The 63,997-nt window shown below is 42.5% G+C and overlaps 2 protein-coding genes across 5 annotated transcripts; both read right to left on the bottom strand.

The window, feature by feature from the left end:
- Nucleotides 1-10,460: 10,460 nt before the first annotated feature.
- Nucleotides 10,461-13,083, bottom strand: LOC110488745 (CD40 ligand). Its single transcript, XM_021561082.2, has 5 exons — nt 12,761-13,083; nt 11,655-11,789; nt 11,505-11,526; nt 11,285-11,368; nt 10,461-11,148 (listed from the first exon to the last, which is right to left on the bottom strand). Exons 1-5 carry the CDS (start codon nt 12,938-12,940, stop codon nt 10,781-10,783), a joined length of 789 nt encoding a protein of 262 aa, XP_021416757.2. The 5' UTR covers nt 12,941-13,083; the 3' UTR covers nt 10,461-10,780.
- Nucleotides 13,084-16,344: 3,261 nt separating this feature from the next.
- Nucleotides 16,345-43,907, bottom strand: LOC110487727 (opsin-3-like). 4 transcript variants are annotated; one of them, XR_005035913.1, is made up of 5 exons: nt 43,275-43,907; nt 41,071-41,399; nt 25,204-25,437; nt 18,534-18,727; nt 18,089-18,230 (listed from the first exon to the last, which is right to left on the bottom strand). XR_005035913.1 is itself a non-coding variant. In XM_021559637.2 (4 exons), exons 1-4 carry the CDS (start codon nt 43,651-43,653, stop codon nt 17,984-17,986), a joined length of 1,197 nt encoding a protein of 398 aa, XP_021415312.2. In that variant the 5' UTR covers nt 43,654-43,905; the 3' UTR covers nt 16,345-17,983. The 4 variants fall into 4 exon arrangements, 2 of the variants coding, with proteins under 2 accessions (XP_021415312.2, XP_036798784.1); XR_005035912.1 differs by having other exon boundaries at nt 18,097-18,238; XM_021559637.2 differs by lacking the exon at nt 18,534-18,727 and having other exon boundaries at nt 16,345-18,238; nt 43,275-43,905.
- Between the last annotated feature and the right edge of the window lie 20,090 nt (nt 43,908-63,997).

Here is a 63,997-nt window from a genome sequence, read left to right as displayed (position 1 = left end):
AATGGGCCTGTCTCAGCAGTGTGTTCTCTCTAGTCATGATGGATAGCAGCATACTGGAACACACTGTTGTGTTCAGGTCCCACTGTCAATGTCAGCTCAGTTCTGCATGTTTTGTCACCTGTACAAATGTCCTTCAGTATCACTGTCAATGTCAGCTCAGTTCTGCATGTTTTGTCACCTGTACAAATGTCCTTCAGTATCATTTGTTCATGTTTTATTGCTAAGATTATTATTATTATTATTACATCAATGTTTGTATTGAATAGTTTTCATACAGTGTTTTATAATGTTTAATGCCTGAAAGCCTAAGTGAGCACTTGGAGAGATATAACCTATCCCATCCTTCTCATCGAGACTTGTCAGACTGCTCCACGTGTATCGTTTAAAAAAAGTTATTCTATGCAAAAGTATGACTGTAAGAAGTATTGTAAATCTTTTTTTTTGTAGCGGCTGCATACTTTCATGTTATGCTTTCAGTATGCTCATTATTTGAATAAAAATGTAACGCAAACCATAGTTTTATTAACAGTATTCATTCATGTTGTGAAAGTCCATTGGTAAGCCTATTCCACTACAGGGGTCATCAACTGGCGACCCGTGGCTGATTTTATTTGGCCACCTAAAGTTTGCTGATAACTTTATTTTAAATGTAAAAGTGTACATTTGAAGTTTACAAACGCCTAAGCCAAATATTTTTTAACTGTTTTTCATTATTCCTGACATTTCATCTTAGTAAAAATTCCCTGTCTTAGGTCAGTTAGGATCACCACTTTATTTTAAGAATGTGAAAGGTCAGAATAATTGTAAAGAATGATTTATTTCAGCTTTTATTTATTTCTTTCATCACATTCCCAGTGGATCAGAAGTTTACATACACTCAATTAGTAATTGGTAGCATTGCCTTTAAATTTTAACTTGGGTCAAATGTTTTGGATAGCCTTCCACAAGCTTCCCACAATAAGTTTGGTGAATTTTGGCCCATTCCCCCTGACAGAGCTGGTGTAACTGAGTCAGGTTTGTAGGCCTCCTGGCTCGCACACGCTTTTTCAGTTCTGCCCACAAATGTTCTATAGGATTGAGGTCAGGGCTTTGTGATGGCCACTCCAATACCTTGACTTTGTCCTTAAGCCACTTTGCCACATTTTTGGAAGTATGCTTGGGGTCATTGTCCATTTGGAATACCCATTTGCGACCAAGCTTTAACTTCCTGACTGATGTCTTGATGTTGCTACAAAATATCCACATCATTTTCCTACCTCATGATGCCATCTATTTTGTGAAGTGCACCAGTCCTTCCTGCAGCAAATCACCCCCACAACATGATGCTGCCACCCCCGTGCTTCACAGTTGGGATGATGTTTTTCGTCTTGCAAGCCTCCCCCTTTTTCCTCCAAACATAACAATGGTCGTTATGGCCAAACAGTTATTTTTGTTTCATCAGACCAGAGGACATTTCGCCAAAAAGTACGGTCTTTGTCCCCACGTGCAGTTGAAAACCATAGTCTGGCTTTTTTTAAAGGTGGGTTTGGAGCAGTGGCTTCTTCCTTGCTGAGCGGCCTTTAAGTTTATGTCGATAGGACTTGTTTTACTGTGGATATAGATACTTATGTACCTGTTTCCCCCAGCATCTTCGCAAGGTCATTTTCTGTTGTTCTTGGATTTATTGGCACTTTTCGTACCAAAGAACGTTGGAAACAAAGGTTTCTGTATCAAATATTAAGTTCTGCTTTTCTGATGTATCAAATACTTATGTCATGCAATAAAATGCAAATTAATTACTTAATCATACAATGGGATTTTCGTATTAGATTCCATCTCTCACAGTTGAAGTGTACCTATGATAAAAAATTACAGACCTCTACATGCTTTGTAAGTAGGAAAATCTGCAAAATCGGCAGTGTATCAAATACTTGTTCTCCCCACTGTATATATGTGTGTGTTTATGTATATGTTTGTGTATATATATATAGTGCGTTGCGAAAGTATTCGGCCCCCTTGAACTTTGCGACCTTTTGCCACATTTCAGGCTTCAAACATAAATATATAAAACTGTATTTTTTTTGTGAAGAATCAACAACAAGTGGGACACAATCATGAAGTGGAACGACATTTATTGGATATTTCAAACTTTTTTTAACAAATCAAAAACTGAAAAATTGGGCGTGCAAAATTATTCAGCCCCTTTACTTTCAGTGCAGCAAACTCTCTCCAGAAGTTCAGTGAGGATCTCTGAATGATCCAATGTTGACCTAAATGACTAATGATGATAAATACAATCCACCTGTGTGTAATCAAGTCTCCGTATAAATGCACCTGCACTGTGATAGTCTCAGAGGTCCGTTAAAAGCGCAGAGAGCATCATGAAGAACAAGGTTACTTGTTATATATATACACACAGTCGTATGAAAAAGTTTGGGCACCCCTCTGAGGCTGCATAATAATTTACTCTGTCGTCACAAATGATCACAGTGGCATGCCATTCATTTTCTAATAAAAGCTGTGTACTGGGGTATTGTCCAGACAAAGATTTTTAGTGTAGCAATATTAAGTTGTATGAAATTAAATCAGATGTGAAAAATAGGCTATGCAAAAAAATATGTGTATGTGTATATATATATATATATGTGTGTGTATATCGAAATTGGGCTCAGGTGAATCCTGTTTTCATTGATTATCCTTGATGTTTCTACAACTTGATTGGAGTCCACCTGTGGTAAATTCAATTGATTGGACATTTGGAAAGGCACAGACCTGTTTACATGAGGTCACACAGTTGACAGTGCATGTCAGAGAAAAAACCAAGCCATGAGGTCAAAGTAATTGTCCGCAGAGCTCCGAGACAGGATTGTCTCAGATCTGGGGAAGGGTACCAAAGCATTTCTGAAGCATTGAAGGTCCCCAAGAACACAGTGGCCTCCATCATTCTTAAATGGAAGAAGTTTGGCACCACCAATACTCTTCCTAGAGCTGGCTGCCCAGCCAAACTGAGCAATCGGTGGAGAAGGGAGGGGTCAGGGAGTTGAACAAGAGTCCGATGGTCACTCTGACAGAGCTCCAGAGTTCCTCTGGGGAGATGGGAGAACCATCTCTGCAGCACTCCACCAATAAGGCATTTATGGTGGAGTGGCCAAACAGAAGCCACTCTTCAGTCAAAAGGCACCTAAAGGACACTCAGACCATGAGAACCAAGTTTTTCTGGTGTGATGAAACCAAGATGTACTCTTTGGCCTGATTGCCAAGTGTCATGTATGGAGGAAATCTGGCACCATCCCTATGGTGCAGCATGGTGTTGGCAGCATCATGCTGTGTATGTTTTTCAGCGGGACGGACTGGGAGACTAGTCAGGATCAAGGGAAAGATAAACGGAGCAAAGTACAGAGAGATCCTTGATGAAAACCTGCTCCAGAGCGCTCAGGACCTCAGAATGGGGAGAAGGTTCACCTTCCATCAGGACAACGAACCTAAGCACACAGCCAAGACAACGCAGGAGTGGCTTCGGGACAAGTCTCTGAATGTTCTTGGGTGGCCCAGCCAGAGCCCGGACTTGAACCCCGATCAAACATCTCTGGAGAGACCTGAAAATAGCTGTGCAGCGACTCTCCCCATCCAACCATACAAAGCTTGAGAGGATCTGCAGTGAGGAATGGGAGAAACTCTCCAAATACAGGTGAGCCAAGCTTGTAGCGTCATACCCAAGTAGACTTGAGGCTGGAAACGCTGCCAAAGGTGCTTCAACAAAGTACTGAGTAAAGGGTCTGAATAGTTATGTAAATGTGATCAGTTTTTTAATACTTTGGTAAAATATATTTGCTTTGTCATTATGGGGTATTGTGTATAGATTGATTAGGAAAAAACAAATGTAATCCACTTTAGAATACGGCTGCAATGTAAAAGGAATTTGAACATTTTCCCGAGATGATGTATGTGTTTGTTTTTATACACACACACACACACACACACACACACACACCTCTACATGACCAAAAGTATTTGGACACCTGCTTGTCGAACATCTCATTACAAAATAGTGGGCATTAATATGGAGTTGGTCCCCCTTTTGCTGCTATAACAGCCTCCACTCTTCTAGGAAGGCTTTCCACTAGATGTTGAAACATTGTTGCGGGGACTTCCATTCAGCCACTGGAACATTAGTGATGTTGGGCGATTAGGCCTGGCTCGCAGTTGGAGTTCCAATTCATCCCAAAGGTGTTTGATGGGGTTGAGGTCAAGGCTCTCTGCAGGCCACTCAAGTTCTTCCTCACTGATCTCGACAAACCATTTCTGTATGGACCTCGCTTTGTGCATTGGGGCATTGTCATGCTGAAACCGGAAAGGGCCTTCCCCAAAATGTTGCCACAAAGTTGGAAGCACATAATCATCATTGTATGCTGTAGGGTTAAGATTTCGCGTCACTGGAACTAAGCCGGAACCATGAAAACCGGCCCCAGACCATTATTCTTCCTCCACCAAACTTTACAATTGGCACTATGCATTGGACAGGTAGTGTATCTGCCAATATTTGGTATCTGCCAAACCCAGATTTGTCTGTCGGACTGCCAGATGGTGAAGCATGATTCATCACTCCAGAGAACCTGTTTCCACTGCTCCAGAGTCCAATGGAGGCACGCTTTACACCACTCTAGCCGACGCTTGGTATTGCACATGGGGATCTTATGCTTGTGTGTTCCTGCTGGGCCATGGAAACCCATTTCATGAAGCTCCTGACGAACAGTTATTGTGCTTCCAGAGGCAGTTTGGAACTTGGTACACTATGTGCTTCAGCACTCGGCGGTCACATTCTGTGAGCTTGTGTGGCCTACCACTTCGCAGCTGAGCCGATGTTGTTCCTAGATGTTTCCTCTTCACAATAACAGCACTTTTAGTTGGGGCAGCTCTAGCAGGGTAGAAATTTTACAAACTGACATGTTGGAAAGGTAGCATTGTTATGCTGCTTTTTGTTCTATGTTGCTCAGTCTGTATGCTATCTCTTGCTTGTCCTATGTTGCTCTGCGTGTGCTCACTGCTCAATGATTGTATATATTGTAATTGTTTTTAATAACCTGCCCAGAGACTGCGGTTGACAATCAGCCGGCTGGCTGAAATCTGCACTTTTACTGAAACGTTGATTAATGTGCACTGTAAAAATAAAATAAACTCAATAAAAAATAAAAAATAAACCCAATAGCATGTTGAAAGTCACTGAGCTCTTCAGTAAGACCATTCTACTGCCAATGTCTGTCTATGGAGATTGCATGGCTATGTGCTCAATTTTATACATCTGTCAACAATGGGTGTGGCTAAAATAGCCTAATCCACTAATTTGAATGGGTGTCCACATCCATCTACCATCTACCATCATATCAAGAATCTGATTAAACAGCATGATCCTTACGCAGGTTGATCTTGTGCTGGGGACAATAAAAGGCCACTCTAAAATGTGCAGTTTTATCACACAACACTTATGCCATTTGTCTGAAGTTTTGTGGGAGTGTTCAATTGGCATGCTGACTGCAGGAATGTCCACCAGAGCTGTAGCCAGAAAATGTAATGTTAATTTCTCTACTATAAGCCGCATCCAATGTCGTTTTAGAGATTTCGGCAGTATGTCCAATCGCCATCACAACCGCAGACCATGTGTAACCACACCAGCCCAGGACCTCCACATTCAGCTAATTCACCTGCGGAATTGTCTGAGATAAGCCACCTGGACAGCTGATGAAACTGACAAATATTTATATATGTAATAAATCAGTTTTGTGGCGAAAAACTCAATGCCTATGCCCTCCCAGGGCCACCCATGGCTGTGCTCCTGCCCAGTCATGTGAAATATATATAGATCCGAGCCTAATTCATTTCTAAATTGAGTGATTTCCTCAAGTAAAATCATTGAAATTGCTGCAATTTGTGTTTATAGTGGGGCAAAAAAGTATTTAGTCAGCCACCAATTGTGCAAGTTCTCCCACTTAAAAAGATGAGAGAGGCCTGTAATTTTCATCTTGGGTACACTTCAACTATGACAGACAAAATGAGGGAAAAAAATCCAGAAAATCACATTGTAGGATTTTTAATGAATTTGATGGTGGAAAATAAGTATTTGGTCAATAACAAAAGTTTATCTCAATACTTTGTTATATACCCTTTGTTGGCAATGACAGAGGTCAAACGTTTTCACAAGGTTTTCACACACTGTTGCTGGTATTTTGGCCCATTCCTCCATGCAGATCACCTCTAGAGCAGTGATGTTTTGGGGCTGTTGCTGGGCAACACGGACTTTCAACTCCCTCCAAAGATTTTCTATGGGGTTGAGATCTGGAGACTGGCTAGGCCACTCCAGGACCTTGAAATGCTTCTTACGAAGCCACTCCTTCATTGCCCGGGCGGTGTGTTTGGGATTATTGTCATGCTGAAAAACCCAGCCACGTTTCATCTTCAATGCCCTTGCTGATGGAAGGAGGTTTTCATTCAAAATCTCACGATACATGGCCCCATTCATTCTTTCCTTTACACGGATCAGTCGTCCTGTTCCCTTTGCAGAAAAACAGCCCCAAAGTATGATGTTTCCACCCCCATGCTTCACAGTAGGTATGGTGTACTTTGGATGCAACTCAGCATTCTTTGTCCTCCAAACATGACGAGTTGAGTTTTTACCAAAAAGTTATATTTTGGTTTCATCTGACCATATGACATTCTCCCAATCTTCTTCTGGATCATCCAAATGCTCTCTAGCAAACTTCAGACGGGCCTGGACATGTACTGGCTTAAGCAGGGGGACACGTCTGGCACTACAGGATTTGAGTCCCTGGCGGCGTAGTGTGTTACTGATGGTAGGCTTTGTTACTTTGGTCCCAGCTCTCTGCAGGTCATTCACTAGGTCCCCCTGTGTGGTTCTGGGATTTTTGCTCACTGTTCTTGTGATCATTTTGACCCCACGGGGTGAGATCTTGCGTGGAGCCCCAGATCGAGGGAGATTATCAGTGGTCTTGTATGTCTTCCATTTCCTAATAATTCAGAAATCCAACAGTTGATTTCTTCAAACCAAGCTGCTTACCTATTGCAGATTCAGTCTTCCCAGCCTGGTGCAGGTCTACAATTTTGTTTCTGGTGTCCTTTGACAGCTCTTTGGTCTTGGCCATAGTGGAGTTTGGAGTGTGACTGTTTGAGGCTGTGGACAGGTGTCTTTTATACTGATAACAAGTTCAAACAGGTGCCATTAATACAGGTAACGAGTGGAGGACAGAGGAGCCTCTTAAAGAAGAAGTTACAGGTCTGTGAGAGCCAGAAATCGTGCTTGTTTGTAGGTGACCAAATACTTATTTTCCACCATAATTTGCAAATAAATTCATTAAAAATCCTACAATGTGATTTTCTGGATTTTTTTTCTCATTTTGTCTGTCATAGTTGAAGTGTACCTATGATGAAAATTACAGGCCTCTCATCTTTTTAAGTGGGAGAACTTGCACAATTGGTGGCTGACTAAATACTATTTTGCCCCACTGTATATTTTTTGACATAAAATATTGTAACATCAACAGAAATTCACCTCAAAATAATTTTAATTCAGGAAATCTATTTAAAGTATTTCCACTCATAGAGACGTAATCATTTACCAATGTAATCAATATTTTAAATGATCATGTTTTTGTCCAATGCAATACCTATTTGAGCTTCTTCTGTCAATTTGAGTACAAATAATGTATAATTATGTTCAGGTGGCCGGAACATAATTATGAAAAAATGTGTTCCACCGCTGAATCTAGTTGATGACCCCTGCACTACAGGTACATAGGCTAGTCACTGTAGCATATTCTATGTTGAGAGACCCATGACATGGGTGAGTATAGATGACATCCTGTGAATGCAACCTCCCCTCTACACCTCTGGCAGGGTGTTCTGCACCTCTGTGCAGTAGACTCACACTTTCCATGCTGTTGAACAACTCACTCACCCGATCTCTGGAGTGGAATGGTATAAATGACAGCGGGGCTGTGTGGAGTTTTAACCTTTGTACTGCGCTTACCTTATATATACACACACACACACACACACACACACACACACATACGATAGTCATTGAATAGATGTTACTTTACAAAGTAGCTTACAGTCAGTGTTAAGATCTCATATCGTTGTCAAAGCATCATCACGTTATGGTCTGGTAAAGAACCTCTTCCACATATGCCCTGATCTATTTCCAGTCTGTGGTTTTCCTGCACAGATCTTCTTGCTGTGGTGCATAGTTCTAGAAGGTCACTGTATTACATTTGATGAGATGGGATGCAAAAGGATGCAGAAGGTTTGAGTGCAAGGCTGCAACTTGGTTTCATAAACTTTGTTGCTCTGTGGGGCACCATAATGCCTCCTTACAAATTGCATGACCTTTGATATGTCTGTGGTGATGTCTCATGCTCTTGATCAGCCTATTTGGTGGTGTTCTTGAGCCAAACAACCAACCATTGGTTTGATCATTACACTTAGCAACCCACAAAACTGTAGGGAGATGGGGGGGGACTTGTGAAATTAAAGGTTTCACAGGCTGCATCAGTTCCAACCACCAAGCACTGAGCCGATACTGTATGTGATAAACCAAGTGGAAACTTAGCACAGAGATACTGTATGTGATAAACCAAGTGGAAACTTAGCACAGAGATATACGGTTATATTTCATTAAATAATCAAGAACGTTTTCAATAAAAAATAATTTATTATCTATACAGACACCATACGTCACAATAAATACACAGTCATTGCCATATTCCTAGTAATTAATATTAATATCTAACATCGTAGGGCTGGGATACTAAGTTATCCAATCAACAGAAATAAGTTCCAGGGATTTGTGGGTTTCACCGTGGGCTTGGTAAGAAGATTCATCTTTTTTAATTGATCTAGTCCAGATATTCCCAAACTGGGGGGGGGGGGTACGCCAAATAAAAATGTGATTCACTTCTTTTAAAAATGTATTATTATATAAAAAAATCTTCCCATTTTCAAACAATTCCATTTATAATTTCCAACGGGGCTATACATTTGGGTGAGTTTTTTCTCTCGCCTGAATAGCCTCATTTCACTGCCAAAAATAAAATTAAACCATCTAGTGTTCAGCAAAATAACAACACAATGTCAAATACAGCTAGCCTAGTAAAATAATTAACATCCAATCGCATTAACCGTTACTCTCTTGCGGGAATTCCACTAACGGTCCGTATGTAGCCAAACGTAGCTGCTGCTCATGTTGGTATCTGTACTGATGGCGCAAAAGCCATGACAGGGAGACATAGTGGAGTGGTAACGCACGTGCAAGCAGATGTTCCCGATGCCACTTGGGTACACTGCAGCATCCACCGAGAGGCGTTTGTTTACTGCCAAGGGAATGCCTGACAGCTTGAAAGATGTTTTGGACACTACAGTGAAAATGGTTAACTTTGTTAAAGCAAGGCCTCTGAACTCTTGTGTATTTTCTGCACTATGCAATGATATGGGCAGCGACCAAGTAACGCTTTTACAACATACTGTGCTGGTTATCAAGGGGCAAAGTATTGACACGTTTTTTTGGAAAGTTGAGAGACGAGCTTAAAGTTTTCTTTACTGACCATAATTTTTCACTTGTCTGACCGCTTGCATGATGACGAGTTTCTCATACGACTGGCCTATCTGATGATGTTTTTTCTCGCCTGAATGATCTGAATCTAGGATTGCAGGGACTCTCTGCAACTATATTCAATGTGCCAGACAAAATTGAGGCTATGATTAAGAAGTTGGAGCTCTTCTCGGTCTGCATTAACAAGGACAACACACAGGTCTTTCCATCATTGTATGATATTTTTGTGTGCAAATAAACTCAAGCTTATGGACAATGTCAAATGTGATTATAGCTGAGTGAGTGTGCAATTACGCAGGTACTTTCCCGAAATGGATGACACAAACAACTGGATTGGTTATCCCTTTCATGCCCTGCCTCCAGTCCACTTACCGATATCTGAACAAGAGAGCCTCATCGAAATTGCAGCAAGCAGTTCTGTGAAAATGTAATTTAATCAGAAGCCACTTTCAGATTTCTGGATTGGGCTGCGCTCAGAGTATCCTGCCTTGGCAAGTCGCGCTGTTAAGACACTGATGCCCTTTGCAACCATGTACCTATGTGAGAGTGGATTCTCGGCCCTCACTAGCATGAAAACTAAATACAGGCACAGACTGTCTGTGGGAAAAGATTTAAGACTGAGACTCTCTCCAATACAACCCAACATTGCATAGTTATATGCATCCTTTCAAGCACACCCTTCTCATTGACCTGTGGTGAGTTATTCACAATTTCCAATGAACAAATATGGTTTTATATGTAAGATGGTTAAATAAAGAGCAAAATTATTGATTATTATTATTTATGCTCTGGTCCTATAAGAGCTTTGTGTTACTTCACATGAGCTGGGTTGTGACAAAAACTCACACTAATTCTTATGTTTAATAAATGTATCATATAGTGTGTGTGTGGCAGGCTTAGAATGTTGGCAAAAAAAAACATTTGAGAGTGTGCTGACCCTGGTGCTAGAGGGGGTACGCAGCTGGAGGTTGAATGTTTGAAGCGGTATGGGACTATAGAAAGTTTGGCAACCACTGGTCTAGTCCATGTTTAGATCCATTTAGCAGATTTGTATTCAGTCCTGTCCCACTCCAACCACTCACATGGCCTTGATTCCATTCATCGCTCCAAAAACAGGCCCAATCCAAAGTAACGTAGTCCATCATCTCCATACTGTAGGCAATGTCCATTGTGATGACCAGCCTACAGCTTGTACAATCCAAAGGTGGTAGTCCCCTCCTCATAGTTGACTAGGCTGGGGTCCGTCACCCACACACTAAGCTGATCGTCTGGCTCCAGACTGAACACTCCTCCCTGGAAAGCTGTACATACGTCTGTATGATCCTGGTCCCCCAGGCTGCAGTAGGCTGTCATCAGGTCTTTCTCCTCTCCCGTCTCCCCCTTCCTCAGCTTCACCCGGCTGGCCAGAGGGGTTTTGGGGTGCCATTTGGAGAAAGCCACCTGGGAGTAGATGTTGTAGTCTCCAGGCTGCAGCACCTTCAGCCAGCTGGACATGTAGTACTGGACGTTCTTCCGCACTGAGTGGCCTATGTTCCACTCCAGATACTTTGCTGTTCAAGCAGACAATTTACATGTTGAAGTGCATTTTAAAACCTTATACTGAAACTCTTATATCTTGTAGGAACATAGGCCACTATGTTCCTACAAAACAAACCTAGAATTATAGTGGTAAGTAACATCTCTTACTTGGGGGCGAACCAGAAACAGGTTGCTTTACTATCATGCGTGCCATGGCTCCATACGAGGGCCCATCCCCAGTGAGTTTAGCAGCTGAAACAGAACAGACAAACAGTTAGTCTTCACCCTCTCAGAATAGAAGGTTCTCTGCTGACAGAAGGTGAGCTTGGTAGAGTAGCAAGTCCAGGAAATTATACATACATAGATGCTATAAAAGATTTGAACATACCTCTTCCTTCCTCTTGTGAGACCTTGAGCGGAGAGACAGGAGAGCACAGCATTGCTTAATCATATGTTAATACTGCATGTTTTTCCTTCTACAAAATGTACTCATGAAACCTCCGGTATCTTAATTTGAGTCTCGGCAACCTCGGCCTACCTTTGCCAGGATGCTTTTGTATTTCTCCACAAGCTTCTTACAGTCCAGCACTGACTGGATGTCTTTCTCACACTCTTCAAGTCTCTTCAGGATGATCATATCATCCAGGTACTTGCTGTCAAGCTCCTTGTGATACTGAGCCCCAACAAAGCAGGAATAAACGTTAACTCTATCCTAGCTAAATGTATCTTAATATCAGCACTGCTTAAGAATGATCATATGTCAGTCTTTCAAATCAAATCTTATTTGTCACATACACATGGTTAGCAGATGTTAATTAGAGTGTAGCGAAATGCTTGTGCTTCTAGTTCTGACAATGCAGTAATAACCAACGAGTAATCTAACCTAACAATTCCACAACTACTACCTTATACACACAAGTGTAAAGGGATAAAGAATATGTACATAAAGATATATGAATGAGTGATGGTACAGAACGGCATAGGCAAGATGCAGTAGATGGTATGGAGTACAGTATATACATATGAGATGAGTAATGTAGGGTAAGTTCACATCAGGACAAACTCATGAAACGTTAGAACTAAGCGGTTGTTGTGTACCAGCGGTTTCTGAATGTATCTGTTGAAGTTTTTATTCGGATCCTGAGAAGTTTCCTGAGACTTGAAGAATAAATAGGCCTAGGTTTTCACTGAAATATTTTTTATGTTGAAAAGATGCTCTGCATTAAACCCCATCGCTCTTTGAAGAGTGAAGAGATCCAAGAGATCTTTTTCACGTCAAACAATATGCCTCTCTAAGACACCCCAGGATAGATTTCCCCTATAACATAGGTATTATACATAACTAAATGAATACATTTATATCATTCCCACTCACACGCACATTCTTGAGAATATTTTAAAATTAAACTTTAGGAAAATAGGCCTAGTCTACATAATATATATATATATATTTTTTAAAGTACAGTGAAACATGTTATTCTCAAATAGACTGCATAACAAAAGTAGACTTGTATCCAAGATCTATGATAGTTCTGAACTTGGCACTAAGAAACTTTGCCCAACACCAATGAACCTGAACGTTAGACCCACTCTTAGACGTTTAAATAACTGTGTCTATATATTTAAAGAGAGGTGAGTTCGTACCTTGTTGTCCGTGTGGTACAGGTAGGTGAATCCCCCCAGTAGCAGAACCATTTGAAGCACTATCATGCCAATGAGAAACCTGAGGAGAGGCTTGCTGTGGCCTGGTCCTGGTGCCGACACAGAGCCTAGCCGTGGGGGAATAGGTGGCGGAGGCATGCTGGTCTGGTAAGTGTTGATCATGGTGGTGCAGAGGGATCTAGATACAGAGAGGAGAGATCTGACTGCCTTCACACACCATACACATCTGAACAGCTACTGTCAGTTGTCACTAGCTAGTGTATTTTTCTGAGTTCACTTCCTGGAATCTCTCAACTTTAAGAGGTGTGTGTGTGTGTGTGTGTGTGTGTCTCTGAATGCATGTGTGTGTCTGTACAGTGTGTATGACTTGAAGGCATCAACCCCTCCCCAAAAAATCTAATTTTATTCTTCACATACTTCTTAAACAACAGGTGTAGACAGTGAAATGCTTACTTACCAACAATCCAGAGAGAAAAACAACCCCGTTTTACATTTAGTGTTCATTCCTTGACCTTTCACCTGTTGGTTTCTCAAGTCCATGTTTCCCCAAGGAGGAATTCCAAACAGTTCCCTTCTTGAAGCGGTTGGTGTGTGATATGATAACAGCATATCAGAAATGCCCATGAAAATCTCCCGAACAATTGTTTGGATGTTGCGCAATCAATGAATTTGCTGAGCAAGGTATTGTGGCCGAAATGTGACCATGTAACCAAAGAAAAATGCAACCAGGGTAAAAGCACCTAAAGACACATCTACCCAGCAAACGGGATGCCCTGAGGAAATTCGGTAACGTCCTAAAAACGTCCTCGGGACAAACTAGGAACTAGACAAAACCTCCAGGGGACCATGAGACAACGTCCTGAAGACTTTAGGCGACCATCATGATTCACAGTGGACAACATAACAAGCTGAAACTTTACACCACTGAATTAGTTGATCGGATGCAATCCAAAACAATAGACAAAAGCAGTGTCTATGCACATTTGAACTGTGTCATCAAATTGGTGTTAAGTGGAAATCAGCCCCTCTTTCATCTACAGGTGCTCCAAAACCCACACTGTTTGCCCTGGTTACAGAAAGAGGTTTCACATTTGACACGTCAATGTACACTCATTTAATAGTCTACTTATTTGATGCATAGCTTTCTTTCTACCGTAGCTCTATCTGTCCATGAGATTTCCACTGAGGTTGCAGAATTAGTCAGTATCAACCATACACAATGCTTGTGTGGCCAATGTTGGCACACCCCCCCCCCCCGAAAAAAGCTGGAAGGTTGGTTTACTTTAAGATCCACCCCCAGCCTCTCTTTTCACAGTTAAGTATTTATTTGGACCGTAGGACTAGCGAGAATGGAAAGACCGCTAGCTTGAAGACGTGTTAATATACATAGGGTTTTACGGGTGTCACTGAAAATGCAACAGTGTTCTGCATTCCCATGCAAGATTTCAAAGAGGGGCTGTGGGCACAAAGTCATCCCCTGTGGCCTGCCTTGAAACAGACCTCAAAGAGGTGACGACAACCTTTTAGACCCTGATGGCTCGATGGCCTGCAGTTGTTGTGAAGCTTTTTTTTTTACATGACAGATGTTTGTTCTTCACCCATATGAATAAACATATTTAAATTGTGCAAATACAAAGACACTTTTCTCCCTTATCTCTATTCTCTCGCGCACACACACACACACACACCCTAACCTTAGACCCTAAACCAAACCCCTAACCCTAATTCTAACCCTAACACCTGGACCTAAAATAAACGTTTTCCTTGTGGGGACAGGCAAAATGTATAGTCCTTGTTTTACTATTCTTGTGGTAAAAACACAAAACGCTCTCGCTCTCTCTAACTTTTTACTTTATGAATCTTCTACTGTATGTCTATGCAGCACTTGTGTCATCATTGGCAGGATAAGCCAATTAGAGACTAATTTAATGAATCTCTGTTCAAATGTATTTTTACACCAGCGCTTGGAATGAGCATCTTTTGACATTTGCGCTAATTCAAACCTTAATTATGTCATTCAATTTAGGGGAAAACATTTAGCTGCCTTTTGCTAAACATTTAGCAGCCATTTGTTTGGCCCAGCTGCAGTAGTTACATCAGGAGAGAAAATGACTGTGGTTGTACTACAGGCACCTTAATGAGAGGTAGGCTACTTGAAACACACTCAAGTCTTAATTTCCTTCTCTAAAAGCCAATACAAGCAGGACGCTAACAACTGGATCAGAATCTGACTTCCCCCATGGAACCAAGGTTATAGAGAAAGAATTAACATTTTCTACTTGGTTCTCCCAGAAATTGTACCCCTGGGTGCAAATTACACTTCTCTCCATCAGCGTGAGAGGGCAGGACAGGGCAGGTATCATGACTCATACATCATTAAAAAAAAATGTAACCTTTATTTAACTAGGCAAGTCAATTAAGAACAAATTCTTACTTACAATGACGGCCTACCGGGTTAACTGCCGTGTTCAGAGGCAGAACGACAGATTTTTACCTTGTCAGCTAAGGGATTCGATCCAGCAACCTTTCAGTTACTGGCCCAACACTAACCACTAGACTACCTGCTGCCCCAGGCTGGCATATATGACTATTTCTCTCTCACACCCTTTCTCACTTAGACACACATACACACACACGTGCACACATGCACACTCCTACACACTCTTACAGGGTACAGGAATCACGATGTGGAACTTAGAGAAGGGGAAGACTATGGTCAAGTTGGGAGTTTCTCAGACAATAATCTTTCCATTTACTAATTCTATTGAGTCAAGCAGTTTCCATAGAATGTCAACACGTGTCATCTGCCGGCTCATTTGGAGTGTTAGGCTGTGTCCTAAATGGCAACCTATTCCCTTGATAATGCACTCATATTGACTAGTTCCTTTGTCAAAAGTAGAGCACTATGAAAAGAATAGGGTGACATTTGAAAAGCAGACATAGAGGATGTCTTGGGTTGACATTCACTCTGCACTAGCAGTAACAGAGGACTTTAGACAAACTAGAAATAAACTAAACTTTTATTTTCATAATGCACATTGCTAAGCAGAGAAATTACACACAATTTGGAGTGTCCCATTACTGAACGCAGCATTGGCAACAGTTTTAAAACAACTACAAAAAAACTGTCTTGGCGTCAGCTTGTTTATGTGAAAACTTGAATTAAAATAATATCTGAACAATGTCATGTACTTCAACAATACTGAGACTAATATTAAAGCATATTTACACGCAGACTGGCAAGCTGTCCTGCAATACATTCTACAGTATAGGCATCCGACCATAAGTTAGTGTGTACGGTCCAGTACATCACTGGGGCCAAGCTCCCTGCCATCCAGGACCTATATACTAGGTGGTTTCAAATGGCCACCGGGACTATTTACATTGACCCCCCTGTTGTTTTTACACTGCTGCTACTCGCTGTTTATTATCTATGCATAGTCACTTTACTCCTACCTACATGTACAAATTACATCAGCTAACCTGTAACCCCACACATTGACTCGGTACCACCTGTATATAGCCTCATTATTGTTATTTTATTGTTACTTTTTATTACATTTTTTATTTTATTTAGTAAATCTTTTCTTAACTTTATTTCTTGAATTGTATTGTTGTTAAGGGCTTGTAAAGTAAGCATTTCACGGTATGGGCTACACCTGTTGTATTCGGTGAATGTGACAAATACATTTGGATTTGATTTGATTTTGAGAGTTATAACAAAACAAAAAAAACACTTCGCCACATAACGTCTCAGTAATATGACGTAGGGCTTCCTCTAGTGGTGTAAGTACTAATCTCTCTGGTGGCCATGCCACTCTTAAGTGAGGGCCACATTCTAACTTGAAATCCATGTGCTTACCTTAGGCTGGCATTAAAAGAAAAAGATGCGAGTCTGACATAAGGCTAGGTTGAGGATGAAGATACAAGGCTAGAGCTACATTTAAGGTTAAAGTTCAAGTTAGGTTGAAATTAAGGTAAGAGTTAGAGCTACAGTGGATGTACAATTGGACATGTTTGAATACAAAAATCCTCACCACTGGCAAAGCCTCACAGTTCAATTAACCCAGAGTGTCATGTAATTCCAACGGGATTCTGGGTAGAACAGTCCCAGTGGTGCCCTCAGTTCAAGTGAACATGAGCCTGTATACTGTACAGTATTCACACCTTGACTTTTTACACGTTTTGTTGTGTTAAAACGTGGGATTAAAATGGATTTGTCATTTTTTTGTCAACCATCTACACAAAATACTCTAATGTCAAAGTGAAAGAACACTTCAACATTTGGAGAAAAAAAAAGAACAAAAAACACTATCTTGATTAGAGAAGTATTCAAACCCCTGAGTCAATACATGTTTGAATCACCTTTGGTAGCGATTACGGCTGTGAGCCTTTCTGACAGAACGTCTAGCTGAACGAGTGTGCTCGTATTCTCCTTTAAAAGACCTTCGCTGGAAATAAGAGGAAAAAGCGGCAATTAGTATAAGCTTCCTCAAAATAGTCTGAATTAATCTAAAATAACTCAAGAAATCTGTCAAATTTGTATGTTTTCGCCGAGGAGATCTTAGTTGCGCAATTCATCTAACTAAGATGCTTGGTGCAGTATTGCTCAATGAAAACATCTGCATGAAAACGATTCGGCTATCGTTGAATGACAAAGACTTTATTGAAGAATCCCTTCTGTTGACCAATCACCGACGATGGGGCGTAGACTTCGACTCCGAACTTCGGCTTGCCTCTAGAAAGAAATGTGTGCCCAAACAGCCGCAAAAACTCAAAAGTTCAAAACATCACAAAATGTCGTCATAATATCTGTACAAACTCTTCCGAACTATTTCGTCGGGGAAATAACAGATCATCTAAATGCTACAGGTCAGGGTGGGCTGAGTCTGACATTAAAGGGTTAATGTTGTTGGATTTTGCACAATGAGAACGGCAAAGGTAGAAGGTAACAGGAGCTGGAGAGGGAGGACCCAGTTGGTATACATCTTGTAGAATCCAAGGCAGAGTTTCCTAGATGGCTGGGGACACAACTGATGGGTCGCGACCAGTTCCTCTTGGTTAAGGGCTTAAGACTGGGTTGACTTTGCTCATCTAGTGGGTCACAAAGGAATTCAAAGGTTCCACAGGAGAATGCAGGTGGCTATCTTTTCTCTGAGCCTCTCTCACCTCAGTGTGGTTCCCCCAGCCCAGTAGAGGAGGTTCTCAAGGGGTGTAGTGGACCACCAGAGACATGGTGCGCCGTTCCCTCCGCAGGCCACACAGGGGGGCATTGCTGGGGCTCCTGTAGCTCTCGGTGTGTGGGGAGCAAAGAGAGGGCTGTTTTGGGGCTAGAGAGGGGCATGAAAGGGGTTTACCGGGGGTAGCGTTCTCCTCTCTGCTGCTCTGCTGGGTGTTAAAGCCGTACACAGACTGGGGCTCCCCTCTGCATTTCACAAAGGCCACGAAGCATCTGTAAAACTGACACACACACACACACACACACACACACACACACACACACACACACACACACACACACACACACACACACACACACACACACACACGTCACTTTGAGTATAAATCTCACTCTCACACACTGAGGCGATAGCATTTGACACAACAGTAAGATGGCATCGGACAGATATGGCAGCTCTGCTTCTAGCTCCTAAGCAACTGTGTTAGTTCTTACATTATTATCCTAGAATTTGTGTTGGGTGTTTTTACATACAGACGGAAATAACTTTTGGATATCAGAGCAGCGGTAACTCACCAGCATTACGACCAGGAATACAACTTTCCCGAATTGGATCCTTTGTTTGTACCCCCCAGGGCAATTTAACTTATTCCAGAGGCTACTCCAAAACACCGCCAGCGGAGAAGAGGTATTCGGAGTGGACTTCTAGTCAGACTCCAGAGGCGTGCACACCATCCACCTCTTCAGAGTATATTACTAATATTCAGTCTCTGGATAATAAAAGTAGACAAGCTCAGGGTGAGGATCTCATACGCTGCTTCACAGAAACATGGCTCTCTCGGGATATACTGTCCCCTTCCATTCAGCCATCTGGGTTCTTAGTACATTGCATCAGACGGGAATAAAAAATTAAAAACTCTCCCGGAAGAAGAAAGGCAGGGGTGTATGTTTCATGATTAACCCTCCCTTCTGCAAATCTGATCACGACTCCATTTTGCTCCTCCCTTCCAATAGGCAGAAACTCAAACTGGAAGTACCCATGCTAAGGTCTATTCAACGCTGGTTTGACCAATCGCAATCCATGCTTCAAGATTGTTTTGACCACGCAGACTGGGATATGTTCAAAACTGAAAGCGCAAACCACCACATTTAACCATGGCAAGGTGACTGGGAATTTGGCTGAATACAAACAGTGTAAGTATTCCCTCAGTAAGGCAATCAAATACAGTACAGAGACAGTGGAGTCGCAATTCAACAGCTCAGACACGAGACGTATGTGGCAGGGACTACAGACAATCACGGACTACAAAGGGTACACCTGCCACGTTGCTGACACCGACGTCTTGCTTCCGGACAAGCTAAACACCTTCGCCCGCTTTGAGGATAACACAGTGCCACTGACGTGGCCCTCTCCCAAGGACTGTGGGTTCTCCTTCTCCGTGGCTGAAGTGAGTAAGACATTTAAGCGTGTTAACCCTCGGAAGGCTGCCGGCCCATACGGCATCCTTAGCCGCGTCCTCAGAGCATGAGCAGACCAGCTGGCTGGAGTGTTTACGGACATATTCAATCTCTCCCTATCCCAGTCTGCTGTCCCCAATTGCTTCAAGATGTCCACCATTGTTCCTGTACCCAAGAAAGCAAAGGTAACTGAACTAAATGACTATCACCCTGAGGCACTCACTTCTGTCATCATGAAGTACTTTGAGAGGCTAGTTAAGGTTTATATCACCTCTACCTTACCTGACACCCTAGACCAACTTCAATTTGCTTATTGCCCCAATAGATCCACAGACGATGCAATCACCATTGCACTGCACACCGTCCTATCCCATCTGGACAAGAGGAATACCTATGTAAGAATGCTGTTCATTGACTACAGCTCAGCATTCAAAATCATAGAGCTCTCCCAGCTCATCATTAAGCTCGGGGCCCTGGGTCTGAACCCCGCCCTGTGCAACTGGGTCCTGGACCTCCAAATGGGCCGCCCCCCTGGGTGGTGAAGGTAGGAAACAACACCTCCGCTTTGCTGATCCTCGACACAGGGGCCCCATAAGGGTGCGTGTTCAGCCCCCTCCTATGCTCCCTGTTCTCCCATGACTGCGTGGCCAATCATCAAGTTTGCTGACGACAACAGTAGTAGGCCTGATTATTAACAATGACGAGACAGCCTACAGGGAGGAGGTGAGGGCCCTGGGAGAGTGGTGCCAGGAAAATAACCTCTCACTCAATGTCAACAAAACAAAGGAGCTGATCGTGGACTTCAGGGAAATAGCAGAGGGAGCACGCCCCTATCCACATCGAAAGAACCGCAGTGGAGAAGGTGGAAAGCTTCAAGTTCCTTGGCATACGCATCACTGACCATCTGAAATGGTCCACTCACACACCGTGTGGTGAAGAAGGCGCAACAGCTTGGCCCCCAAAAACCCTCAAACTTTTACAGATGTGCAATTGAGAGCATCCTGTCGGGCTGTATCACCCACCGCCTGTTAGGGCAACTGCACCGCTCGCAACTGCAGGGTGGTGCAATCTGCCAAACGCATCCCCGGGGGCAAACTACCTGTCCTCCAAGACACCTACAGTACCCAATGTCACAGGAAGGCCAAAAATATCATCAAGGACATCAACCACCCAAGCCATGGCCTGTTCACCCTGCTATCATCCAGAAGGTGAGGTCAGAACAGTTGCATCAAAGCTGGGACCGAGAGACTGAAAAACAGCTTCTATTTTAAGGTAATTAAATAGTTATCACTAGCCAGCTTCCACCCCGTTATGCAAGCCTGCACCTTAGAGGCTGCCCTATATACATAGACTTGGAATCACTGGCCACTTTAATAATGGAACACTAGTCACTAAATGTTTAAATAATATTTACATACTGATTTTACTCATCTCATATGTATATGTACTGTATTCTATTCTACTATAGTCAATGCCACTCCACCATTGCTCAATCTAGTATTTATACATTTTTAAATTCCATTCTTTTACTTTTAGATTTGTGTGTATTTTTGTGAATTATTTTTAGATACTACTGCACTGTTAGATACTACTGCGCTTTTGGAGATAGCGAAATGCTTGTGTTCCTGCACCCGCAATAACAACTGCTAAATAGGTGTATTTGGCCAATAAAATTTGATTTGATCAAACTCATCCAAAGAAAGCTACATGGTCTCAGAGCATTTCATATTATTCTGTATGTAAATCAGAGACACTCCATTTAGTATGATAGGTTTCATGTGTTCATTTGTAGATGTCCATCATCCATTTCGTAGTTTATGAATTACAATTCGTATTATATGTTAAGAATTTGGTAAATGTGCAATATGTTACGAATTTAAAAACATTATGAAATCCAATTTGTTGTGGCTAACGTTAGCTAGACTAGGGGTTTGGGTTAAGGTTAGAGTTAGCTAACATGCTAAGTACTTTCAAAGTAGCTAAAACATAGTAAGTAGTTAAAGTAGCTAATTAGCTAAAATGATCAAGTTTTCTATGATGAGTTTCAAGCAGTAACCTTCTGTCTTATGTCACCATACCAAACATAGCATCATACTAATTTGAGTGTTCCAGATTTACATGTTATGTCTAGTCTATGAGACCAGGCTGCATAAAGAGAGCATAGAGTGACCTAGTTTGCTAGTATGTGTTCTCTATTAAAATTTTCAAATTAAGTCTTTGTAATAGTGGTGGCTGCTGAGGGGAAAACGGCTCATAATAATGCAAATGGAATGGCATTAAACACGTTTGATGTATTTGATACCATTCCACTAACTCCGGTCCAAATACTAACACAAGTTCGTCCTCAATTAAGGTGCCACCAACCTCCTGTGGTGTGTTGATACTTGACACCTCTTCTTGGTTCAAGTGCCCTGAGAGAGGACAGATGGGATGTAAGGTAGCTAGCTGCCAAACTAAGTATGTCAGCCGGCCTGTTCTTACTGTAAGTGTCATAGGTAGTATCTATGAGGCAGAGGGCGATGAGAGGTGCAAAGTAATTACTGGGAGTCTGTGTCCTCACAATACTGTGTCCCCACAATGACAGGAGTTAGGGTGTCACTGTCAGTAGTCCTTGTGGGGATGTTAGCAGTGTCCCTTCACCCAGTCCCTCTCTGCTCCTCACTGACAGGTGGGCTGTCACAAGCACTTGAACCCCCATTTATACATTTTATTAACTGAGCTCTCATAACAAAATACATGATTAGCCTGTCAAGCTAAAGTAATCATGTCCATGAACATGAAATAGAGTATTTAGCAAAAACATCATGTCAACATGTTAGGACATACCTCTAAAATGATACCTCAATGGTATCCTTAGTAAGGACTCTGGGGGCTGTGTGTGATTGTCTTTCTGGCCTCACATGCCAGGCTTGAAAAATTAAAGGAGAGCTGCACACTCTAGGAGCTCAGATGCAATAATTGAATAACCTAATAACCAACGTTTCGACAGACAAGCTGTCTTCATCAGGGTATAACGACAAACACTGCGGGGTGATTAGTTTATATAGTGTCAAAGGACACACACAGGTGTCTGTAATCATGGCCGGGTGTGGCCTGATATCATTGGTTGATTGTCAGATATAACAAATAACATACCAAAAACATGAATGGATAGCATACGATCCTAGATACAATTTGGCTGCATAAGCCTACAAACATTTACAACAGCAAAATCACAAGAATGGCTTCAGATCAAAATCTACGTTAAGACCGAGGGAGCAAGGGTCTTTAAATTAAAGATCCAGGCAGCCTCTCGTTTAACAATAAATTGTCAAGGTCACCCCCTCTCCTAGGGAGGGTGACATGTTCGATGCCGATATAACATCCATTTAAGGGAACACTTTTTCTCCCCTAATAGTGATATTTCTACTGAACATGTAGGTTTCTCACCTGCACATCCTCCGACTCCTTTTAGAAGAAGGTGTTATTTTGTTCCTCCATCCAATCGCAATCACTCTATTGAGACGTATTGCAGACTCGTTGAATAATATGTTGTTCATCTCCTTAAGAACAAACAGGAGTACATATCTTTCCAGAATTTACCTCAGGAATGAAAAACAAGCTCTGCTTGATTTACAATCCGATACGTCCGTCCTTACCCGCCCTGCTGATAAGGGTGGGTTGGTTGTACTCATGGAGAGGACAGTTTATGTAAATGAGTGTCATAGACAACTGCTTGACAACACCTTTTACAAGAACCTCAGAAGTGACCCCACTGCCCAATTTCAGAACACTATCTTTACTGTCCTAGATGGGTATTTAAGTTCTGGTCAGATAGCTAAAAAGTCATGTTCTTTTTTGGTTATTCAACACCCTAAAATTGCTACTTTTTATACTTTGCCGAAATTACACAAGAATGTTACAAAACCTCCTGGGCGCCCTATTGTAGCGGCCCTTGATGCAGTAACGGCACCTCTATCGACTTTTGTTGACTTTTTTACTAGACCACTCACAGAACAGCTCCCCTCCTTTGTGAAGGACACCAGCAGTGTGATCTCTATTACTGAATCTCTTGATCTCTCCCTGATAATACTTTGTTTAATGACGAATATTCCACACGAGGGCGGTATTGACGCTGTTACATTTTCTTCTGCAACGTGACCCTAATGAACTAACTTCCAGTGCAGGCATTATAACATTGGCTGAAATAGTACTCTCACACACAACTACTTCATGATTCTAAATTATTTCTTTATTCATACGAAGGGTACTGCTATGGGATCCCCCATGGCTCCTAACTATGCTAATTTGTATGTGGGTTACATGGAGAAACAGTCCATCAAAAATGTTTTCTTGCCTCACATCATTCATTGGAAACGGTACATTGATTATATTTTTGTTCTATGGAGGGGTGATGCAAAACAGCTCCAGGCATTTCCTGCTTTTCTTAACTCTTGTTCTGAGCATCTGAGATTTATTATGCAGTCTGACACGTCAAATCAGTTTCCTGATCTTGTGTGAGGGTAATGTTCTATACACTGATCTTTACAGGAAACCTACTGATCGTAACAGTTCGTAGAGGGCTGAAAGTTGTCACCCGCATCCCTTGAAAAACAGTTTGCCCTACAGCCAATTCTGTCGAATCAAAAGACTTTGCAAAAAAACTAAATCCGATTTAGACAGAAATATGGCTGAGAAGCAAAGAAAATGCAAGGTGAGGGGGTACAAAAATGGTCCGACTAATATTGCTATGGAGACAATTCAAAACAAAACAAACAAAACTCTGATTTACCACCCCAAGATATCCCTGCACAACGTCTATACACCCCAAGATATCCCTGCACAACGTCTATACACCCCAAGATATCCCTGCACAACGTCTATTTGCGCCCCTACTGGATGGAAACTACAAGTGTAATGGCTGTGCTACATGCAATGGCACTTATAAATGTAGTTCCTTCAAACACCCCCAAACAGGGAAACAGATCCCAATCAAAGGTGTTATTACGTGCTCCACTAAGGCCGTTATTTATCTTATAACTTGTCCTTGTGGTAAAAACGATGTGGGTAAAACAAAGAGAGAATTAAAAGGACAAATCTCAGAACATGACAGAACTCGATTTACCCAGTTGCGGCCCACTTCTTGGAAGCAAACCACTCGATTCCGTCCCTACTTTACATCGGCATTGAACATGTCACCCTCCCTAAGAGAGGGGGGTGACCTGGACAATTTATTGTTAAAACGAGAGGCTGCCTGGATCTTTAATTTAAAGACCCTTGCTCCCTCGGTCTTAACGTAGACGTTGATCTGAAGCCATTCTTGTGATTTTGCTGTTGTAAATGTTTGTAGGCTTATGTAGCCAAATTGTATCTATGATCGTATGCTATCCATTCATGTTTTTGGTATGTTATTTTTATATCTGACAATCAACCAATGATATCAGGCCATACCCGGCCATGATTACAGACACCTGTGTGTGTCCTTTGACACTACATAAACTAGTGACCTGCAGTGTTTGTCATTATACCCTGATGGAGACAGCTTGTCTGACGAAACGTTGGTTATTAGGTTATTAAATGATTGCATCTGAGTGTGCGGCTCTCCTTTAATTTGTCAAGTGTTCTACTCCGCTAGTCAGCACCTCGCCTAAATAGGTGTGCGTTTCTTTCACCTCTATATTACTCACATGCCAGGCTGTCATAAGTCTGTCTAAGCTGCATATACGTTTCTCCCCACCACTGTAAAGGCTACACGACAGGTGAACAACACCATTGTCCCTCTGGTCCGTCCTTTAGCGCCCCCTCTCACCTGGTTGTTGAACAGCACATAGATGACAGGATTGATTACGGTGCTGCTCTTGGCCAGGACGGCGGGCACCACGCTGGCCACAGGGGTGACCAGGCCTGACCGGCCGAAGGTGGCCGCCAGGGCCATGACGCCGTAGGGCATCCAGCACAGCAGGTAGCAGGACACCATGGACAGCACCATGAGCAGGATGTGCTGCTCTCGCCTCTGGGCCGACAGCAGGTTGATTTTAGCCACCTGGGAACAGGAGGGGAGAAGAAAATTGTCTGACAAAGCTTTGCATTGATTATACTGTTGTATTATCTTTGCTATTACCAATGTGTAGCACCCCACTTGTAATGCTGTAGTGCTGGTCATGTATGTTAAGGGTTCAAAAACAGTGGATTTTATGTAATGTATGACAGAGCCAAATGATCAGCTGTGTTGCAGTCCATTTTTTACTTATCTGAAAATACGTTTTTTCTGTGGCATGTCTTTGTGTCAAAATAGCTCGTTTCTGGCATGAGAACCAACAGTATCTTTGCGTAAGCACTGTGGTGTACTGTGGTGCTGCGTGTCTTCCACCTCCCCAGAGTTGATTTCATGCTCCCTCAAGTGCGTCGTTCTGTAATGTCCACTCTGACGCCTGTCGCAGCACCCCGACCAATGAGCATGGCCAACTGAGGATATCAGCCAATCTGAAGGAATTATCAGGATGTCAGCACCACAAACCTCTTACATGCTCAACAGCGGAGACTCCCCGGAGGAGGAAGGGGAGGACCATTTCCGTCAGTAAATTTCATGATTTAAAAAATGTAAATAGTGAAAAAAACTATACTAAATATATTCACGTCACCAAATCATTTATTAAAACACACTGTGTTGCAATGAAGGTCTACAGTAGGGTTGACTATTTTACCAGTATTCCACGTGTTCCCTCCTAAGAATAAATAACCTTTCTCCCAGGTAACCCGGTATTTCCCACGAAAACCGGACTTGTCATTCAAAAGCATTATAAAGCATATAAATAGGCCTGTCTGGATTTGATTAGAGCTTTGACCGAAAATTGACACCTGATGCTACCTGAGCCTGATGAGTCATACATCAATGGAGCAGCAGGAAGCCTAGTGGTTAGAGGGTTGGGCCAGTATCCGAAAGGGGTAGGCTGTCATTGTAAACAAGAATTTGTTCTTAACTGACTTGCCTAGTTAAATAAAGGTTAAATAAATTAAATACCTTTTAATGAGCCCAAAAAATCCCAAATGACTGTGCTGTTGTCCAATACATATACAGTACCAGTCAAACGTTTGGACACACCTACTCATTCAAGGGTTTTTCTTCATTTGACTATTTTCTATATCAAAACTATGAAATAATACATATTGAATCATGTAGTAACCAAACAAAGTGTTAAACAAATGAAAATATATTTTAGATTCTTCAAAGTAGCCACCCTTTGCCTTCATGACAGCTTTGCATGCCCTTGGCATTCTCTCAACCAGCTTCACCTGGAATGCTTTTCCAACAATCTTGAAGGTGTTCCCATATGATGATCACTTGTTGGCTGCTTTTCCTTCACTCTGAGGTCCAACTCATCCCAAACCATCTCATTTGGGTTGAGGTCGGGTGATAGTGGAAGCCAGGTCATCTGATGCAGCACTCCATCACTCTCCTTCTTGGTCAATTAGCCCTTACACAGCCTGGAGGTGTGTTTTGGGTCATTGTCCTGTTGAAAACAAGATGATAGTCCCACTAAGCGCAAACCAGATCGGATGGCGTATCACTGCAGAATGCTGTGGTAGCCATGCTGGTTTTAAGGTGTGCCTTGAATTCGAAATCATTGACAGTGTCACCAGGAAAGCACCCCCAAACCATCACACCTCCTCCTCCATGCATCACGGTGGGAACCACACATGCGGAGATCATTCGTTCACCTACTCTGCGTCTCACAAAGACACGGCAGTTGGAATTCAAAAAACTCTAATTTGAACTCATCAGACCAAAGGACAGGTTTCCACTGGTCTAGTGTCCGTTGCTCGTGTTTCTTGGCCCAAGCAAGTCTCCTCTTCTTATTGCTGTCTTTTAGTAGTTTTTTGTTGTTGCAGAAACTCGACTATGTATGCCTGATTCACTCATTCTCCTCTGAACAGTTGATGTTGAGATGTGTCTGTTACTTGAACTCTGAACCATTTATTTGGGCTGCAATTTCTGAGGTTGGTAACTCTGCAGCTGAGGTAACTCTGGGTCTTCCTTTCCTGTGGCGGTCCTCATGAGAGCCAGTTACATCATGGCGCTTAATGGTTTTTGTGACTGCACTTGAAGAAACATTCAAAGTTCTTGAAATTTTCCACATTGACTGACCGTCATGTCTTAAAGTAATGATGGACTGTCATATCTCTTAGCTTATTTGAGCTGTTCTTGCCATAATATGGACTTGGTCTTTTCCCAAATAGGGCTATCTTCTGTATAACCCCCCCCCCCCCCCCCTCCCTCCCTCCCTACCTACCTCCCTACCTACCTACCTTGTCACAACACAACTGATTGGCTCAAACGCATTAAGGAAAGAAATTTACTTTTAACAAGGCACACCTGTTAATTGAAATGCATTCCAGGAGACAACCCCATGAAGCTGGTTGAGAGAATGCCAAGAGTGTGCAAAGCTGTCATCAAAGGCGTGGCTACTTTGAAGAATCTCAAATATAAAATACATTTTGATTTGTTTAACACTTTTTGTTACTACATGATGCCATATGTGTTATTTCATAGTTGACATCTTCACTATTATTCTACAATGTAGAAAATAGTAAAAATAAAGAAAACCCTTGAATAAGTCGGTGTGTCCAAACTTTTGACTGTGTCGTAATGTGAACATCGTTAAATGTGAAGACTTATTTTATCAAATCAATTCTATTTGTAATTATTACGTAGTTATTGGTTTCTAACACAATGCATTGATAAGTCCCTAGTGGACTAAACCGGTATGATGGCTTGGTAGACAATGGAAAGGGGTGGGGACCGATAAAAAGCGGGAAAGACCAAATGGATTCACTACAAACAGTTGATAATTATATTAATTGAAATGCTAATCCATTGCACATGAACAGCCGAAAAAAAAATAATAATAATTCGAAAATAATTGCAATGTATATATTTACGCCCGTATGTCGTTGTTGTCTTCTCTTTTGGAATCGCCGGTCCGTCTGTCGGAGAGTCAGTTCATCAGAAAGTCTCTGGTTAACTTCCCCAGATGTTACAATGTCTTTCGTAGTGGTCGCTTTCTCAGCGGCTCTGGATAGTTTCTGTTGTATTGGATACGTCAGGTGTACAGATGGTCGTTGCATAGAATAGATGTTTCCGCAGTTGTCGGTATTCTCGTACTAGACTTACATAATTTCCAGCTGCAGACTAGTAATTCTACGTCTTGGATTTGCTTTTATTCTGTAGTGATCGATAGTCTCAGAGTTGAACCATTTCCATCCGTGTAGCCAACACTACACGCTGTCTGGTCTCCTTGGCCTATAGAGTTATAGTTCTTAACCATTTTAACATGTAGCGTTAGCTCCATATTTTCTGGTCTAATGTACATTTAGTCAGGAGTGGGTTTTATACACGTCTGAGAAAAGGGGGGGGGGGGGGGTCCATGACGCCAAATATGCTCACGTGGGAGTGACCACTGATTTGGTTAACTTTATATGAAAACCCATATTTTCTCATTTAGAAGGTTAACATCACATTACATCTTTTCACAAATAGTTTAATCACATACGTTTCACAATATTTAGATGTAAACCCCATAATTAAGAAGTGTACACAACCAAAGATACAGTAATGAGTGTTTCCTGTCCCTCATGAGATCACCAAATGAAACACACTCGACATGACTGTCCCTTAAGTGTCCACGGACCACTCCCACATTCACAAAAATATAAATATTGTTTTATTCTCCCATTTTAGGGATTAGGAGTTTTGGCAAGAGAAGCTCTGTCTCCATAGACTCTCTCCCGCAACACTGCATGGCAGTTTCTTCCAAGTATTTATGACCGTTGTAAAACCTGATGTCGGAGAGAGAGAGAAAGAGAGAGGGGGGAGCCACGATATACACCCAAAAAGGGCCACGTCGTTGCAGTCCCCCTCTGGTGGTTGACCTTGGTAGGCTCTCTGAAAGCGGAGCAGTCCACCACAAGGATGGGCAGTGGATGTCCAGTTGGTGATTGCCGTTGTGGTCCATCTTTGGTGGTCGACCTGGGTAGGATTTTTGCAAATGGAACGGGCCACCACAAGGATGGGCAGCGGATGTCCGGATTGGGATCGCCATTCCGTACCCATCGTCTGGTCATCCAGACAGGAAGATCTGGGCAGTAACTTAGGCAGATGTTAACAACGCACACACACACTCAAAATATATAATTACATTTCTTCCCATTGAGCGGCATTGTGGCACTAACTGATGGTTGTATGGGGACTTTGTTTAAGGCTCTATCACTTCCTAAGTGTCAAAGGAATTTAAAGGAAAAGGAATGAAAGCATAAACAAATGATATACAAAATCTAATTATCAAACCATCTAATTGGACTGTATTCTACATACGTTCATGGTCGGCAAAATGAACCTATCATGGCATTGTCTAATGTCATATCTAGGGCGTTCCTAATTTGTGGTGTTGCTTAGGGCGCTATCCTAAGTTGATAACTACATGATAAGTCTACAGCTGCAAGGCACCAGATTCGGGCAGTCTACAGGGATGACCTATGGACCTCTGGAGAAACGTGTGAGTACTGCAGCTGTAGAGTTAAAGGCTTCAAAGTAAATTTTCAACTTTACTAAGGCTGCTATTTTGCTCGGACGCTTAAGTGATCCAAGTATAAATCCTTATTACATGTGCCGTTGTACGTGTGTGTCTGTGCTTACACAAGCGCACATACCAAGTAACCAAGTATCCGGGTAGGCTGCAACCTGTTCAGAATTGTCACGGCCGTCGAAAGAAGTGGACCAAGGTGCAGCGTGGTGAGCGTACATATTTCTCTTTATTAGAATGTCGCCAACAAAAACAATACAAAACGACCGTGAAGCTTCAAAGTTAACTACCCACACTGAAAGGAGGGAAAGGGCTACCTTAGTATGATTCCCAATCAGAGACAACGATAGGCAGCTGTCCCTGATTGAGAACCATACCTGGCCAAAACATAGAAACATAGAAAACAAAACATAGAATGCCCACCCCACACCACACCCTGACCTAACCAAATAGAGAACTAAAACGGCTCTCTAAGGTCAGGGCATGACAGTACCCCCTCCCCCCCACCCCCCACCCTTCCCCCAAAGGTGCGGACTCCGATCGCAAAACCTGAACCTATAGGGGAGGGTCTGGGTGGGCATCTAACCGCGGTGGCGGCTCTGGTGCGGGACGTAGACCCCGCTCCACCTCTGGCTCACCCCCCTTTGGTGGCGCCTCTGGTGCGGGGACCGAAAACATTTGACCTCTGTCATTGCCAACAAAGTATTGAGATAAGTATTTGGTCAATAACAAAAGTTTATTTTCCACCATAATTTGCAAACAAACTCATAAAAAAACTGGGCACCCTCGTCGCAGGACCCTCGTTGGGGGCCCCAGACTCGAGGCCGTCGCTGGAGGCTTCGTGCCATGGATCATCACTGGAGGCTTCGTGCCATGGATCATCACTGGAGGCTTCTTGCCATGGATCATCACTGGAGGCTTCTTGCCATGGATCATCACTGGAGGCTTCTTGCCATGGATCATCACTGGAGGCTTCTTGCCATGGATCATCACTGGAGGCTTCTTGCCATGGATCATCATTGGAGGCTTCTTGCCATGGATCATCACTGGAGGCTTCTTGCCATGGATCATCACTGGGCTGGAGAGACACACAGGAGTCCTGGCTCTGGGAGCAGGCACAGGACTCACCAGGCTGGGAAGACATACAGAACCAAACCCGGCTACCCGGCTACCTTAGTATGATTCCCAATCAGAGACAACGATAGACAGCTGTCCCTGATTGAGAACCATACCTGGCCAAAACATAGAAACATAGAAAACAAAACATAGAATGCCCACCCCACATCACACCCTGACCTAACCAAATAGATACATAAAACATCTCTCTAAGGACAGGGCGTGACAAGAATGTGTCTGATGTCATCAGATAATTTCCAGGTCAATGCCTGGAGGTCAGTAAGAATTGATGTCGACAAAAAGACATGTTAAGGGGACCTGTAGTAGTTTTACAACACGTCAATGTGTCTTACACCATTGTAGTGGTGATAGGTATGAAGGAGTCTATTTCATAGATACAGTTGAAGTCGGAAGTTTACATACACCTTAGTCAAATACATTTAAACTCAGTTTATCATTCTTGACATTTAATCCTCGTAAAAATTCCCTGTCATAGGTCAGTTAGGATCACCACTTTATTTTAAGAATGTGAAATGTAAGCATAATAGTAGAGAGAATGATTTATTCAGCTTTTATTTCTTTCATCACATTCCCAGTGGGTCAGAAGTTTACATACACTCAATTAGTATTTGGTAGCATTGCCTTTAAATTGTTTAACTTGGGTCAAATGTTCCGGGTAGCCTTCCACAAGCTTCCCACAATAAGTTGGGTGAATTTTGGCCCATTCCTCAAGACAGAGATGATGAGTCAGGTTTGTAGGCCTCCTTGCTCACACACGCCTTTTCAGTTCTGTCCAGAAATGTTCTGTTAGGATGTGGTCAGGGTATTGTGATGGCTACTCCAATACCTTGACTTTGCTGTCCTTAAGCTTGGGGTCATTGTCAATTTGGAAGACCCATTTGCGACCAAGCTTTAACTTCCTGACTGATGTCTTGAGATGTTTCTACAATATAACCACATCAATTTCCTACCTCATGATGCCATCTATTTTGTGAAGTGCACCAGTCCCTCCTGCAGCAAAGCACCCCCAAAACATAATGCTGCCACCCCCGTGCTTCACAGTTGAGATGGTGTTCTTCGGCTTGCAGGCCTCCCCCTTTTTCCTCCAAACATAACGAGTCATTATGGCCAAACAGTTATATTTTTGTTTCATCAGACCAGAGCACATTTCTCCAAAAAGTACAATCTTTGTCCCCATGTGCAGTTGCAAACCATAGTCTGGCTTTTTTAATGGCGGTTTTGGAGCAGTTGCTTCTTCCTTGCCGAGTGGCCTTTCAGGTTATGTTGATATAGGACTCGTTTTACTGTGGATATAGATACTTTTGTACCTGTTTCCTCCAGCATCTTCACAAGGTCTTTGCTGTTGTTCTGGAATTGATTTGCACTTCTCGCACCATAGTACGTTCATCTCTAGGAGACAGAATGCGTCTTCCTTCCTGAACCGTATGACGAATGCATGGCCCCATGGTGTTTATACTTGCATACTATTATTTGTACAGATGAACGTAGTACCTTCAGGCATTTGGAAATTGCTCCCAAGGATGACCCAGACTTGTGGAGGTCTACAATTTCTTCTGAGGTCTTGGCTGATTTCTTTTGATTTTCCCACGATGTCAAGCAAAGAGGCACTGAGTTTGAAGGTAGGCCTTGAAATACATCCACAGGTACACCTCCAATTGACTCAAATGATGTCAATTAGCTTCTAAAGCCAAGACATAATATTCTGGAAATTCCCAAGCTGTTTACAGTCAACTTAGTGTACATGTATGTAAACTTCTGACCCACTGGAATTGTGATACAAGTGAAATAATCTGTCTGTATACAAAAACTATAGTTTGTTAACAAGAAATTTGAGGAGTGGTTGAAGAACGAGTTTGAGTGACTCATAAGTGTATGTAAACTTCCAACTTCAACTGTATGTCATCCACGGAGGAGTTACCCTCAAGACGGAAGTAAGCGCTGAAACAGTCATACGCAGTGTGATTATGGTTCATGACTTCTAATAACTTTCCTCCTGAATGAAGGGTTCTATTTATTAGTGACGTGTGCTGAGCATCAGAAGAGTGTTCTGGAGATTCCCTTACGTGTTGCAATCTGAGTGAACGGAGTAGCGCACAGCGTTGTATGAGATCTTCAGTTTCTTGGCAATTTCTCGCATGGAATAGCTCTTCATTTCTCAGAGCAAGAATAGACTGACGAGTTTCAGAAGAAACTTTGTTTCTGGCCATTTTAACTCTGTAATCGTGCCCACAAATGCTGATGCTCCAGATTCTCAACTAGTCTAAAGAAGGCCAGTTTTAATGCTTCTTTAAATCAGGACAACAATTTTCAGCTCTGCTAACATAATTGCCAAAGTGTTTTCTAATGATCAATGAGCCTTTTAAAATGATAAACTTGGATTAGCTAACACAACGTGCCATTGGAACACAGGAGTGATGGTTTCTGATAATGGGCCTCTGGACGCCTATTTAGATATTCTATAAAACATCTGCCGTTTCCAGCTACAATAGTCATTTACAAAATTAATCATGTCTATGTATTTCTGATTCATTTGATGTTATTTTAAATGTGATTTTCTTTTAAAAACAAAGACATTTCTAAGTGACCCCAAACTTTTGAACGATAGTGTATGTTCGACAATTTAACTTATTAAATTGAATGAGACGATTATATCCAATCAATTAAGATTGTCTGGATTATCATAACATTTGAACTGCTGGTTACAGTTAAGGTACATTCACCACTAGGGTCACTTATCCCTAAGGCCGAAGCCACATGGGATTCCCGCAAAGGCGGGACTTCCTTCAGTACTAGGAAGTACTGAATGAGCTTTGCAAAAGCAAATTTGACTGATTAATCAATGTTAATGATAAATCAAACCTGTATAGGCTATTTGGGAATTCAACTTTAATTAACCTGAGAGCGTTGCTGTATCAAGGTTAATGTGGAAAATTGTCTCATTTGCAGAAACCAATCAATTTCGAAATGATTTCAAATGTAAATTTGAAAAAGGTAAGTCTGGCAATTTTACTTATTAGTTCAATTGAAAGATACAACTATACTCCATCTGTTGAGATTGACTGGATAACATTAGTAACCACTTGATATAAACGTGATACACACTGGGTGTCACAAATGATGATTAAAAAAAAAAAAAAAATCCTGCCGATTCTTCACCCCCAAGGGTCACTGAACGCAGAAAGCTGAAATCAAATAGAAGTACAAAGGGCGGGACTTAAGTCGCTTAAGACGGAGGAATTTCAACGTGACACAGGAAAAACGAAATGGTTACTTTGCCTTTGTTAGCTGTAGCATCTTGTGCAAGCTAATTAATATAGAACAAATTCTCTCCTTTCAAAACTACCAGTAAGTTCTATTGGCTGATGTATTTAACATTCAGCAAATAAGAGCTTGTGTCCCTCCTCGAATAGTCTATTGGTATGAGAAATGCTAAAAAAAAATGTACAATGTCCAGCAAGCTATACTAGTCTAGCTTTTCCAAGAGCTAAGGATAGAGGCCAGCAAAGCACAGCTTATTGTGCAAGAGAGGCTATAAGTTAGAAGCTTATTATGCATAACCCATCATTAATTAGCTAAATATAAGGCTAAAACTGCATGGAATGTATTACCTGAAAGAGGTAGGCTAGGACAGCTACAGTATATATATAGGACTATTTATCCATCTAGAAGATTATCTATTTTGGGTGCAATTTGAATGGAGTTGATGGGGAGAGAGAAAGACTGCGAGAGAGTACTCGCGCGTGCACTGATTTAAAGCAATGATATTCGAGTGATAAGCTGTTTTAGAACTCTGCAGCTGCAATAAAAAAAAGAAGTTGATCCCAAAAGCCAGATGGAGATGGGTTAATTAGAGGTGCATTCGGTCTTTATATTACTGTAGCATAAACTATGCTGCAGCAAATGCAGGAGATCAATGAGATGATTGGTCTACATGCATTGTGAACTGCGCTACATACTGAGATGGGCGGCCTGTCCCCACCGTGAGCATTGATGATTCATCATGCAGAAGCCATAGAGTAGCCAGATTTAGATTTGCATATAGTTTAACAGTTCCATTTCACACCATGCTGTTCATGTAAATACTTTATTATAATGTACTGGTTTCTTGCAGTTATTTATCCTGGGAAAGGGGAATGGTTTTGGTCGGTAAATCCCGGTACATATCGGTAACCGGGTTCCCGCCATTTAACCCTAGTCTACAGTAGCCTCAGCATCATTCTGCAGGGTAGCCCCATGGTGTAGCCAGAGGACAGCTAGCTTCTGTCCTCCTCTGGGTACATTGACTTCAATACAAAACCTAGGAGGCTCACGGTTCTCACCCCCTTCCAGAGACTAACACTGTAATTATGACAACTTCTGGAAGATGTTCTCCAACCTATCAGAGCTCTTGCAGCATGAACTGACATGTTGTCCACCCAATCAAAGGATCAGATAATGAATCTAGGACTGGAGGCATAAGGTACAGCTAGCTATCACTGCAGTGCATAAAATGTGTTGAGTAGTTTACTCAAAGAGAGAAAGACAATAGTTAAACAGTTTTGAACAAATTAATTTCTTCAAAAATGAAAGTGAAGCGAGAGAGCAATATTTCATTGTATATTTTCTTTCACTTTCAATTAGCTAGTGTCAAATGCAGTTTAGCCTACTCAAACAGACAGGGATGCTATGTTAGCTAGCTGGCTGGCTAACACTGGAACTCTAAGTCAAGGTAAGCTTTTGGTTTTATTAATTTATTGCCACCGAGGCCCTCCGGTGTAACTGCTAAACTGATTGCTGCTGACTACACTGTACTGCGTGATTGTAGCGGGTTTACTAACGTGTTAGTTCTAGTAGCTATGTTGACTATGACATGACAACAATGTAGGCTGTGTGTAGCGGTCATGATATGAAGGTTTAGCTTGGAAAGGTTTTTTCTCCTAGTCACAGACACAGCTGATGTGTTGTGAACTGAAGTCCACAAGCGAAGAAAAAACGTGAGAGGAGGAGAGCGCATAGATAGAGGCGAGAAGGAATTATATGTACAATGAGCTGTTTGAATGGGGCTGCTATGAAAGTGAACTGTTTGCGTGTGATCATTGGGATATTCATTGCACAGATTCTGTTGAAAACCTTTTCTTAAACGGAAGCAAATGGAATGAAACGGGGATACCTGAATTTGTCCAATAGAAACTCGTTTGCAACTGTTGGACTAATGATTACACCATAAATCAGCTAGATGCAGGCAAGAGTGTGCAAGGTGGTATTGAAGGTGTCACTGTCTGTTACCTTGATTACTGAAAAATCTCTCAACCTGTGCACCTACCTTGTAAACCTTCGTTCATAGGCTAGGTTGTAGCAACCTCATGATGGGCACAGGGAAAATGTGAGTATCATGTAGTAGCCTAAACCTATCAATATTACATTGATCCAATATGTTGTAATAGAAATAAGGCCATGTTCATAAAAAAAAGTAATCCTCCTCCCTCATCTTAAACGGCAACGACCACCACTGATGCTCAATTAGACACAGCCTTGTTGCCGGCCGAGTAGGCCATAACCTCTGTTACATACGCAATCTTCTTAAACATGTAATAGGAATTCTACTGCTGCCAAGCCATCACAGAGGGTATTTCTGGTGTATTGCCTGGATTTCTCTATTCCAGACCCACAAAGGAAGCAGACACTTCTATTTTGGAGGCTCAGACTGTTCTTTTCAGGAAATTGATAAAAAGGTACATTTGTGACACCTGGAGATTTGGCCATGCATTGGAGTAACACATTAGGATGCTGTCGTATTGACATTTATTCTGAGGCACAGTTATGGCATGATAAATCTCAGTGATGTGAGACCATGGGAGAGGCTTTTATGACCAACAGTGTGCCTGGAATTAAGATGTGCAGTGATGCCCAACCATAAAATACCACCCTTGATCCATACTGATTATCTTCATATGAATGTCATTTCTCTGTGTGATGTGTCACTGCATGGTGAATTGTAATTCACCTCTCAGATGACGGTACTACTCCACAAGCTGGCGCTTGGTTTCTAAGAAAAGCCTGGGGGGGCGCTTCAGAAGGAAGGTGACTGGTGGATCAGCGAAGCAGAAATTCAAAAGTAATCAGGTCTGCAGCCCTCAGCTGAACAGGCTTCAACAAACACAGGGAAAATGAGACACTTACATAACTGGATTGTCACCAATAGTAACGGGCCTATTCCACAGCCCAAAAATGGCTCCTAGATGATTCATTCATGGAGTAGCACTGGCGGGTAGCATAAGGCGAGGGCATTCTGAGCAGGGCAGGCAGCCACCAATTGGAACCCATTAATTACAAATTGGTTGTGTGAGCCAGATGCCCAGGGTTTATAAAAGCCTCTCAAATGCAAGGATAATTCACAAAAACCTAAGGAGGGTTGAACACAACCAGGTCCAGACTCCCCAGAGAGCCTGCCTCCATGACTCCCCAGAGAGCCTGCCTCCAAGACTCCCCAGAGAGCCTGCCTCCATGACTCCCCAGAGAGTCTGCCTCCAAGACTCCCCAGAGAGCCTGCCTCCAAGACTCCCCAGAGAGCCTGCCTCCAAGACTCCCCAGAGAGCCTGCCTCCATAACTCCCCAGAGAGCCTGCCTCCATGACTCCCCAGAGAGCCTGCCTCCTTGACTCCCCAGAGTCACACAGATTGTGTCTCCGTATGTGTTTTTGAAACATCTTGTTTGTACTGTATAGTGCTATCTGGTTTTGGCCTCCAGTCATTAAATGAAGGAAATACTTCCGTATAAATGTAATAATATCTCCCAATCATCCAGCCAGACAGATATATCCAGACAGCCTTTCTATTCCAATTACACTGTTTGTCAAAGGGATAATGGGTACAGAAGCACAAAGGCTGAGTCGGGTCCATAACTGTGTATAATGGTGAATCATGGTCTGGCTTGAACCATTATGCGGGCAGCCACAGTACGGTCTGTCAACATCAAAAACAAAGCTATTTTGGCATGCATTCTACAATTACCCGTATGAACTACCAATATCATTGGTATAAAATGTTTTTAATTTACCCAACAGTAGCTTGATTTTGACCAGGATACACTACATGATCTGCTTGTCGAACATCTCATTCCAAAATCATGGCCATTAATATGGAGTTGGTCCACCCTTTGCTACTACAACAGCCTCCACTCTTCTGGGAAGGCTTTCCAATAGATGTTGGAACATTGCTGTGAGGACTTGCTTCTATTCAGCCACAAGATCAATAGTAAGGTTGGGCACTGATGTTGAGCGATTAGGCCTGGCTCGCAGTCAGCGTTCCAATTCATCCCAAGGATTATCATTGGGATTGAGGTCAGGGCTCTGTGCAGGCCAGTCAAGTTCTTCCACACAGATCTCGACAAACCATCAGTATGGACCTATGCTGTAGCGTTAAGATTTCCCTTCATTGGCGCTAAGGGGCCTAGTCCGATCCATGAAAAATAGTCCAATGGCGGCGAGCTTTAAACCACTCCAGCCAACGCTTGGCATTGAGCATGGTGATCTTAGGCTTGTGTGCGGCTGCTCGGCCATGGAAACCCATGATGTTGCTTCCAGAGGACGTTTGGAACTCGGTAGTGAGTGTTGCAACCGAGGACAGACAAAATTTCCGCACCGCACGCTTCAGCACCCGGCGGCCCCTTTTTGTGAGCTTGTGTGGCCTACCACTTCGCGGCTGAGTCGTTTTTGCTCCTAGACGTTTCCACTTCACTATAGCATCACTTACAGTTGACCAGGATAGCTCTAGCAGAACAGAAATTTGACGAACTGACTTGTTGGAAAGGTAGCATCCTATGACGGTGCCGCGTTGAAGGTCATTGAGCACTTCAGTATGGCCATTCTATCGCCAATGTTTGTCTATAGAAATTGCATGGCTCTCTGCTCAATTTTATACATCCGTCAGCAACCGATGTGGTTGAAATCGCCAAATCCACTCATTTGAAGCGGTGTCCGCATACTTTTGTATATAGAGTGTATATTTCAATGCAGACTGTCTCGGCATGTCAACATCTTTCATGTAATGTAAAGCACAGACCTGACAGGTAGAGTTACTATGTAACCAGCTGCAGAGTGCACACTTCATTAGCACCAGAGTGCACACTTCATTAGCACCAGAGTGCACACTTCATTAGCACCAGAGTGCACACTTCATCATAATCTCATGATCTTCATCATGAGTCTCAATAAGGCACCAGACACCATGTAGCCAACCACCAATGAGTGACAGCACCACTCTAGGGTTGGAGTCCATTTAGGAAGAAGAACATGAGAATTTGAAATTCAGTTCAGTTCATGAATGGAAACATTTTCAATTCATACACTTCAATTCACTTCCGGTATTGACTGCTTTCAAAATAGACCTTCCCCCACCTGAGTCCCACTCACTAGAGGTCGACCGATTATGATATTTCAACGCCGATTATTGGAGGACCAGGTAATGAGTGGAGAACAGGAGGCCTTCTTAAAGAAAAACTTACAGGTCTGTGAGAGCCGGAAGTCTTACTGGTTGGTAGGTGATCAAATACTTATGTCATGCAATAAAATGCAAATTAATTACTTAAAAATGTGATTTTCTGGATTTTATTTTAGATTCCGTCTCTCACAGTTGAAATGTACCTATGATAAAAAATTACAGACCTTTACATGCTTTGTAAGTAGGAAAACCTGCAAAATCGGCAGTGTATCAAATACTTGTTCTCCCCACTGTATATATAAAAATTGGCCGATTACAGCAGTACTGAATAAACACTTTTATTTTACTTAATATAATACATAAATAAAATAAATGTAGTCCTTTTAACATGAGTCTTCAATATTCCCAGTTAATAAGTTTTAGGTTGTAGTTATTATAGGACTATTTCTCTCTATACCATTTGTATTTCATATACCTTTAACTATTGGATGTTCTTATAGGCATTATAGTATTGCCAGCCTAATCTCGGGAGCTGAGATTCATAAAGTCATAAACAGCGCTGTTCTTCAAGCATTGCAAAGAGCTGCTGGCAAACGCAGGAAAGTGTTGTTTGAATGAATGCTTACGAGCATGCTGCTGTCTACCACCGCTCAGTCAGACTGCTCTATCAAATTATAGACTTAATTATAATATAATAAACACACAGAAATATGAGCCTTAGGTCATTAATATGGTAAAATCTGGAAACTATAATTCCGAAAACAAAACGTTTATTCTTTCAGTGAAATACGGAACCGTTCCGTATTTTATTGAACGGGTGGCAACCCTAAGTCTAAATATTGCTGTTACATTGCGCAACCTTCAATGTTATGTCATAATTATGTAAACATCTGGCAAATTAATTATGATCGTTGTTAGGAAAAATGGTCTTCACACAGTTCGCAACGAGCCAAACTGCTGCGTATACCCTGACTCTGCTTGCACTGAATGCAAGAGAAGTGACAATTTCCCTAATTAATATTGCCTGCTAACATGAATTTCTTTTAACTAAATATGCAGGTTTAAAAAAAGATATACTTGTGTATTGATTTTAAGAAAGGGATTGATGTTTATGGTTAGGTACATTGGTGCAACGATTGTCCTTTTTTCGCGAATGCGCTTTTGTTAAATCATCACCCGTTTGGCGAAGTTGAAGTAGCCTGTGATTCGGTGATAAATGAACAGGTACTGCATCGATTATATGCAACGCAGGACAAGCTAGTTTAACTACACATGGTTGATGATATTACTAGTTTGCTAGTGATTATGTTAAGATTATTTTTTTTATAAGATAAGTTTAATGCTAGCTAGTAATTTACCTTGGCTCCTTGCTGCACTCGCATAACAGGTGGTCAGCCTGCCACGCAGTCTCCTCGTGGATTGCAATGTAATCGGCCATAATCGGCGTCCAAAAATGCCAATTACCGATTGTTATGAAAACTTGAAGTCGGCCCTAATTCAAATCGGCCATGCCGATTAAAACGGTCGACCTCTACCACTCACCCCCCTGATGGAAACCAGTATCCCGCCGTAGGAGTAGACCATGATCATGAGGGGCAACAGCAGGCAGAAGATGAACAGGCAGACCACATAGGAGACACTGGCCGGAGAGCGCTGGGTCCACTGGACAGAGCAGGAGGTCCCGGCCCCCTCCGGGCCATAGCTGCTCCAGCCCATGAAGGGGGGCAGGGTCCATAGCAGGGAATAGAGCCAGGAGCCCCACACACACAGCCAGGCCTTTCTGAAGTCAGACACGTCAGCCTGGATGGAGCGCTGCACCGTGGCGTAGCGCTCATAGGACAGATTGGACAGAGACACCAGGGACACGATCCCTAGGAGAGACAGAGAGAGAGGAAAAGAGCGAGAGAAAGAGAGAGAGAGAGAGAGAGAAATGAGGGGGAGGTTATCAGGGTGTCATGGGGTGCCTGGTGTTGTTATAACAGATGCCAGTTATCACCGTTTTTTTTTCTCACCAGTTTGAGAATTCAGATGCTAAGGAGAATGGGAGGTTACATAACAATCATTAGCTCTGTTTTGCCCAATTTTGGTAACATTTAGCTAAATGGTAAAAGTAATATTTTGTAAACCCAAGAGAGAGCTGGCATGCCATGCCACACAAGACAGTAAGAAAATGTATGGTGCAGTTTTATATTCCTACATGAAGTCAGACCACACTGCAAGTTGGCTTTTAGTGCTGACGTGCTATACATCTCTATACTGTGTGTGTGTGTGTGTGTGTGTGTGTGCACGCGCATGTCTGCCTGTCTTTCTGCCTGTCTGTAAGTGTGCGATTGGGACCTGTGTGCGTTTGACTAAAGCTGAGGGAAAAATAGGTTTATGTCTTTATCATGCTAGTCTGTCTCAAGAGTACTAGCCTGACATTCTAGGAAGTGTGACTTGTTATTGAATTGACAGTGTCCTCTCAGGAGGTGAGAACTTGCTAAAGGTTTTCCTCCTGTGCAACAACTGAAAGGCAACGAAAGAAAAAGTTTGCCCAACTTAATTTAGTCTTCCTAAGTGCTCAGAGTACTTTGAGACTTTGTTAGTTGTGAATGGATGCCATCCTTGATTAGTAGTTGCTGGCTGTTATGAAGAATGACAGCATATAGAGCCTTCAGGAAGCAGACAGAGTAAAATTGTTCAGGGCCGGCGTGATGTGCCCACTCCTCCCCTCCAGGAGTGTTTACAGGTTTGGTTGAGCTTTCTGTGGAGCCGGGGTTTGCATGTGTGTGTGCTTATGTCGTTGTGAGTCATGCATGCGTGTGTGTCACTGCCCTCCTGTGTGGTTTCAAAGGGAGGGGAACAGGGGAGCCGTATCGCTCCCATCGGGATAATCACTGAGCTTTAAAGATATCCAACAGTCAAATGTCACAGCATTGGACCAATAAACTGCTTTGACAATTTATGTACAGTATTTGCCAAGCTCATTAAAAATTATAGCCATTTTTTGTACACTTTAAATCAGAAACATGAATGACACCAACATGTTTTTTGTCAAACACCCACAGATTATAATTCAATCAATTTTGGTTATCCAATTTTGGATCCAGAGACATGCAAGGAGAGATGACAGGTGAGAAGTGTACATGTATAAGATCAGCTACAATTTGTATGAGTGGCTGATCTAAAAGGGGTAGGCTGTTGTACTCTGTGTTGAATGGGCGGTCTCATTATGGGGTTATACATTAGAATAGTCTACATGCTTTACATTTAAGGTCCTATGCAAAGTCACTACATTTACTATGTCAAGCATCCCAGTCAAGTGCACATTGAAACTTATTCACACACAGAAACGAATAAATTTTGGTATAAAGGTTGAATGCAAATGTCTCTTGCTCTTGCTAAAGCTTTATGCAACCGTTTTTCATTCATGTTCGACTGTTTTCGTATTCAAATGTAGGTTAATTAACATTTTACAAGCACAGGGAGGAATAAAATACCATTCATTTATTCATTTGATTGGATATACAGTCATAAATTGATGATGAATTGTGCTCTGAGACGTTTCATAATGAGCCTGGAGGACTTATTTAAGAATTGATCGAGCAGTAATGATCTGATGGATTTGCATGCCCTTTTGCCAGTAAAGTTGCTCAGGCTAAGAAACTACTATATGCAAAATATTTTTTCTTTTTGTCACATGGAGGTTAGCCTAAAGTGTAGGCTACATGGCTTTCGCTGCCTGTTGAAATATTTGAAAAACTCACCGAAAAGCGAATTGGCGAAGCCGTACCACTTGCAACCATGGTGTCCAATGAGCCACCTCCCCTGTAGACTTGCCGCAAAACTGAATGGAGTTCCACAAATACACACGAGGATGTCGCTCACGCTGATGTTCAGAAGGACGAGGTTTATGGGCGTCCAAAGCGACCGAAACTTTGCGAAGATAAGCAGGACAAGAAGGTTGTTGAAGAATCCCAGGACCAAAATGAGCCCAAGGCATACTGCCACCACCGTGTGGCCTTGCCTGCTCAGGTCGAGGGTGTCCTGGGGAACCAAGGTGTCCCGAACACTGACATTGGTGCTGAGGTTGGAAGCAGAGCTTTCGGTGCTGCTGAAATTCAGAGCTCTTAAGTGGACAACCATCAGCACCCTCAGCGCAAGCGGGGGTGACTTACAACAAGAGGAGTGAACGCTCTCTCACTCATTCAAACTCGTTCACAGTGCAGAACACATGCTCACAACAGTCTAGGTGACAAAGAAAGACACACAGAACCCCCATTTATTCTATCACTTACAACCCAGCTAGCACATAACGTTCTGACAACCATATTGGTATGAAACAAGCAGGGAGCTAGCCCGAAGTCCAGCGCGCTATCGACTACGCCCCAAAAGCATGCTCGAGCGGTAGTCGATATCTGCGCTTATAAACCCAGGGCCGTTACAATATGTTTCTTAGAGTTTGGTGAGTGCGTGGTTGTCCTAAGGTTAATTTGCATACAACTTTCCAACAACTTCCTGGGAATGGTGCAGGATCGTTACTTGGCTTTGGAACATTCTCAGCACATTTAAGAATCTTAACAAAAAAACGATATTTCTTGACATTTCATTACTTTAACAGAACATTTCCTACAAGTTAAAACATGGTTACATTTCATTTATATTTTGGTAATGTTCTAGGAACGTTCTCCAATTGGTTTGACATTGGGAATGTCCTCAAATGGTTCAGAGAACGTTAAGAAACAATGTTATTTTGTGGGAATTTCAGTACTTCAGCATGGTTCTAAAATTAATATTCTCAAATTGTTCTGAGAATGTTAAGAAGACTTTCCATAAAAAACACATGAAAAGTTTAGTAACATTTAGAATACATTCTAAAATGTTTATTTAAAAACACATTCCTTTCTCAGAATTGTAATGTATTTTTAAATTAACTTTCTAAGAATGTTATTTAAAAGGCCCGTGGTTGTAAATACAGAGATTTTGTCCCTGCCCCGCCCTGCCCCCCCCCCCCCCCCCCCCCCCCCCCCCCCCCAGAAACCTATTTCTCAAAGCTAAGGATATGGATCATGTTCTGCCATCTCTAGATTGGCATTATGCCCACTATCTTAACATCTTCCTTTTCATATATAATTAACTCGAGCACTTCATACCATTTCAATACCACAGTGAAAATACCTATTTACATTATCAACACCTTTAAAAAATATATTATAATATAACACAATTCATTGTCCATCTCTTAAGGGACATTGTCTCCCGTACCGCATGGGCGGTCTTATTTTAGCCCTTGTCCTAGTGTGTCACACTGATACCACTAGGACCTCTGGGACGTTGGGCACATCTGGGAGCCTCAGGGCCTCTCCTTCCTCTTCCACAGCCTCCTGAAATTGCGGAGGTACTGTCGGCAGAGATAACTGCCCTGGTGGGGTCTTCCCAGTCTCCTCTTTATGTGTAATGCCCACACGATCCAGAGGATGTTCACAGTCATCCCATGTGTCCCTCCTGTGCCATATGCTCTCCTGAACTGGGGGTATGTCCTTCCGGTTCCTTCGATACTTTCGGCCCTTTACTTCCACTTAATATGACCGTGCGCTAATGTGCCCTATGTATGTGCCAAGATGTATGTGGCATCCCTGGTGTGAGGTGACAGGAGCACTCTGACAGCTTGGCCTTGTTTTATTACAGGTTGATTTTTTGCATACTGGTCAATGTAATGTTTTGACTTATCCTGACGTGCACACTTGTGTGCCTGACCATCCCTAATGACCTTTAGTGCGAGGAGCTTGGGAGTTGTTGGCAACAGAGAGCGAGTGCGTCTAGACAATAAGCGCTGTACAGAACTGCAGTCAAAGCCCTCTGTGGGAGTTTTTCTCGACACCAAAATGGCTTGCCACACATCTGTATAGACTTTGTGATGAATCTTTGCTATTTTCACTGCTGACTCTGCATTACCAGTACTCTGGCTGTGGTAGGGTGGGGAGGTCACATGATGGAACTCCCAGGCTAATGCAAACAAAGCAAAGTCTTGGCTCGTGAACTGGGACCCATTGTCCGTAACTACACCACTGAGGTATGCCATATCTGCTAAACTGCTGCTTAAAACAGTCGATAATGCAAGCGGCTGTTGTGTCAATCACTTTCTCCACTTCCCAAAAATCAGAATAGTGGTCCTCTATAATCAGACAAGGAACGTTCTTGACTGTGAACAGATCCATTCCCACTTTAGACCAAGGATGTGCTGGTACATCATGTGGGTGCAATGTTTTCTTTTGTTGCTTCGGTAGTTAGCACTACATATGCTGCACACAGCCACAAAATTTATTCAGTCATGTTAGGCCAGAATACTGAGTCTCTGGCTTTCCTGAGACTTGCTTCGACCCCTGAGTGCCCTGCATCAATATGAGAGAGAATCATTGGGCGTAGAGTTTCTGGCACTACTACCCTGTCGCCTTTGTAGATGACCTCTACCTACATTGTGAGTTTGTCTCTGTATGTCCAGTAGTCCCTCAACAGGATGGGCGTACTCTTTGAGTCCGGCCAGCCTCTTAGGATAAAAGACGGAAGCATTCGAGAAGTCTTGTCCTCTGCTGAATGATCTTTGATAGTATCCCGTGTCTGCAGGCAGATGTTTTGACCTGTAGCATGGTTCACATCTTCAACCACAGCCTGAAGAGCATATACAGTCTCATTTGTCCGATATTGCGGGTGACTAGTTGTTTGTAGTGCTGCCCTAGACAATAAATCTGCAATGTGAAGCTCTACTCCTTCTTGTATACTACCTGTAGTTGATAACGCTGAAGCTTTAGCATCATCCTTTGAAGTCGCTTCGGGGCAGACAAAATTGTTTTTTTTTAAGATAACCTCAAGCGACTTGTGATCAGTGTGCACCGTGATAACGTCCCTACCATGAAGGTATTGATCAAAACGGTCACAGGCAAACGGACACTTGCTCCGTGGGTGTCAATGTCCTTGAAGCAAATGCAATGGGCTGCCCCTTCTGCAGGAGCATTGCCCCTGGGCCTTTGTCACATTGACGGGTCACTTCCCCAGAGAGGTCATAGTACCTCAGTATTGGTTGGTTGCTTATCAATTTCTTGATTTGCTCCAATGCAGCATCATGTTGAGGAAGCTATGCCCACAGCACATTTTTATTGGTCAGCCAACGCAATGGCTCACATACGTCAGACAGAGGAGGTAAAAATTTGGCTAAGTCATTTACAAAACCAAGCAGTCGCTGCACTGCTTTTGCGTCTGTAGGTGGCGGCATTTGCTGTACTGCTTCACCTTCTTGGGGACTGGCTTCAGGCCTTCAGCTGTCAAAATATGTCCCATGTATGTAGTACTTGTGAGCCTGAGCTTAACTTTGTCTTTATTCAGCTTTAGATCCATCTCCCTTGCTCTTTGTAAGAGTGGAGTCAGGTTGTGGCCATGGTCCTGCACTGCTTCTTCCATTGTAGCACCACAGACTTATACCAGGATGTCATCAGCTATGACGCTTATTCCTTGCAGTCCCTGAAGTGCATCATGTTGCCTTCGCTGTCATTCCTCTGCAGCTGGTTTCACTCCAAAAGGTAACCTTGTCCACCGATATCTACCTTTGTGGGTCCAGAATGTGGTGAGGTAACTACTCTCTTCATCCAACCTTTCCTGCCAGTACCCATTTTTTGCATCCATAACCCAAAATATTTTCGCTTTTGCCAGGCTTGGCAGTACTTCTTCAATGGTAGGTATTTGGTAATTTGCCCTACGTAAGGCCTTGTCCAGGGCACTTGGATCGAGGCAGACTCTTATTTTGCCAGGCTATTCCACCACAACCATGTGGATTATCCACTCAGTAGGTTTGGTGACCTTCGTAATGACACCCTGTTCCTCCATTGAATCAACAGCCTTTAGTGTCTTTTCCTTCAGTGGAACAAGGATTCGGTGGGGAATCTGTTGAACTGGTCTAACAGACTCATCCCCCACCAGGTCAAGCTCACCTGGTCGAGCCCCCATCCCTTCAAAAACGTCCTCAAACTGTTTCAGTATTGCCTCTGAGGTGTTCAAGTCTGATGGTACCTTTTGTTTTTCTTTAGTGCTGACATGATGAACAACATGTTGGTGGTTAAGCTGTAGCAACTGAAGGGTTTCACACGTTTCTGCTGAAGGGATAGACTTTTGCAAGGTTTTCACCACTTGGAACTTTATAAAATATGTTTCCCATCATGATTGGCTTGAAGTTCACACTCCTCTTCTGGTGCAATACACATTGCATTGGAGCAAAAACGATCAGCGTTTTGTGTGATTATGTAGGCTGGCTAATCTTTATGGTTGCTGAGATATCGTAGCCACTAGCCAGAGCTCCTGAACAATAGCACACTACTACCTTGACTGCCTGTCTGCCGACTGCTTAGCCAATGTTTGGAATTATGATGGAAAAATAACATTAAATCGCTAATAACACTGCATGTCTGTGTCTTGCTAGCAGTTCCACCTCTGGGCAGCCGAATGTTCTAGGCAGCCGAGCATCTGTATCCTGACCGCTTTGTTTTGTGTGTTCATAATAATGCTGACATATTGTAGGACGAGATGCTGAAAAAAGAACTAGCTAATTTTTGTAATGAAAATGATCTATATTTTTACTGCCTGTCTGTGTCTTGCTTGTGTTTGATATGATTGCCTAAATAGCTGCATGTAACTCATCAGCTAATGACATGAAATATAAAGTTTGTACGAACACGTCGATCAAGGTCTTTTGTATACAACATGATAGCTACATGTAGCCTAACACGCCTCCTGAAAAAAGAACATGACATCGCACTTTAGGAATGGAATGAATATTTTGAACATGTCAACCATATATTTAGTGTACAACATGAAGTTTCCCCCTCCATGTCAAGGGGTCGTCACTAGTTACCACAGCCAAAAAGTCACAACAGGGGGGGCAGCGGAGTAGTGGGAGCACTGAGTGAAGCTAGGTAGGCAGCAGAGTGGGCAGCAGCTACAAATGTTTTTAAATGATGCACAGAAATCTCTGTATCAATAGCCACTGCAAGTCAGGTTCCAGAAAATCCAGAACTGCAGCCACTCCGTATTTAAAAACATATCGCATAAAATCTGTTCTCAACATCAACAAAACTCTATCCTCTATCTTGTTAAATGTGTTCAGGTGTGTTGGCTGCACCCACTACTTGGCCACACCTGATCTTAATGAGTGCTTGTTTTATTTGAAATGAGGTCCATTTAAATAGACGAAGGTGAACAGCTAAAAAAACAGGGCATACTAGCTCCATCCTGGTGGTGCAGTGGACTTATTCCATGGATAGAGAGAAGTTTATAGGTTTGAATCTCACTTATACTGTGTCAACAACAAAAAAAACCTAACCCTAAAAAAAATGTGTTTGCATGATCAATGCCTAAGGAAATGAATTTCCATGTGTCCTATCTGTGCTTGGAGTTAACCCAAAAATAAGCTAGCAGTGTAATTGATCCGCTTCTGTGTGTGAATACGTTTCACGCTTTAAGGAAGTTATTCATAAACTGCCAAGTAGCCTATCATTTCCGTTCTCAGAGCATTATTTAAACCTCCCAGGAAAACTTTCAAGGAACTAGAATAAAACATTCTCAGAACCTCCCTGCAACCTAAACATTTATTTTCACTTCCGTTCTCAGAAAACATTATTCCACTGGCAGTGGCATTCATTAAATTCTTGATAGATGACGTTGCCATTCCAGCTGTTCAAGCAGCAGAAACATGGCAACAATGCACCCATGTAAAATTCCTATAGAGAATTGCAGGTACTGTAAGTGTGTCAGCAGCAGAGAAAAGGTTACACTCTTCCCAGCCAAGTCCATCCATCAGACACTACCTCCTGCAACGCAACCCATCCTCAATGTGTTTTATGTAACGACCACCCCATATAGAGTACCTGCCGGTACCTTTAGGCCTTATCAAATCAAATGTTATTGGTCACATACACATGGTTAGCAGATGTTAATGCGAGTGTAGAGAAATGCTTGTGCTTCTAGTTCTGACAGTGCAGTAATGTCTAACAGGTAATCTAACAATTCCCCAACAACTACCTAATACACACAAATCTAAAGGGGTGAACGAGAATATGTAAGTATATGGATGAGCGATGGCCGAGCAGTATAGGCAAGGTGCAATAGATGGTATAAAATACAGTATATACATGTGATATGAGTAATCTAAGATATGTAAAAATTATTAAAGTGGCATTATTTAAAGTGGAATTATTTAAAGTGACTAGTGATCCATTTATTAAAGAGTCCAGTGATGGGTCTCAATGTAGGCAGCAATCACTGAGTTAGTGATTGCTGTTTAGCAGTCTGATGGCCTTGAGATAGAAGCTGTTCTTTCGGTCCCAGCTTTGATGTACCTGTACTGACCTCGCCATCTGGATGATTGCAGTGTGTACAGGTAGTGGCTCGGGTGGTTATTGTCCTTGATGATCTTTTTGGCCTTCCTGTGACATCGTGTGCTGTAGGTGTCATGGAGAGCAGATAGTTTACCCCCAGTGATGCGTTGTGCAGACCGCACCACCCTCTGGAGAGCCTTGCGGCTGAGGGTGGTGCAGTTGTCGTACCAGGCTGTGATACAGTCCGACATGATGCTCTCAATAGTGCATCTGTAAAAGTTTTTCAGGGTTTTGGGTGACAAGACACATTTCTTCAGCCCCCTGTTGCGCCTTCTTCACCACACTGTCTGTGTGGGTGGACCATTTCAGTTTGTCTGTGATGTGTACGGCCAGGAACTTCACATTTCCACCTTCTCCACTGTTGTCCCTTCAATGTGGATAGGGGGGTGCTCCCTCTGCTGTTTCCTGAGGTCCACGATCATCTCCTTTGTTATGTTGACGTTGAGTGAGAGGTTGTTTTCCTGACACCACACTCCCTGTAGGCTGTCTCGTCGTTGTTGGTGCTCAGTCCCACTACTATTGTGTCGTCTGCAAACTTGATGATTGAGTTGGAGGCGTGCATGGCTACGCAGTCGTGGGTGAACAGGGAGTACAGGAGAGGGCTGAGTACACACCCTTGTGGGGCCCCAGTGTTGAGGGTCAGCAAAGTGGAGATGTTGTTTCCTACCTTCACCACTTGGGGGCGGCCCATCAGAAAGTCCAGGACCCTGTTGCACAGGGCGGGGTTGAGACCCTGGGCCTCCAGCTTGATGATGAGCTTGGAGGGTACTATGGTACATTGTAATCATCAGGGGAGATCCCTGTAAATCTCAGAGGCATGTTGGTCAATGGTGTCACTGTGCGATTGATCGCGACCCCTCTCTGCCTCTCGCCGCAGGCATGACTCTTACTTAATCCTCCTCCATCCCTTTTCAATCAGCTTCATTGGCATCACTGACTTCCTGAGAATCTAAAAGCCTATGAGTTAGTGGTCTTTCTGCCTTAGAATACATGCTGAAAACACACTTAGGTTCTATCAAACTAATTGTTTGCATAATTTCTAATCCCCATATTGTTATATATATTTTTTTAAATCATACCACCACTCCTCTGATTGGAGTAAAGAAATGGATAAACAATACGTTATCTAGTGCTACTTACAACTATTTTTGCGCACATATACAATACACTCAAATTTTGTCCACAGACTAACGCATCTTTCCCAGTACACTACCATTTTACTATTTCCTTTTGCAATATATCTTTCTATTTTGAACCTCTCTATTTTTAGAATTTCTACTGAGATTGTCCTAAAAATAAACACTTTACCTTAGAGTATAATCTTATTTCCCAATGATTGATAATGTTTTTTCAGAACCCATCTGAACACCGGCAATGTGACTTTTTGTACAATGGGTGGGTCTAATCCTGAATGCCGCTAGATTAAAACCGCATTCCAGCCAGTGTCTATTCCACAAGTTACCACCAGCTAAATTGATGATGTTTTGCCTATTTACTCTGTTCCATCTGACTGCGGAATCCACTGTCTTATTAGCCCAGCCAGGCAATTTATAAACTTGATCTCAACTATAAAAATCATTTAGACATTATCTCACATTTATTTTAGACTAAAATGTAGTTTTCAACAGCAGAGATTTGTATAAACCTTGCTGTCTGTCTCTCTGACATTTGCAACATTGTTTCAATATTCAAATTGGATCTCAAGCTTTCCCATAGTAAGGTAGCCTAGTGGTTAGAGCGTTGGACTAGTAACTGGAAGGTTGGAAGTTCAAACCCCCGAGCTGACAAGGTACAAATATGTTGTTCTACCCCTGAACAGGCAGGTAACCCACTGTTCCTAGGCCACCATTGAAAATAAGAATTTGTTCTTAACTGACTTGCCTAGTTAAATAAGCATTCATTGAGCATTCTTTTTTTGGCAAGTATTTTACATCATAGTTTAAATTGAAAGAATGGATGCACTTTAAGATTTAAGATTTATACTAGCCATTTTAAAGGGGCGATCAGCATTTGCTTCATCCATTTTCGGACTCATAAAGTAGGAAAGTAGGAAAGTATGTTCCTATTGATTCTTTAAAATATAACTTAGAAATGCCTCATGAGCTGACTTCAAATGTCGTACGCCATCAGAACCCAAATTTCCTGCTCCAATGTTTGTAAACAAAGTAAAAGTAAATAGCCTCAAAACATGGTTAAACCTATAATGTTGATATCATGGATGGTCAGTCCTTGCATCCATACTGTCTGTGAATTTGAGTGTGGTTACATTTATCCAGCCCCATCCCACGGCTTTGTTATTGTTTCAACTGCCGATTGTCACTTTAAGAAATAAATGGTTATCGTTTGGAGGCACACAAACCAATTAATTCCTTTCTCTTTGGAGTATTTGCCTCTTTCATTTTTGAACATATATCAGGGATTTCACCATGAGGCGAATGGTGACTTTAAAACAGTTACAGAGTTAATGGCTGTGAACAGAAAACTGAGGATGGATCAACAGCATTGTATTTACTCCACAATACTAATCTGATTGACAGAGTGAAAAGAAAGATGCATGTACAGAATAAGCATATTCCAAAACATGCATAATGTTTGCAATAAGGCACTAAAGTTAAGCAAAGTAATTTATTTTTTGTCCTGAATAGAAAGTGTTATGTTGGGGGCAAATCCAATACAACACATTGCTGAGTCCCATGCTCCATATTTTCAAGCATAGTGGTGGCTGCATCATGTTACAGGTATGCTTGCAATAGTTAAGGACTGGGGAGTTTTTCAGGATAAAAATAAACGTAATGGAGCTAAGCACAGGCAAAATCCTAGAGGAAAACCTGGTTCAGTGTGCTATCCACGAGACACTGGGAGATTAATTCACCTTTCAACAGGACAATAACCCAATACACAAGGCCATATCTATACTGGAGTTGCTTACTAAGAAGACAGTGAATGTTCCTTAGTGGTCGAGTTACAGTTTTGACTTAAATCTGCTTGAAAATCTTTGGCAAGACCTGAAAATGATTGTCTAGCAACGATTAACAACCAATTTGACAGAGCTGGAAGAATTTTGAAAATAATAATAAGCAAATGTTTCACAATCCAGGTGTGGAAAGCTCTTACAGACTTACCCAGAAAGACTCACCGCTCTAATTGCTGCCAAAGGTGATTTCTAACGTATTAACTCAGGGGGTTGAATACTTGTCTAATCAAGATATTTTATTTTATTTTAGAGTATTTTATGTAGATCGTTGACAGAAAAAAATGACAATTAAATCCCACTTTGTAGCACAACAAAATGTGGAAACATTTTGGGGTGGCAGGTAGCTTAGTGGTTAAGAGCGTTGGGCTAGTAACCACAAGGTGAAAAATCTGTCGATGTACCCTTCAGCAAGGCACTAAACCCTAATCGCTCCTTTAAGTCATTCTGGATGAGAGCGTCTGCTGAACTACTTAAATGGAAAAGTTAAGGGGTGTGAAAACTTTCTGAAGGCACTGTAAATATGCCTGTTTAACCTTATCATGATTAAATATGTAAGCTGCGATATCACTAGAGAATTAATCAGTGTAACTTTACATTTAATCAGGAGACCACAAGGCAATTTCAAGTTTGTATCTTTTAGAGACCCAATTCGTAATATAGTACATTTGTGTTTTAGGGGTGGCAGGTAGCCTAGTGGTTAAGGGCCAATAACCTAAAGGTCGCTGGTTTGAATCCCCAAGCCTGGAAGTTGAAAAAAATCTGATTTTCTATCCTTGAGCAAGGCAGTTAACCCCCAATACCAACTGTTCCCTGGTTGCTGATGATGTGGATGTCGATTAAAGCACCTCTCTGATTCAGAGGGGTTGAATGCATTCAGTTGTGCAACTGGCTAGGTATCCCCTTTCCAGAGAAATTATCCAAGTCCTCAATAAGGCCTTTGAAGATTGAGGACTCAAAAAAAACTTTACTCATCAGCGTACATTATTACTTTTGTCTCTAATCCCTTCATTGTTTGCCCCTTAATTAGATAATTCAATTTTTTTTAGAGCTAACAGTTCAAAGGCCATAATAAATAAGTATGGTGACAGAGAGAAACCTTTTTACGCCTCTTGACAATTCAAAGTTCTCAGAGAAGTAACCGTTATTTATTATTTTTTTATAAAGAATTGTTGTACATTATTTAATAGTTATTTTAAAAATCCAGGCACTTATAAACTGATTCTAGATACATACTGTATCAAAGGCTTTCTCAAAATCTGCTATAAAGATTAGACCTGGTTTCCCTGCATTCTCATAGTTTTCAATTATTTCTAGTAGTCTAATGTTTTCTCCAATATATCTTCCTTTGAGGATTGTCCGGTATTGGAAATGAGAAATTATGCAAGTAATGTTATTTGATAGTAAAAAACAACAAAATAGTGCCTTTTTAATTCTATGAAAAAACATTCTGCCAATATTTCTGTGTGGAAGGGTTTTGGACCTCCAATTTTTCTTTTGTATTGCCCCCTGGCTCCTGCTTCAGTAGGAGATAGATCAGTCCCTATTTTTGTGTGTCTTTTTTTTGTGCGTGTTTACCAGTAATTAAAACATAGTAGTAATGGATCTTTCAGTAGTTCCTAAAAGGTTTTTATATCTCTATTGGAATGTCATCAAAGCCGTCTGAAAGGAAACAATTTTCAACCACAGTTCGTCCTGTGTAATTAGGCCTCGCACCTAGTTTAACATTATTTTTTGGGGAGAAGGATATCACAAAACTCATCGTCAAGTGAGGCTGACCAGACGGGCAAACCAGAATGAATTTTCCTCTTCAATCTGAGTCAGATTGACAGCACTCTGACCCAATGAGAATGGGGGGAACCAAAGGTGGCCAATCATACATCAGTGGTGGCTAGGTTCTAAATGTGTTTGTGAAACTGAAATAACACATTACCATGGGAAAAATCTAAGGGACATTATATTCTAATGTCACCTGTAAACTTCTTATTGTTCCACATTGACAGCTCTGTTTCTCTGTAACTAATGAGCTAATTAGTCATGTGTAGCGCTGCACTGCTACTGTTGTGGCACACCTGGCTTCTGAGTCACTGATAGACTCTGAATTTAGGAGAAGAGCGTGTCCAACAAATTGATTGGACGGAGCCTCTGTGACAAAGGCAGATGGTAGCGCATCAATCAAACTGCTGAAATGGATGTCAAATGACTCCCCTCATCTCACTCTAAAAAATAATACATGTAAATAGAATGCTAAGGATGCCTGGAACTTTGAGTAATTAGCTAGTAATGTCAAATCTCCACCAAATATTTTTATTTTTTTAAATGTATCTTATACATGTATTGAGATACAGGTGAATACTGTTTGTTTAGAAGTCCTCAGATGTCTATTGGTGTTGAAGCCAAGGAACAAAGGCTCTTCTGTACCACCAGTGGTGACACGTTACACACAGGAAGGAACCACATAAGAGTTTTGTGTGTGCGTGTGTTTGCGTGTGTGTGCACGTGCATGTGAGATGTGTCAAAAATCAAATCAAATCAAATTTTATTTGTCACATGCACCAAATATAACCGTGATATATAAAAAGGAAAACAATAAAATAACAAAAACGAGGCTATATACAGGGGGTACCGGTACTGAGTCAATGTGCGGGGCCACAGGTTAGTCTAGGTAATTTGTACATATAGGTAGGGGTAAAGTGACTACGCATAGATTATAAACAGCAAGTAGCAGCAATAACAGTGTAAAAACAAAGGGGGAGGGGGTGTTAATGTAAATAGTCTGGGTGGCCATTTGATTATGGCTTGGGGTAGAAGCTATTAAGGAGCCTTTTGGACCTAGACTTGGTGCTCCGGTACTGCTTGCCGTGCGGTAGCAGAGAGAACAGTCTGTGACTTGGGTGACTGGAGTCTTTGACAATTTTTTGGACCTTCCTCTGACAACGCCTAGTATAGGCCATAGGTCCTGGATGTCAGGAAGCTTGGCCCCAGTGATGTACTGGGCCATACGCACTACCCTCTGTAGAGCCTTACGGTCGGATGCCGAGCAGTTGCCATACCAGGTGGTGATGCAACCGGTCAGGATGCTCTCGATGTTCCAGCTGAACCTTTTGAGGAACCAGGGACCCATGCCAAATCTTTTCAGTCTCCTGAGGGGACGACTGTCTTGGTGTCTTGGTGTGTTTGGACCATGATAGTTCATTGGTGATGTGGACACCAAGGAACCTGCTACTCTTGACCCGCTCCACTACAGCCCCGTCGATGTTAATGGGGGCCTGTTTGGCCCTCCTTTTCCTGTGGTCCACAATCACCTCCTTTGTCTTGATCACATTGAGGGAGAGGTTGTTGTCCTGGCACCACACTGCCAGGTCTCTGACTCCTCCCGATAGGCTGTCTCATCGTTGTCGGTGATCAGGCCTACTACTGTTGTGTCGTCAGCAAACTTAATGATGGTGTTGGAGTCGTGTTTGGCCACCCATTCATGGATGAACATGGACTACAGGAAGGGATTAAGCATGCACCCCTGAGGGGCCCCAATGTTGAGGATCAGTGTGTCAGATGTGTTGTTGCCTACCCTTACCACCTGGGGGCGGCCCGTCAGGAAATTCAGGATCCAGTTGCAGAGGGAGGTGTTTACTCCCAGGGACCTTAGTTTAGTGATGAGCTTTATGGGCACTATGATGTTGAACGCTGAGCTGTAGTCAATGAACAGCATTCTCACATATGTGTTCCTTTTGTCCAGGTGGGAAAGGGCAGTGTGGAGTGCAGTTGACATTGTCTCTGTCTGTGTCTGCATTGTGTTGGATGGTGGGGGGATTTCTGGGTTCTGGCATTGTCCTTTTTTCATTTGGACCGGGGTTGTTACAGTACCAGATGAGAAGGTGCTAGAATTAGTGCAGAGCCACCAATAATCAACAAGCAAGTGTGTGGAGATAGCTGTTCCTCTATCTGCAGCAGACAATGGTGCCTATAGTGAGGGGTAGACCTCAACATGCTTGGCAATCTGATTAGGAAAGGGGTGGGGGGGTGTAGGGAGAGGGCACCAGTATACCACCAATCTATTACCATGTTACTGCAATCTCATAACTGCAATCTCATATCTAGTAAATGCAGCAAAGAATGCAGCGGGGAAATTGTTCCTAGGTGAAGGTAGAAGTGAGAGTTTTGGTGTATTGTTGTTCACAGTGCCATACATTTATTTTTCATTTTTATGAAAGGATGCAACAGGGCTAAAGAATCACACAAGAGCTCATCCAGATGTGTTTACTTCAGTTTGAATGAGGTAAACAAACATACTCATTGTTCTCCTTCAGACGAATAAATCTAAATTGAAAGTACTCTCGCCAGGCCGGTAACATTTATAGACGGGGGAGGGTTTAAGTCTACAAAAAGTAGAAAACTCAAAGTTTAAGTAAAAGTAAAGGCTTTAAAAATATATATATATATTTCATCTTTATTTAACCAGGTAAGCAAGTTGAGAACAAGTTCTCATTTACAATTGCGACATGGCCAAGATAAAGCAAAGCAGTTCGACACATACAACGACACAGAGTTACACATGGAGTAAAACAAACATACAGTCAATAATACAGTATAAACAAGTCTATATACGATGTGAGCAAATTAGGTGAGATAAGGGAGGTTAAGGCAAAAAAAGGCCATGGTGGCAAAGTAAATACAATATAGCAAGTAAAACACTGAAATGGTAGATTTGCAATGGAAGAATGTGCAAAGTAGAAATAAAAATAATGGGGTGCAAAGGAGCAAAATAAATAACTAAATTAAATATAGTAGGGAAAGAGGTAGTTGTTTGGGCTAAATTATAGGTGGGCTATGTACAGGTGCAGTAATCTGTGAGCTGCTCTGACAGTTGGTGCTTAAAGCTAGTGAGGGAGATAAGTGTTTCCAGTTTCAGAGATTTTTGTAGTTCATTCCAGTCATTGGCAGCAGAGAACTGGAAGGAGAGGCGGCCAAAGAAAGAATTGGTTTTGGGGGTGACCAGAGAGATATACCTGCTGGAGCGTGTGCTACAGGTGGGAGATGCTATGGTGACCAGCGAGCTGAGATAAGGGGGGACTTTACCTAGCAGAGGCTTGTAGATGACATGGAGCCAGTGGATTTGGCGACGAGTATGAAGCGAGAGCCAGCCAACGAGCGCGTACAGGTTGCAATGGTGGGTAGTATATGGGGCTTTGGTGACAAAACGGATTGCACTGTGATAGACTGCATCCAATTTGTTGAGTAGGGTATTGGAGGCTATTTTGTAAATGACATGGCCAAAGTCGAGGATTGGTAGGATGGTCAGTTTTACAACGGTATGTTTGGCAGCATGAGTGAAGGATGCTTTGTTGCGAAATAGGAAGCCAATTCTAGATTTAACTTTGGATTGGAGATGTTTGATATGGGTCTGGAAGGAGAGTTTACAGTCTAACCAGACACTTAAGTATTTGTAGTTGTCCACGTATTCTAAGTCAGAGCCGTCCAGAGTAGTGATGTTGGACAGGCGGGCAGTTGCGGGCAGCGATCGGTTGAAGAGCATGCATTTAGTTTTGCTTGTATTTAAGAGCAATTGGAGGCCACGGAAGGAGAGTTGTATGGCATTGAAGCTTGCCTGGAGGGTTGTTAACACAGTGACAAAGAAGGGCCAGAAGTATACAGAATGGTGTTGTCTGCGTAGAGGTGGATCAGAGACTCACCAGCAACAAGAGCGACCTCATTGATGTATACAGAGAAGAGAGTCGGTCCAATAATTGAACCCTATGGCACCCCCATAGAGACTGCCAGAGGTCCGGACAGCAGACCCTCCGATTTGACACACTGAACTCTATCAGAGAAGTAGTTGGTGAACCAGGCGAGGCAATCATTTGAGAAACCAAGGCTGTCGAGTCTGCCGATGAGGATGTGGTGATTGACAGAGTCGAAAGCCTTGGCCAGATCAATGAATACGGCTGCACAGTAATGTTTCTTATCGATGGCGGTTAAGATATCGTTTAGGTCCTTGAGCGTGGCTGAGGTGCACCCATGACCAGCTCTGAAACCAGATTGCATAGCAGAGAAGGTATGGTGAGATTCAAAATGGTCGGTAATCTGTATGTTGACTTGGCTTTCGAAGACCTTAGAAAGGCATGGTAGGATAGATATAGGTCTGTAGCAGTTTGGGTCAAGAGTGTCCCCCCCTTTGAAGAGGGGGATGACCGCAGCTGCTTTCCAATCTTTGGGAATCTCAGACGACACGAAAGAGAGGTTGAACAGGCTAGTAATAGGGGTGGCAACAATTTCGGCAGATAATTTTAGAAAGAAAGGGTCCAGATTGTCTAGCCCGGCTGATTTGTAGGGGTCCAGATTTCAGAACATCAGCTGAACGGATTTGGGAGAAGGAGAAATGGGGAAGGCTTGGGCGAGTTGCTGTGGGGGGTGCAGTGCTGTTGACCGGGGTAGGAGTAGCCAGGTGGAAAGCATGGCCAGCCGTAGAAAAATGCTTATTGAAATTCTCAATTATGGTGGATTTATCAGTGGTGACAGTGTTTCCTATCTTCAGTGCAGTGGGCAGCTGGGAGGAGGTGTTCTTATTCTCCATGGACTTTACAGTGTCCCAGAACTTTTTTGAGTTAGTGTTGCAGGAAGCAAATTTCTGCTTGAAAAAGCTAGCCTTGGCTTTTCTAACTGCCTGTGTATAATGGTTTCTAGCTTCCCTGAACAGCTGCATATCACGGGGGCTGTTCGATGCTAATGCAGAACGCCATAGGATGTTTTTGTGTTGGTTAAGGGCAGTCAGGTCTGGGGAGAACCAAGGGCTATATCTGTTCCAGGTTCTAAATTTCTTGAATGGGGCATGTTTATTTAAGATGGTTAGCACTTTAAGTAGCCTACATCAAAAAACAGAGTTCAAATTTGATTGAGGATGTTTTTTCTTGGTCTAGTTTTTTGGAAAACAGAACAAAGCCAACATTTCATCTTCATTTTATAACATCCTCAAGGTTAGAGTGGTCAAATCCCAGAGCCAACCAGGTGAAAAATATGTCGCTGTGCCCTTGAGCAAGGTACTTAACCCCAATAGCTCCAGAGTCCTGGACAATGGTGACCCTAGCCATAATCCCAATCCCTGCACGTGTTTTAGGGGGAGTTTTTAATCACCTCATTCTTCCTGCTTTTCTTCTTTGCCTTTTCTTCTGATTTTCAGACTCTTTTCAGTCCAGTTATTCAACATAAGTTGCAAATTAGTGTTATAATGTAGGACGGGGCAGAGAAGAAAGGAACAGCCATTAGGCATGGCACAGTATGCTTTCAAATAGTACCACTGAGAAAGGACGTATGAGCTCAGCGGAAAGCTGAAATGGGCAACTCACAGAATAAGTGACACGCTAGAGTAGCTTTAACCCCCTATTAGCCTTCTCCCATATCTGTCTGCACTCTACCTATGCTACTGCAGAAACACAACGCAAACTCAACAGCTCTTAAGTTTTCGTTGCTCTCTTTTTAGTGGCACTGAACAAGGAATATGGCAGTGAGGTTTGAGACCTCTTAGCAGAGTGCTTTTAATTGTATTTGGTCATGTATAGGATGGTCATTGTCACTATTAACCAAACATTCTACATAAATTATCAGCCCCAAATTCTAAAAGAAAAAACGATTGTATTTGTATTATTGAAGATAATCCACTATACCCCCATGTTGAATTCCCCGGGTCACTTGCAGCATTTGGAACTGCCGATCTGTGGTCAAGAAGGCAGAGTTCATCTCAGCCTATGTTGCCTTTCATACCCTTTACTTTTTGGCCCTGACGGAAACATGGATCACCCCAGAGAACACTGGTACTCCAGCTGCTCTCTCTTCATCTGACTACGTTTTCTCTCGTAGTCCAAGATCATCTGGTTATCGCGGTGGTGGCACAGGGCTACTAATTTATCCTAACTGGAGATTTTCTCTTTTCTCCCTCTCTCATCTCCTCACTTGAATTCCTTTATGTCACTGTCACTTGTACACTCAAGCTTAACGTTGTTGTCATGTATCACCCACCAGGTGCCCTTGGGCCAATGAGCTTAACACCTTGATAAGCTCATTTCCTGACTATGCCTCACCGCTCTTCATACTTGGCAACTTGAACCTCCCTTCGATTATTTTTTTCTCTTTCCCCCTCCTTGCCTTTTTTGGCCTCACCCTTTCCCAATCCCCTCCAACTAACAAGGCAGGCAATACGCTGTACATCAACTTTACCAGAAGCTGTTCGCCTTCTCATTTCACTGCAACCCCCCTCAACGTTTCTCATCACCACTTTGTTTCCATTTCTGTCTCCCTTTCCTCCAACCCTTGCCACTCAGCCCCTACCCAGATGGTCTTGCACCGTTGCAATCTTTGCTTTCTCTCTCCCACTACTCTCTCCTCTTCTATCCTATCCTCTCTCCCTTCTGCAAAATCCTTCTCCCTCCTGTCTCCTGATTTTGCCTCTTCGACCCTAGTCTCATCCCTTTCTGCATCCTATGACTCGCACTGTCCCCTTTCCTCCCGGGTGGCTTGGCCCTCCCCTCCTGCTCTGTGCTTGAGTGACTCATTGCAAGCTCCCCACTGCGTTCTCTTCCTCGGTATCTGCGGTTAAATCCACTTTCTATCACTATACAGTGCCTTGCGAAAGTATTCGGCCCCCTTGAACTTTGCGACCTTTTGCCACATTTCAGGCTTCAAACATAAAGATATAAAACTGTATTTTTTGTGAAGAATCAACAACAAGTGGGACACAATCATAAAGTGGAACGACATTTATTGGATATTTCAAACTTTTTTAACAAATCAAAAACTGAAAAATTGGGTGTGCAAAATTATTCAGCCCCTTTACTTTCAGTGCAGCAAACTCTCTCCAGAAGTTCAGTGAGGATCTCTGAATGATCCAATGTTGACCTAAATGACTAATGATGATAAATACAATCCACCTGTGTGTAATCAAGTCTCCGTATAAATGCACCTGCACTGTGATAGTCTCAGAGGTCCGTTAAAAGCACAGAGAGCATCATGAAGAACAAGGAACACACCAGGCAGGTCCGAGATACTGTTGTGAAGAAGTTTAAAGCCGGATTTGGAAACAAAAAGATTTCCCAAGCTTTAAACATCCCAAGGAGCACTGTGCAAGTGATAATATTGAAATGGAAGGAGTATCAGACCACTGCAAATCTACCAAGACCTGGCCGTCCCTCTAAACTTTCAGCTCATACAAGGAGAAGACTGATCAGAGATGCAGCCAAGAGGCCCATGATCACTCTGGATGAACTGCAGAGATCTACAGCTGAGGTGGGAGACTCTGTCCATAGGACTACAATCAGTCGTATATTGCACAAATCTGGCCTTTATGGAAGAGTGGAAAGAAGAAAGCCATTTCTTAAAGATATCCATAAAAAGTGTTGGTTAAAGTTTGCCACAAGCCACCTGGGAGACACACCAAACATGTGGAAGAAGGTGCTCTGGTCAGATGAAACCAAAATTGAACTTTTTGGCAACAATGCAAAACGTTATGTTTGGCGTAAAAGCAACACAGCTGAACACATCATCCCCACTGTCAAACATGGTGGTGGCAGCATCATGGTTTGGGCCTGCTTTTCTTTAGCAGGGACAGGGAAGATGGTTAAAATTGATGGGAAGATGGATGGAGCCAAATACAGGACCATTCTGGAAGAAAACCTGATGGAGTCTGCAAAAGACCTGAAACTGGGACGGAGATTTGTCTTCCAACAAGACAATGATCCAAAACATAAAGCAAAATCTACAATGGAATGGTTCAAAAATAAACATATCCAGGTGTTAGAATGGCCAAGTCAAAGTCCAGACCTGAATCCAATCGAGAATCTGTGGAAAGAACTGAAAACTGCTGTTCACAAATGCTCTCCATCCAACCTCACTGAGCTCGAGCTGTTTTGCAAGGGAAAAAAATTTCAGTCTCTCGATGTGCAAAACTGATAGAGACATACCCCAAGCGACTTACAGCTGTAATCGCAGCAAAAGGTGGCGCTACAAAGTATTAACTTAAGGGGGCTGAATAATTTTGCACGCCCAATTTTTCAGTTTTTACTTTGTTAAAAAGTTTGAAATATCCAATAAATGTCGTTCCACTTCATGATTGTGTCCCACTTGTGGTTGATTCTTCACAAAAAAATACAGTTTTATATCTTTATGTTTGAAGCCTGAAATGTGGCAAAAGGTCACAAAGTTCAAGGGGGCCGAATACTTTCGCAAGGCACTGTACATTTGAAGCTTCTGCCTCTAACCCTAGGAAACTCTTTCCCACCTTTTCCCCGCTCCTTCATCCCCCCCCCCCTCACTCCTCCCTCTCTGCCTTTGTCAACCACTTTGAAAAGAAGGTTGACGACATCCGCTCCTCATTCACTCAGCCTACTGAGTCCACTGATCCCACTCACACAGAACTACCCTACGCCTTGACCTCTGTCTCTCCTCTCTTTCCAGAAGAAATCATGCGACTAGTGAGGTCTGGTCGCCTGACAACCTGCCCGCTTGACCCCATCCTCTAATCCCTTCTCCAGACCATCTCTGGAGATCTTCTCCCAATCCACATTTCCCCGATCAACTCATCCTTGACCACTGGCTGCGTCCCCTCTTGACTTTAAAATGGCCCGAGTCGCTCCCCTCCTCAAGAAACTAACACTCAACTAACTGACGTCAAAAACTATAAACCTGTATCCTTTCTTTCTTTTCTTTCCAGAACACTTGAGTGTGCTGTCTCTGACCAACTCTCTCGCTATCTCTCTCAGAACGATCTTCTTGACTCTAACCAATCAGGCTTCAAGACATATCACTCAACCGAGACTGCTCTTCTCTGTGTCACGGAGGCTCTCTGCACTGCCAAAGCTGACTCTCTCTCATCCTCCTAGATCTATCCTCTGCCTTTGACACCATGAACCATCAGATCCTCCTCTCCACCCTACAGGGCTGGGTGTCTCAGGCTTCGCACACTCTTTGATTGCATCATACCTGGCAAGCCGCTCCTACCAGGTGACGTGGAGAGGATCAGTGTCTGCACCACGTACCCAAGCTCTTCTCTGTCCTGTCACCCCAATGGTGGAACCAGCTTCCCCCTGAAGCTAGGACAGCAGAGTCCTTGCCC

The sequence above is a fragment of the Oncorhynchus mykiss genome, chromosome 14 (assembly GCF_013265735.2).
Source record: "Oncorhynchus mykiss isolate Arlee chromosome 14, USDA_OmykA_1.1, whole genome shotgun sequence".
Classification (NCBI taxonomy): Eukaryota; Metazoa; Chordata; class Actinopteri; order Salmoniformes; family Salmonidae; genus Oncorhynchus; species Oncorhynchus mykiss.
The sequence above is the reverse complement of the archived record's forward strand: the minus strand, read 5'-3'. Positions and strand labels throughout refer to the sequence as shown.

Excerpts from the sequence above, each read along its gene's own strand:
- LOC110488745 (XM_021561082.2), bottom strand. The coding sequence starts at position 12,940 with ATGATCAACACTTACCAGACCAGCATGCCTCCGCCACCTATTCCCCCA. Across the intron at positions 11,790-12,760 it reads TGTACCACACGGACAACAAG|TATCACAAGGAGCTTGACAG; the intron begins GTACGAACTCAC and ends GTTGGGGCTCAG. Across the intron at positions 11,369-11,504 it reads CTCACAAGAGGAAGGAAGAG|CTGCTAAACTCACTGGGGAT; the intron begins GTATGTTCAAAT and ends GTTCTGTTTCAG.
- LOC110487727 (XM_021559637.2), bottom strand. The coding sequence starts at position 43,653 with ATGGTTGTCCACTTAAGAGCTCTGAATTTCAGCAGCACCGAAAGCTCT. Across the intron at positions 25,438-41,070 it reads TACTGGTTTCCATCAGGGGG|GTGGCTAAAATCAACCTGCT; the intron begins GTGAGTGGTAGA and ends TCCTGTTCCCAG. Across the intron at positions 18,239-25,203 it reads ATGTGCTGTTCAACAACCAG|TTTTACAGATGCTTCGTGGC; the intron begins GTGAGAGGGGGC and ends TGTGTGTGTCAG.